Below are 71,919 nucleotides of genomic sequence, written 5' to 3' on the forward strand. Positions count from 1 at the left end.
AGTTACCCAGCCGGGTAGCAGCAGAGCCTTTGAGCATCTGCTGTGGTTACCAACAGTGTCCACATTGTTTAAGCTCTCCTTGCTTGATTAAGTGGGAAATGGGAAGAATTATTGCTTTGATAACACCCGAGGTGCCCAGCTCCAGGGAAACTCCTGGACCTTCACCACGAGAATTTCCTACACACCCGAGAGGAAAACCTGGTATCGTCAATCATCACAGAGGCCAGAGCAAAGGGCATCGGCAGCAACCGCTGCCGCACGGGCTAGCAAGGCAAGGACCTTCACCACTGTGCTACACCGAGCTCTTATCCACCACGATATGACACTAGAGGGCACCATCAATGTCCAAGGTTGCACAGGTTCAAAGGAAGGCCTGACAGACTCCTTGTCCTTGCTTCTTCCAAACTTGCCACACCAGATAACTCTATTGCCACAGACAGGGCTCGCTCAGCATTAAAAAAGTATTTCTGCATGGAATAGGCTCCCACATGGCCCTTGATAGCCCCAGCAAGGGCTTGTGGTGCAGCATCAGGCACCAACTCAAGAAATCTGGGTTTAATACCTGTCCCGTCTATTGCCCAGGAAACAGGGACATGAAACCTTCAGATCTCTGTGCTGCAGCCTTCCTGGAAGGGGTTGACAAGAAGTGCTGTGGGAGAGATCAAGGAGTGAGAGGTACTTCTCCATCAGTTCTCCACGGACCCTAAAGCCTCACTGCACACCAGCAACGGGGACCGTCTTTGCTTCAGAGCTCCAGCAACCCAATTTCCCATAATGGCCACAATCATTGTCATTAGTGACTAAAGTGGCATAAAAGTCACACCCTGTGGGCAGGACGGGAGCCCAGCAGCAGAGGTCATTTCAGGAGCCTAAACTCAGCTCTGCTAATTAGCTCTGGGCACTGCACAGACAGACAGCACACAGCGAGAGGAACCACCCAAGTATCCAGCCATGCTTTGGGATCCTCGGCGGTGATCTATTAGGGATGGGCCAAGGAAATGGCTTGTGGGAAAGAGATGGTCTTAAAATGCCATAATAAGAGGCACTTGTCCCACTGGCCTGCTTGGTAGGCTTTGGAGGAAGGCATCACACAGCCTTCAGCCCCCTAGGGTCCTTCAAAAACTATCCCACATCTAGAGCTGTGTTTTGTCCAGGCTACAGAGCTGTCTCAGTGGTTTGTGGCATTTTGAGAATGGGGACTCCTACAACAGCAAACACTCATCCATTTCCAGTGTTCTTCACTTGTTGGATGAGGAGGGGTCTGAAAAACACCAAAAGCACAGAATAATACTGAGAAGAGTCCTGACATCTATCTGTGGTCGTCTCCGATGTGCAGCCTCAGAAGCGCAAGACATAGGTCAGCACATGGATGGGGCACACATCCTACAACACGGGGACAAACGTTTCTCTAAGTCAAGAAAGACATTGTTAAAACGGGGCCGGATCAGACTATGACAGCCGTTTCATTTCCTCTGTTCTCCACCTCTCCAGAAGTCAAACATTCCCCAATGTCTCTTTTATTCTCCCCTCTGGACCACTAAGAAAAAGCAGCGGCATGTCGCAGGAGGGTGGCGAGAGCCACCAAACCCTGGGCGGGAGGATGGGGGGGGGGGGTGGGACGGTGCAGCCTCAGAGATGGCCCCAGACTGGGGCAGGGTGCAGGAGCTGGGCCACCCTGCTGCTCCCTGGGAGCTGCCGGGGAGATTCCCTGAGCCGAGGCTGACCTCCACAGGCCAGCTGGATCATAACAGCCCTGCACTCCTCGGGACTAGGAGCACCACGAAAAATATTTCCAAACCGTGCAAACAGAAATAGGGCCCTTTCCCAACCAAAACCCACCCAGTGGGCACCTATGGGATCTGGGACCGCGGGAGCTGCCAGCTCAGGACACAGGAGCTCCTGGGCTTGTTTCTCCTCTCCATCTTCCCGACACATCCAGGGATTCTTCGTGTGTATCTCCTCTACTGCTTCCCTTGTTCCAGAAATTAAGAGGTTATAAGAGACATGGATGCTACAGAAATGGAAGGTTCACTGCAATTCATTAAGCTGTTGGTTTAACAGGGCTTTCCCTGTGGATCCCTTTTGCACACAGAAGATAAAGCAGATCTTCAGGGCCAGGAGCAGACCCAGGAATCCTGATTCCCCAAGATCCACATCATCCTCTGCTCAGAACAGACGATAGGCAAAGACTGTTTGCACCTTTGCACTAACACAGCGCCCAGAAGGGCTTTATCCTATCTCCAGTTAATCAGCAGGATAGCAAACACGGGGATTTGGGTTTCATCTCAAAAAAATAAAAAAAAGATCTCATAGGTGTAGCCGATATTGAGGCTTCCTTTTCCAAGAAGGTCTGAGCAAGCAATGCGAACGCCCCGACAAAGAGCAAAGTCATCCCTGGAGGGCAACAGCAGCTCCGAAGCCTCTTGCCTTACTGAGGTTTTCACTAACAGCTGCTGATCTGAATTCCTAGACGCAGCATTTGCCTCCTCAAAGCCTTGGGTTTGTCTGGGTGTTAGTGCCAAATCCAAGAGCTCTCCGGCATCCCAGCAGATCTGCTTTGCCCTCCGCACGCCCCAGCAGCCACCAGCTTCCCCATGGCACAGCATGTGACGGGAAGGGAAAAGCGTGGCCCCGAGGAGCAGCGTGTGGCCGGAGCAGTGGGCCATTTCCCCGCAGAAGGGCAGTTTTAAGTTGGTGATGTTGGGGAGGACTTCAGAGCAAGAAAATCAAAAGGGAGCTTATTCAGAGACTCATTTTAATGCCTGGAGGAAGAGAGCGAGCAGAGCAAAGCCAACGAAACTGGCAGGACTGAGCGAGCGGTTTGCAGGCCCAAGACGTTTATATGAGGACATTGGCCAGGTGTGACATGAGCTGCTCCGTGTCCCTCCACCCCACACCACTCTTCCCCTCTGAGCCCAGCCCATGCTCTTGACCAAGCCCTTGGCATCTTACTGAGCCCCGTGTTCCAGCACTAGTGCTGTGACAGGTTCCCTCACAATTACCCAAAGCTGTTTCACCGAGACGGTAACAACCACCTTCCCTCGCAGGGCTTCGGAGCAGCGGCATCCGCAGCACAACGTTCAGCACACCGAGAGGCAGGTTTTTGTCTCTCCCAATGCCACCGCGGGTGGGAACTGCAGCAAGAAGCAATGCCGATGGGAAAATAGTGCCTCTGACACGGAGAAGGCAAAGACCTTCTGACCATTCTGTCATGATGCCACCAGCCCTCTCATGTGGGTAACTGGACTTTTTTTGCCCTGCGGACCCACCACTTCTTCCTGGCCTGCTGCTAAGGAAGAGGAGACTTGCTAGACCAGTGCTGTGAAGAAGACATCAGAAAAAAAAAGTCTCCCATGAAAAGAATCATTCAGGAAGGCGCCTGGCAAACAATTTGATGTACCGACACATTCTGCAGAGCCAAGTGTTTATACTGAAGTGAACTCTGTACAGATACACACTCTAGGCTGGGCAGAGATCAGGATCACAGCAAGGGTGTAAATAAAATTATGAGTGTAACATTGATTCCAGTTTGCCCACTAACAACGTTCCCATTCACTCAAGGAAACATTCCCAGGAATCGCTCCTATTTGCTGTCTGGCAATTCAGGCTGCGTTTTCCTCCTCTGTTGAACCAACACTCTTGATAAAGCAGGGAGCCTTCCGGCTACTGTCTCAACGTAAAGATACAGAGACTTCGCCTGTCATTGCCTGTTCCAACCAGACAGTGTGACCAAAGCAGGGATCCTGGGGAATCAGGGCTCCTGGATTCCTTCCTGGCCCTTCTGCAAACTCTGGGAGAGGCACTCCATTCTCCTCACGCAAAGGGGGGCCCCGACACGCGCCCACGTTCCACTGAAACGGGTGCATTTATAAGCTCAGCTCCCCGTGGACATGATTAAGATCAACCCCTGGAAGCAGTGTAACCACAGCAGGACAGCATTGTAGCTGGGTTGTTTAACCTACATACAGCACCCCAGATACAGCTTCACCCCTTTGGGTCAGGTCAGAGCTGGGGATCTCTCCTCCAGGCTGCGCTGCACGATGTAGACACGCACTGGGTGACTCACACAAGGGCACCCAAAGAGTCAGCAGCAGAGCCAGCTACTGTGCCCAAAAGCGAGTAACCTGGAGGGACCCCCAACGAAGCTGTGAAGCTCAGCTATTCTTGGGAACCAGTCACAACTTGCCTTGGTTTCAAGGCCTTCTCTTATCTTTTGCAGCAACTTGGGCTCATTGTGAAATCTTACCACTGGAGATGTTAACAGCCAGGATTTATGGCTTCTGTAGTTTCCCTTTAATAGCTTCAGCTGGGGAAGCGCTGGCGAAGGATGAAAGATGCTGGTACGGGATGGATGTCAGGAGGAGACTTCAAAGACTTCCAATACATTGAGTCGCGTTATGATACTCTGGATCCTTCTCTTACAACCATCCAACACTTTCAGGAGCCTCTCCCTCCTTAAGCACAGGCTTAACCATTTGGACCCACAGTCAAGCACCTGCATCTCGGCTCTCGAGGCTCACAGGCAGGATTCTGCCCTGAGGAGCCCCCACTCAGTTGCTCCCAGCATGTTTCTCATCGCCTACAGCACATTACACAGCACTACCTTTCTCCTTTACCCCACACTTCCCCAAATCCTTCCCTCCCAAAGACGCTATAAAATGCCAGCTGGCTCAGACCAGTGCAGTAGCCACTGCAAAATCCAGTCTGCAGGAGGAAGTTTCATGGGAAAGCTGAGCAAGTTTTGCTGTAACGAGTAACTAGCCATAAGGGAAGCCTTGTCTGGAAGGGAAGGACAAAGCGAGCCTGAGAAGGGATTTCGCACACTAATATCTACGGACTGCATTGCCCTGTGGGCTAGTCACACTGTGAGAAAGTTTGTTCATGTGCATCTGTCACTGCCCACTAGTACAAAAGGATCTTAGACTAACTGAACTGGTTGGTCACACACCAAATGCCTGGAGGGCAGGTAGCTGGGACCCAGGGACAATCTCCATCCTGTGAGTTGCCTGGCAGCGTGCAAAATTTCTCTCCTCAAGGAATCTAGCAGAGAAGAACTCACTCAATGGTCAGAGCAGCATTATTTCACACTCCTTGCCACGGCAAGTTTTACTCCATTGCTGATTCTGGCTCAACAGCCACACAATACTCTGAAGTTCGTTAGATCCCCTTGGAATCTCACACTGAACACTTCAAACCCCCCAACCCCTGGCGCGATGCCTGCAGTAAATGCACATGTGCTGTTGTATATCTGATTCTTAAGTGAGTGGGTGCAGCCAGACAAAGAGTCAACCACTGCCTTAAAAAAAAAAAAAAAACACAAACTACAGGAACTCCCAGTCCCTATAAGAAATATTGCCTGAGGAAATTAAAACGAAGAAGTAGCTGAAGCAGCATATGCCTGCCTACACCTTAAACCCACATACACAAGCAGGAGCTGTAAAAACTCTCAGCGTTTTCCTACCCTACGTCCTTGCACGGCGCATCCTGGCTTCGCATGCTCGTTTGTCACAGGTAATGCCACCCAGCATACAAACAGCAGTTTAAGTTGTCCAAGTGCCCTGAATGACAAGAAGAAAAGCACAAGCTTCATCATTAAGGGTTGTTTCAAACATATCCACAGCAGGAGCCCATGGATACAGATCAACCCACCCAGATAAAACAAAAAGAAATCAGCTACAAGCCACAGAATCAGTATGAACGCTAATGCAGCTTTGTTACACTGATGTAACTTCATTCCCAGTGAGCCAGCAAAGCAGATAAACAGAAGCCATCGCGACCCACGGAGCTAATAAAAGCCAATTTCCTTAGGGCACATGCCCTTGTCCTCAAGCACCCCTCTCTACTGCAGCAACCTCAGCTCCCCTCTTCACCCCATGAGCCTCCTGACACAAGGCAAGGTGCAGCAATGCCGTGACTTGTCTGGAGCTACGCGAGTGCTTTGGCCAGCTCTGCTGCCAGACAGCAAGTACAGCAGCTGAGCTCTGCCCTCCAAAGGGTCTTCATTTAGAACTCAAAGGGAGATGATGAGATGGTTGTCTAAGACATTGTCGTCTTTAAGTTTCCACATTGGTAGCTACAGATGGAAAACACTACCAAAATCTTTTAAAGGAAATTATTCCCCTTTTAAGAAAGCAAAACTGAGACACTACAAATGGAAACAGCTTGCCCAACACAGACGAGAAATGAACTCACAGCCCCTAGAGTCAAGTCCAGGGAACTATTGTCTAGACCACCCTTCTTCCTTGTTAAGACTCTTCCCAACAAGAACTTCACCCCAGAAACAACCTCCAACGACTGTGCAGCTACAGAGTAATAGCTCAACTTGTCGGCCATTCAAGGTTCCAGCTCTACTGCTTTACATTTAAAGGCAGTCAGTCTGTCTCTAATGAGACTCAATCCTCAGGCAGCAAATGTTCAGGAAGAAGACTGGGGTCTTTGTCTTTTGCCTGGCATCCCACAACAACTGCAGGAGTATCCAGGAGTTTAAACTCTCCTCGGAAAGCTGCGCACACCCAGCATGACATGTACGGAGCAGCTGGGCCTCTGGGAGAAGGCTGTGTTCGTAGCTACCGGGCACAGGGCTGACTGCAGCTGGCTGCCTCGCCAGGAGGCTGCAGTGGGCTGCTCTGTATTAAAAACAGGAGCCAGCTGCAGCTGTGCTCCACACCCGGATTAAAGCATCACACAGCAGGGGCTGCAGCAGGGGTATTGAACCAAAGGAGAAACAGGAGCAGAAGCTGTCAAAGAGGGATGATACTTAATGCTGGGAACAGGAAAGGGGAGTCAAGACTGTTAGGTCAGTATGTTGTGCAGGAGTCTGACCGACAAGCTTCCTCTTCCCAGTTAATGCCACTCTTCAAACTTCATAGAAAAAAAGCTAAAAATAATGGCTATCTGCTCCTGTGTTCCGCTCCCACTCCACCCACCAGTTTCTTACAAGATACTGAGCAAACCCACTTCTGCAACCCAGAGTCCCATCTTCCCCATGGGAATGCTGGAACTGGAGGCTTAAAATGCACATCAGATCAGAGAAGCCCCTCCACTGCCAAGCTCTGCCTTGCAGGAGGCGCCTCTCGCAGTTGACTAAGCTCCCCCTTCAGCACACTATCAAACTTGCTGCCTTTAAGTGTTTTACTATTAACAGTAGCTTCTCACAATCAGCTTTTTAAATCATACATCATTTAAAATTTTGCCATGTTCCTTATCCAGAGCTCAGCACCGTAAATGCTTTCTCCCCTACCCTGCATTCAACCAATGCACAGTCAGAAAAGGCCATCTTTAACCAGCATAACCTTCAAACTCATTAAGAGAAGCAGTATCACTTTAATCAGACTCTTTAAAATAAGAATTCCATGTGCAAACTGACAAAGTCATTCTCCTAGGTCCTGCCAAGCCCTTTGCCGTAGGCAAAGGAGTTGAGACGTCCCTTAGCATCAATTTTGTTTGTTTATTTATAAAGTTCACATGTTTGATCTTTGTTTAGCAACTGTTTTCATCTCTCTGTCCAGTGGTAAGAACACAGCAGTTCTTCTCTTGAGTCAAAAGAATCATGAGTTCTCTTTTTCCAGCTCTGGAAACCAGCCAGCATCTGCTTTGAGAGCTCATCAGAAATTTAGCAAGACCAAGTGCAGTAGGATCTGCAGGAAGAAGGGTTGCTTACCTCCAGACTTTTCATTTCTCACACACAGTTAAAAGCCAGGCTCTTTAAGTTCCCTTAAGTTAATACTTTTTTAGAAGTTATATAATGACACTTGACTAATTTACCTCCCCCAATCTCTGGTTACTTTTGAACACTGAGATCACGACCCCAAGTTGCTCAGCCACCACACGCTTTTGGCAGTCTTGGAAAAAGACTAACCCAGACTAAAGAGCTTTGTTATTGCCAGTGTTGCTCTACTTTTTTCATTAGAGATTAAACTGCTTTAAGTCTCACCACTATGCCTACTGACTTCAGGAGACCACCACAAAACCAAGCATTTGGGTGTGAACTATTCACCAGTTCAAGGCCAATCTTGCTTTTGCAGAATGAATTCAATGAAGAAAGCAAAGCCCTCAAGCAGCCGTTCCTAAACGCTTGCGATTAAAAGGTCAGTCAACTTCTCGTGGACCATGCGCCCTGTTAACACTATCCCCGGCTTCATGCAAGCCCATCAAAGGCTCTCCTTGGCCTTCTGGACCACCTGTGATCCACTGAGAAGAGTTTGGGAACCACTACAGTTAAACATATTCTTGATTAATGAGTCACTATATCCACCCTTTCTCCTGGAGACTTTCAGAGACAGCAAAAATGTTTAGACATTCAGCTCATACGTAGCTTTCATTGTAATGAGTGTCCAAAAGCCCTCAGGCAACCACGTCAAATGAGTTCCTTTTCCATCCCACTGAATACAAAGGTTTGTCCAGGTTTCTTTTTCCTTCCATAAAAAAAAAAAAATTTCAACTACCCTCTGACAAATTGGTTTATTCCTACACCAGCAAGTACTCAACAGAGGTACTTCCAGGGTCTCCTCAGCCTTTTAGCTACCATATTTTCCTGTTGTTTATAAGAAAACTGAGTTGAGGAAGTAATTAGAAAATTGTTTCTGGGATTTCCACAGAACAATTAATACTACTGAATTTTTGGCAAATAGTGTGTTTTAGCCTCTTTGCAATAAGAAAACTGGAGCTCCGATAAAGCACACTAATTGCTAAAGCAATGAACCAAGACAAGTCAGATCAATCTTCTGAAATGTGTGCAATACCCTATATAAAATATGGAACCATGCTAACAAAATGCTAGTTTATTTCTAGGAACTTGTTAGTGAAACACCACAAAAATAAATCAATGAGTAGCTAAAATAGTATTTCCAAACAAGGTGCCAATACTTCAAGGCTAGGGCCATTAAAAACACATCTCAAGGTGAAACAGCTGCTCAACATCACTAGATGTCCTCCTGGCTTGGTACGAGACTGACACCAACTTCCAGTACATCGTTAGGCTCACTTAGCAAAGGGCCGAGTACAAATAGAAAGAAAATGATCACAAACACAACTGGGGTCTAGCTGAAGTCTTGATTTGGGAGGAGGGAGAAGGGTAGGACAACACTTTGCAGTAGTCGCTGCAATTCTCGGACTGCAGTGCTCTCAGTCCTTACAGGCGAACAGGTACCAACTGCTTTCACAGTTCCTACTTATCACAGTTGAGGTGGTCTCGATTGTAACTTGCTGGAGTTCATTACAAATCTCTAGACTAGTTTTTCTTGGGAATGCGGCAACGTTTTTGGAGAGGTAAGCCAGAGCTATGAAACCTGGATTCAAGCCAAGTTCAAAATTATTTGGCTCAGAGCTGTCCCTGAGAAGAGGGAGAATGCAGTGGTCAGAAACAAACATGAAACATTCAGCCTCACCTAGCTCCCCTCAAGCTCTTAAATTCTTCCCATCGCTCCCCATCAGCAGCTACACAGAACTGTTTGGGAGTGGCTTCCACAGCTTTCGCTGAAGCCAAAATCCAGATGTTTCTTGCTAGGGCATCCAGGAGGAACCTTCCACACCAGACTGGGCAGTCACCTGAGGCGTCTTAAAAACAAAATCTATCAAAAAATATAAAGGTTATTAGCTAGTCAAAAGCAGCTCTTGCAGCAAGCCATAATTATACAATACTTATCGCATAACCTAAGACTATTGCCTTTGCCATGCAGAATGAGCATCATCTTCACAGCTCAACACTGTTCCCTCTCAGTGTGCTCTTCACATGAAAAGGGTGTTACATGACCTTCTGGACCACCCTGTTGCATTTCATGCAAGTATGTGACCAAACTCAAACCCACCTCTGATCACAAACCTTGCAGTCAGTAAAATAATACAGTGGTACAAGTTCATAATCCTACCACGGGTTTAATTGCTGGATTTGCTACTACTACAAGAACATCTGTTCCTGCACGTGCTCAAACTCAGATGATGGCATCCCAGATTACAGGCTCCAGGAATGTCTTCTGGATTCCACAAATTTCCTTTCAAAAATAAAAATCAGACCCCAGATACACCTCAAACACTCCTAAGACAGACAAGAGATTGACGTGATAATCCTGAGGAAGTTTTGAATAAAACTTCCACTAGTGGCTGGTGGTCTTTGCTCTGAAAACCAAGTACCTAGTTAACATACTCCTATTAAAGCCAGGGCATATGGTGTTTACCATGGCTTGTCAAGACATATTTGAAAGCAAAAGACGGTAAGGAAACACGGCTGAAACTCAGAATAAGAGTGCCGAGTCTGAAATCCATGAAGTCTGTGAACGGGATAAATTCAGCCTCAAGTCTCAAAATGGCTATTTAGTGGATTATCTGGGTGGAAACAAGTTGAAACAAATGTGAGAATTTTTTTGATGTCTTTTTAATCAATTTTCACAGTTTAATTCTGAATACCTAGTATTCCACAGAAAATAAAACTACCAAAATTTATGTTCTTAAGAGAGTTTCCACTTAAAATCCGAAAAAACAAACAAACCGCTTTTCATAATTTCTGTAGAAGTCATTACCTCTCAACTCACTCTTAATTTTAAGAAAGTTCTTAACATTAGGGGACACAACAGCTAGTTACGTTAGAAACAATCCATATTCTGCCATAAATCACATCACCACTGAAAAAAAAAAAACAACAGAAGGCCAAAACCTGAGAATATAATTACTACAAAGTTTTGTTCTGTAGCTTAGCACACCACGTTCGAGTTGTAGCTCACACATGCAAGAACTGTAGACTTCAGAAATAAGAGAAAGATCTGCTTGGTAGTGAAAATATAATTTTATTTTTAACAATAGCTGCCAGCAGTATACTGGTATATCTGTAAAAGATGTTCCAGAGAGTGAAAGACATAAGCAAACTACAATAAATTGTATCAACTCTTCAAGTATTTCTGCAAACAATGCTCCAATCCTTGATGTCCTGTCTTGGGAGTCACAATATCCTATTCTGCTCCACTATTCTCCCACCCCCCCACCCCCTCCAGAAACAAAATGTAATAGTTGGTGGCACAGGTTCTGAGGAAGATTAAATATTTTTCACTAGGGATAAAGCCTTCTTCTGAAAATATTAATTGGATGTGTTCAGATAGTACTCTGAGTGGCAAAGAGTAAAAAAAATAGTTGACTGTACTTAGCCACTTTTTGTTCTACACTGAGATAGGCATCAGTGGGTTTGGCTCAAGCATCTTCAATTTATTCATGTCTGTGTTCCTTTGATACGAAATGCTAATTCGCTACTTTAGCATAAAAACTTGATTACATCTCTCTCCTTATCATGGAACTGCTCGCAACTCTCAATCGGTTTAGACATGCCCATTGCGGAAAAAACACCAATTTTATGGGAAAATGCAATCGTACAAACTACATGGCTGTGACTGTCCGTGTGGGACTTTTACACAGACCAGCAGTGAACAGTAGATGGACGGGAAAGCTTTGGAGCGCATGAAGTTGTTTCAGAATTCACATGCCTCTTGTTCAACAGGCAGCTCTTACACATAAAGTATCTGTTCAAGAAGGAAAGCTTCATTAAGGTTAAACAAAAAAAAATCATGCATATAGTATAATCTATTCTCCCACACAAAAACAGGGTGAAGAAGAAGGATTTTCCCTTTATGTTCAGGAAATACACAAGTCACCTGTTTTAATGGGAATTTAAGCATATTTCAGCTTGAGAATAAAGTAAGTCATTCAGCATGCTAATACATGCAACCAGCTTGCAAACTGGAATGCCTACTTGAAAGGGTAACTGCTGTTTTTGAATTGTAGAAGGGGCTAGAAGCATCATTTTAAATTTAAACAGGGGGTAGATTAATTGCTGTTTGATGAAATTAAAAATGCATTTAAAGATCAGATTGTAAACAAGTTGACAGAAGTCAAGAATTTACATAGTTATGAAAGGGCTTTTTTAATTAATGTAGCGCTGGTGATTGGGGCCAGATGAAAGTGCTCTACCCACACCAGACGCTAAGCCTTTTACACACCACCCTAGCTACACGCTGCTGTTCTGAAGGGATCACCTACAGAGGAGAAAGCTGCTTGCTCTCCGTGAGATTCCCGGCCTCTGCTGAAGCCAGCAAGAGGCCGGCCAGCTTCTGCCACAACACAACTGTGCAATAGGAAGCCTAAAAGATACCAGCTCCTTTCACACAGGACAGTTAACAGCTATCGTACAGTAACCGCCTTAGAAATTACTAACCTGGTCCTCATTTGAATTACACCTCTAAGGGAAAGGCTCTGACGCTCAATACTTCATTGTACTGAGATAAGAAACACATTAGTTACAGCGAGACCTTTAGCTTTGTTTACAAGCTTTCAGACACAATCATTAAAATACTTAATGCTGAATATAACGCATTACAATTGTTTGAAGATTGCCTAAAAAGTAGAGAGAATATATTATCTATAAAAGACGAGGAGCCTGGTATTTTAACCAGTGAAGTATTTGGGTGCATTGATATGCAGGCAGCGCGCACGCCAGAAAACTGCATGGAAGGGTTTTCAGGCTCGTATGCACATAATTGCCTGGTGTGCTACAGCGTGCACACAACAGCTAATTTCCTTTTTAAAGGAGCGGGGCGCGATTACTACAACCTCAGACAACTTCCAAGGGCCATCCTGATCTAGGTTTTGAAGCAGAGTTAAAAATTTAACAAAGCTATGCCCACAATCACTTTGCTTCCTGTATTTTTGTTTTTAAAGGTTAACTATAGGATGGCAAAGAGCACCAAAGCAACAAGGGTTGGGTTTTTTTTTTACCCTAGGTGTCATTAAACATATTATCTAACAAAAAAAGGAAGTAATTCCTTTTTCTAGATGTCACGTTGTAGCAAAGACTGAACCCCTACAGAGGATTATTATGGCTGAGAAACTTTATTCAGGATGAGAACGTGACGTTAGAATACAGTAATTATTAAAAGGCTACAGCTAAGTTTTTCCTAACCAGGTCGCTCTGCAGAATTTTCTTTCTGTGCCTAAACACCCCTGTAATAAGTCATGACATAGTCTACGTGTATCTATGGTTGTCTTTGACAGACATCTAACAGGATTGCTGACTGCCTTTACATTGGAATTCTAGCTCTAGGAAGGCAAGACAAGGCACCACAAGCCATGTATACAAATATGTATCTTGTACTCTACCTCTTCTTTGTCAAAGTAACTTCATGGGTATATAAAGTAGCAAAAGCAGGATGCTTAGAAAAGTCAGGCTGGTTCTCACAAAGCCAGTGCTTACCAAAAAAATTAGTGTATAAAAGTGTTTATGTGAGCATTTCCACGTTATTGCAGAGTGTTAACTATTCTAAGAACAACCTACCAGGAATAGCACTTTCCAGCTTCTAAAATCAGTTAAATATAAAAGTATCTTTACAAAAAAATAGGCATATAAGTCTAGCATTCTTTGGAGTTGTTTATGATGGTCTTTTTAAAAATAACCTAGCAGTTTATTTCATGCATCAAAACCATTAATTTTAAACAAGAAAACTATTCCCTGGTTTAGAAATACTTGAAAATTGCTTTTAAAAAAAGTGTAGTGCTATTCCTCAGTGTTGCTGTAAAAAGATTATGTATAGTAGTGCAATGATTATGATTATGCAAAATTGCAGCCCAGGTGCACAGACAAGCAATTAGGGTAAACTCAATGTAAAGGACTGGATTTCACACACCATTTCTTTACAAGAGTAATTAGCAGATTTCCTTTCAGGAAAAAATGCATACTATAATTTAAGGCAAATGTTATCTTTAAAGGTCACTTTAGCTTTCTTCAGGAAAGAAATAGCTTACAAAAGTTCCCAGAAAGACTCCCACTTTAACGGTTATTAGCGTTCAGTCTCGCATCACTAATCATTGCACTGCTATTCACCACATACAGTAGCTGTTCATCACCTGGGACACTGATGTTTACAGGTACTTTGTTTCTGACAGCACAGATTTTGTAAGTAAGTATCACCAGAAAGACCTATACAAAATAAAGGCTCTTAACTACCAAAAGGAAAGCCACTTGCAATTCTGAAGACGAACAGATGGCAAGCATCCGGTTCTTCAGGTTTCATGATGGTAAAGGGCATCCTGACAATTAATCGTTTGCTTCAACTCAGAATTTGGGACAAACATAGGTTGCCAATTTAAAAAAAAAAAAAAAAAGAAGGGTTTTTTTTAATCTCATCAAGCTCTTGAAGACGCAACTAAATACTAACTCTGAACTGCAAGCTTCCTCCTATAGCGCTCAAGCCTAGATTCAAACTTCCCTGATGTCTGAGGTCATTCAAATCCAAGTTTCACATTTGAGTCCATTCTCAACCATTACTGTGATTTCAAATCCATGAGAAATTATTTTAAAAAACATTGCCAAATATTCTGCAAATGGCTCTTTTGGATAATAAGTTCCCTTCTATACGTAAATAGGATAGACGAGCAGGTACAGTTCAACGTGTCACAGATACAACAATTGTGTATAGATCTTCTGGAAAAGCAATAAATTCCAAAATACATAAATATTCCTTGTACCATATAGCAAGACAGTATCCCAAACCAATTCATAGACAGGAACCAAATGTTTGCAAAGAAAAGTGGTAGGGGGCAAGATAACCCTTCATACAGAGGAATCTAGAGTTACCCCAGTGCAATATTAACATAACTGCATTAATGATATTCAAACTTGCTGTGAAAGGAGGTAAGGAAAAACAAGCCTATAATTAAGTCTGCAAACTTTAGGTAATTACTGTACCTGGTCTATCCACCATAACTTTGAATAACTGCAAGTTCATGCAAAAAAAAAATTGCTATCTTATATGAAAAGAGCAGTCTGTTAGAAGCATTGTTATGGAATATGCAAGAAGTCATCTCTTTTGCAAGTGCCGTTTACTTAGTGAGTCTCTTGGCTACATCACTGTAAGCAATTTCAATTTCTTTGTCTCCAGGACAGGTATTGGTGAATTCATCCCTGCTGTAAGCATTCGTCAGGTATCTCCAAATCCCTGTCATTTCCTTGGGAATCTCAAAGTTGCGGTACTTTTTGGCCACCACCTAGAACAAAAGAATTAGATTATGAATTTACATCCTTCAACTTAAACCACTTTTCCAACCCCTGTCACTCTCTCATTAAGCCATCCTTCCAACACGTACACTCAGAGTCACTTCTAAAGTCAGCAGAACCTGCCCCTCTGGGATATGCCCGGACCTGGCAGCATACCGCCTCGCTTTGTTTGTTTGTGTTGCTGTCCTCACTAAAGTAAACACTTCTGCATCCAGGCAGAAACTTAATCTGTGGCTCCATCTGCAGTACAAAACTGACAAAGATCGCCAGAGACAGTGAAAAGAAATCAAACCACAATTATATAGGCACGTCTTCACTCCTGTAGTTATCCTAGGCTACTCTTTAGAACAGACTTCCCACTTTTTTCTGTTTTTTCCAGTACAGTCCTTTGTATTTCACACTGTGCCATGTACTGTGCTGCTAACAGAGCCGTTTTCTCTACAGAGGTGAGAAGACACCCATTTCAAACATTAACCAGCCACATGATGTTCACCGTCCTTCTTGATCTCTTATCCCCTTGATCTCTTATTGATCTCTCACCTTCCATCTGCTATGTTGCCTCCACATAGAAAGGCCTTAATCCTTTAAAGAAAGCAACACGAACTAAGCTTAACTCAGAACTCTGAATGGGAGCCCTCGAACCTAGAAAGGTCAAATAATCAAGTGTGCAGAAAGGCCTCACACCTCATTCTTTTAAGCGTTGCAACTTCCTGTGACCACACTGGTCAGCGCAGTAACACGGGTTTTGGCTTTTTGCCATTTTATCATCTGCCGCCCAACCCACCTACTGGTTCGCACCTTCACTGATTTCAACTGCTCTATCCCTAAAGCCCTTGTGAATCACCCAAATCTTACACAATTTCATGTCCTGTTAATATCGTAGTCGAAGTTACGTGGGAGCTTATAAATGATTGAAATTAGCTGGACTCCAGAATGTCATAAGCCATAAGCATTTGTCCTTCATGATCACATAATACACAAAGCATTTACCTTGACAATGTGTAGTTTGGGCAGCAGGTTGCAGTCTGCTAATGTCATCTCATTGCCATCCAAAAACTTGCGGGTAGAAACTGTAATATCCTCCATGCTATTTTCATCGATCTCATCGGGAAGAGGAGAGTTCAGATACTCGTCCAGTTTCTGGAGGGTTTTCAAGAGGCCACGTTCTAAGGCTACAGAGGGAGGCACAGTTTTAAGAAAGCCAAACTACAGCACACAAACTTCAAAGCAAATTCTCATTTAGAATATTGACAGTAGTAGCAGATCTGAAAAACAAAATCCACACTACTGTACTACCCAGAACAGACCATATAATGATGAATTTTTGACCCTTGTGCAATTTTTTTTAGCAACACTACTGCTGGAGCTGCCTTCACAGTCACTAGTAACACCGAAACTGAACTAGAATCCCTTTAAATATCACACAGATGCAGGTTATTTAAAAGCTGGTTTATACATGAGTTTGCACTAATTTAAAAGACTCCAAGCATGTCCACAGGTGTTTATTTTTGGTCTAAAAAGTGGCTTATGTCAGTTTCTTAAGACTATTCCTAACTGGCTTAAACTAATTAGAATTAAGGTTTATATTCATTCACACATAATCTGTTTAATGTCACATGCTCAGCTAACAGCCACGACTAAACACACAGACTACGGAGGAGGTTTATGGCATACAGCAGCAGAGGGCAGCACACCCCACCAAATTGAATAGTTTTCCGGCTGTTTACAAATCTTTTGCATCTCTCATCATCTTTGCCATCAGAATGCAGAAAGGCATTCCGATTCTCAGCTTAAGTTTTCCCTCCAAGTTGAGGTACAACTTTGTCCATCGAGGCCAGAAGATTTGTACTAAATTATTTAAAGATCTAATTGTGCAGTCTTGATCTCTTATTGATCTCTCACCTTCCATCCGCTATGTTGCCTCCACATAGAAAGGCCTTAATCCTTTAAAGAAAGCAACACGAACTAAGCTTAACTCAGAACTCTGAATGGGAGCCCTCGAACCTAGAAAGGTCAAATAATCAAGTGTGCAGAAAGGCCTCACAGCCAGCGCATGGAAACTCAGCCACCGGGGCACAACAAACTCTGCATGGCATTTAGTTCTGGCTGTTAAAATCATTTCTACTCAGTTCAAGAGTTTTGAGTGGCTGTGGCATAGAGAAGTTTCAGTGCCAGGGGTATTTACAAACCACGTGTGCCCTACTAAAATTCTGAATGAACCTGGCTAATGAACAGAAGTTCTCTTTGGAAGGGCTGAAATCTTTGTGTCTGACCATTAACTTTAAACCACAGGTTTAATTCATAAGATTTCCTCTCAAGTGCCCATCAACATGCAGCAAAATCTGTCAGGGAGACACTTCACAGCAAGGCTGCTCGGAAAAACACAAGACAATGAAACAAGGCGTGCACAGCTATCGGCCCTCAAGTAACCCACCTTCATTAGCTTCTGGTCTAGAATTCTTGATAAATGCAGAAAATTTGGCAAATATATCCATTCCAGCAGTGTTTGATTCTGGATGCTTTGGTGAAAGTTTTAGGTACCTAAAAAGTAGAAAGGAGTAGATCTACAGCACATTTAGCAGAATGATGCTCATGGTACATTAACTAGCACAAAACGGCCCTTTTTTTAAAAAAAAAAAAGTTTCTACATCATGTGCATTTACCAATTTATCTGTTTTCAGATTCATGTGGAGGACTTGCTCCTAAAGTGTAGTATCACACACTTCCATTTAAGTTAAGATTTTTAAACCCAACGCTTTTTTAATCACTTTTCAGAGGAAAACCAAAGCATATTTCTGCTTTCTAAATCAGGCATTTGTTTCAAGGACAGAGGGTCTGAAACAGCCCAGGGTCACAAAAGCCAGCTCCCTTACCCTAGCACAGCAGTGCTCCCAAGGGGGCAAACCACAGCTCTGTACACAAGAATGTAGCTAGGGATCAAACAGGTAACAAATTAAATACTCCTGTCCAGTCTCTGTTCACTGGAGATTTTTTTTTAATTATTTAAATTAATATCAGCTGTCCCAGAACATCACAGACTCCAAATCTTTTAACAAAAAAGAAAAGTCTTGGCACACTAAAAAGCCAAAACAGTTCAGTGTGCTAAAGGCAGCGTCTGCATTTTCCCATTGCCTGCCAGCTGAGGGAGAAGAAAGCCAACAGTTTAGAGAAAGCTTGAATGCATTTCTCATGCTTGAGCTGTGTAATCTAATTATTTTTAAAAGTGTTCAGTATTTTTCACTATAATTTCCAAATACTAAATAACAAGGCTCCAGGACTCATCATCATACCTAGTATGAAGCAATTAATTTTTTAAAAAATTACTTCCAGGTTGCATTTAATAATCACTGGTTCTGTACAACTACCAACTGTCCCTCTGCTTACAGAAAGCTGGAAGGAATAAAAAAAAAAATTTAACATTAAATCCAAGTTCTCTGATATTCCTGCTGAGAACAAGATAACAACAAATTCTTGAAGACTTAAATAACACCTTACTTCTAGAAGAATGACTGCAAATACAAGTCTCCAAAAGGACACTGCACATCTCCTTAAACAGATTCCCACAACAGTTTATTACGGAGTCAGGACTAAGTTTTGTACAACAGGCTCATTCTCATCTACATAATTTGGACATATCATCAGAATGGCTTGCCTCAGTCATCAAAAGTCATTTAGTTTGAAAACTGCAGGAAGGATAACAGGACTCTACAAAGGGCAATTTTAAAATAATCTTTAAAAGAAAAGTTTGTAATATAAAGATGAGGGAGCTGGAGGGAGAGAAGGTATGACAAGCAAGAACCCCAAGCTATTTTCAGTGTCTTATCTTCACTTTATTGATGCTAAAGAACATCTTAATCAGTGCAGAAAACCCCTCTGAGAACACTCCATCTAATCTAAAGTGACAAATTATCATTTTAACACTTACTTGGGTGGAGCCAAAACATCTTCCAGGAACTCTTCAATCTTATTCACATCTGTTTTCACTTCTCCATTGTAAGTTATGAAGGGTGGATGAGTGCCAGGAGCCAAATTTTGAAGGTCTGCTGGTTTTCTAGGGTGAAATACAAACCAGTACACAAGTAAGCATGTGACATCCGTGACCCTAGCTTTCACTGCTACAATCACAAAAGCACTACCTCAGGTTTTCACATCCTTGCAGTTTTAAAAAGGTATCACCACTTTTCTTCTTAAAAAGCGACTTTACAGCTTGATTAGCATTTTAAACACATACTTGGTAACAATTAAACATCAAATACCTGAAAACATGTACTTCCTTCTACCTCTGGCTGTGTTTTTTCTCAAGTCAATATAATGTTGACTAGTGGGGGGATACATACACACCACACAAACACATTCTCTCTTTCCCCAGATCTGCAGTAGAGTTTATATATAGCGTAATCTGTGATCAGTGGTAATCCTCCCCCTTTACACAGAGCTTCTCTGGAAACAAGCAAGTCTGATACAGAGCAGTATGTATAAACCATTTATTATGTGCACACAGAATCTGGTTCTAAACAAGTTGACAGATGCTTAAACATCATGTTTAAAAAATGATGCTTAAAGCTCCCTCCAGTGAAAAAACTGTTTACAAATAAGAGCAGCACTCTTGGGCAAAGGAAGGAGAATCCCCGACATCAGTACAGCTAGACATAAGAGAAACACCATCACGCTAAAATACTCAGCTATTTCTAAATCTTCAGTCAGTTTTGGCGATACCTCTCACTGTTCACTCCAGCTCCTTTCACAGTAATCAAGCTAAGCCAGCCTGTTTTATAAGCAACTGGTTTCTCTCTCCCCTAGTTGTGCCTTGATGCTGCAGTGACATGGAACAACACTGCAGGCATTTGTTTAAAGCCTGTATGTCAGCTGCACTTATACCTACCTACTCCTTCACCCCAAAATGTCTAACTTACTCTTTAATGTAAAGCTCTCACATCTGCCTCATCAGCAGGTTCAGCTGCAAAGCTGAAGTCAGCCATAAGATGTAGATCCATTACAAGCTATAAAATTCAAAGCATCGTCTAAAAAGCTGCAGCCAATTTTTCCCCAGTAAATCATCATGGTATTAGTTATCCCCATGCAAGTGCAACTGTCTCAGCACCAGCAGAAATAAAGTTACAGTACTGCTTGGCACTTCTTCAGCAGCAGCACTTAAAACTTCCCTCTGATGAAGTTATTGACTACAGGCCAGGATGACTGCTCAGGACACAGTCTAGCTGCTCAAAGAACCTCTCCACACTTTGGAGGACAGTCTGCAATTCTAGTGCCTCAGACCATCCCCAGTACCAACACCCACGATCCAGATGAGGCACAGAATTACACTTCTGTCAGGCTGACCAGAGCACACGGTACAGGATGACCAACTCCCTTTTGCTGGCATCATGCTGCATGAGGAACAACAAACTGATCCTGCAGAAAGTTTGCTGAGATAAAGTTGCCCCTTTGTTACTGTTTGAACAAACCCAAACTGGACCGTGACCCTTGAACTGGGTTTGTGCTCTGTACAACGCAGCCACATTTCTGAGCCAGCACCAGGATTTACTGGATACTGGAACTACAGTCAAGAAAGCCTCCTGACTGTACTCCACAGGGAAACTGGCTTAGGAATACACACACACGTGCTCATTCAGGGCAGCATGGCAAAGCAGTGTTTTCAGGAATAGCACTCAGACTTTAAGCTAAGCACAGTTTACAAGTTTATCCTGTAGAAACGTTGCTCTCAATTTCTGACAAAAACCCCTGTCAGAATCTCACGTCCTGCCCACTGACGAGCCTTTTAAGCAGGGCAAACAGCAACAGTATATTGCGCCAAAGCGTACTTAGGACAGACACAGGTACTTGGCTACGTAAAACTGAATGAAAATGGATTTTCATACTTAAGAACATTAAACTCTGCTTTTAGCCAGGTGACAGACATCTCATTAATACAAGAATTTACCCATTTTCAATTTTTAAGCTTCCAAGAAGTTATTTCTCACTAATAGTTGCCATTGCCCTCTTACTTTTAGAATTTAAAGTCTGTCATCAGTTAATGCTTTAAGTAGCTTAACGCTTCATTTAAATACAGCTTTGTAGCCCACAATTACAGGAAGTCCTTGTGGCTCCCTTCCAGTTTTGCATGTTGGCTAGATAAAATTCCTCAAAAGGAATGTTATTTTAAAAACAAACACAGGCAAGACCACCAGATTTGCAGTAATGCTATCAAAGGAAAGGTTTTATTTCAGAAACAGACTAGTCTAATGAACTAACCAAAAAAGTTTTCCAAAGAATCAGAGTGCATCTCAAGGATCCCAGACCATTTTATTAACCCCTCTTGCCACTCCAGTCAGACCACCTGCATCTTTCAAGAAAAAGAAAGCAGAGATTAACACCCCACAGCCAAAGCCCAAACATAATACAGGGTTTGACTTCCAGTTGGCTACTCTTGCCAGCAGATCATAAACAAACCCTGGTTTACCACATACAAGCCACAGCCTTTAGAGCACCACGAGTACACAGGAATATCCTTCAAAGGCTAAAAGTACAACTTCCCTTAATAGTCAAACAAGAATACAATTAAAAAATATTAGAGTGAAGTTTACTTCAGAGGTAAAACTGGACAGGGTTTTTTTTTTTTAAAAAAAAAAAACAAACAAACCACAAACAGACTTCCATAACCACTCAAAACAATTCCATGATAGCTAGTACCTGCCTCAAAGTTTACCAGGGTATTTGGAGGTAGAGCCACACCTTAAATACTTCACTATCACTACCTAATTAAGTGGGCAAGCTCTTTAACACCAGAGTTAAGCTACAGACATTTCATGGCTTTGCCACAAACTAGAAGAGAAATTAGCATTCAAATAATTTATTGAAGATCAGACAAAAGCCAGCCCCCAAATGTAGTATGCTCTACAGTGATTTATAAATTATACAAGTACTGCAATGAATGTTTGAAGAGTAACATGAAAAAAAAAAATGCCAGCAATAAAACCCCCTTGTCTCCACTTCCTAAGCGGCATTTTTACACTGCTGAAGTTGCATTCACCTCTGGGCAGTCTTTAATATTTACTAATCTCTTTATTTAATCTTTTTCTGTCAACAGAATTGTAAAACCACACAATCAAGATGTTTAAAATAGGATTTCAAAACTCAACTGAATGCAAGCTGGCCTTGAATGTTGTTACAAGCCCAACAAATGGTTTATGTACTGCAACTCTGCTCCAGTCACAAGCACAAGTCAAATCTCTGAGCACTGAAATGCTGCTTCTGAAAAAGGAAAGAATACAGCCTCTGTCTGACTGAGTAGAAGCAAGAAATGCATGATTTCTTTGAAAGGGCAGTATGTCCCACTTTGCCTATGTGCATATTTTTGTGTCTTAAGAGCAGAACTGAGAACTGCAAAATGTTCTTTTGTTAGCACAGTATCATGTCCAATGCAATTATGGAAGGGAAAAATACACACCAGAGAGTCACTCAAATCAGACTCAGTTTTTCCTGTGTCCCAAGTCACTTGTGAACTTTTGTACCCAACCACGACCTTTTAAGCCTGACAAACAGACAGAGTTTGCCCCACTGTTGTGCAGAAATCAGGCTATGAGAATGAGGCAGAAGCATGGTTTGCAAGTAAACCCTTTTTCTTTTTTTGGCTAGCAAAATAAATTCAGAGGCCTAAAACCACTACTTCTCAGCTCTTCAACAAGTTTCTGGCTTTAACAGGAACAAAAAGAAGAGAATAACATACCTGTAAAAGCAGTTTCTTGGGACAGTATTTGACATATTTAAGGCAACATCTAGCACCTATTTTCACTCTGGTAACACTAACAGGGCAAAATCACCGTCTGGCATAAAACATTTCCACTTGAGCAGTTAGCTGAATTTGACATTCTGCAAGTTCCACTACTCTACAAGTGGGTATTAAGACAACCCAGAACATTAAATTTGTATTTATGAAGCTTTAAATGAAGCCTAAAAGGAATTTAGTTTGTATCAATGTCTATTCAAATCTGAATTGGCTTCAGTGGTCCTTCTTTTTCTTTACCAGAAAATACATTCAGTGTACAACAAAAAGGTAGAGTTCATTTGACCTATTCCCACACAGCTTTTTTAGTTTGTGTTTTCCCCCCCTCAATATAAAAAAAATAAACCAACCACTAGAAAGCTTTCCTTGTGTAAGAAAGGACAATTTTAAACATCTGTAACCAATTTATACTCTAAAAGTTAGTCTTACACCCCATTCCCCCATCCAATTAACTCAAAGTTGCCAAAGGGACATAAATAAGGCCAATTCATCAGGCATCTCCGGCATTTTAATGGTATCTCTCAGACTGGCTCAGCAGTAAAAATGCTTCCAAGTATAAAATGTCTCTTTCAACCTTCTTCTCACCCCACTCCCCCACCTCAATAACTGCAATAGGTTAAATAACACCATCATTAAAAGTAGAGGAAATCCAAAACTACAAAAAGGACACAAGCACCAGTTCTACTCCGGAGGTTTCCATAAACCACACGCAGTGCTAAATGGAAGATAGGATATATTTGGTTTATGTGTGCTGGCAGCAACAATTATATTTGCAGTAAAATCCCACATTGGCCAGAGAAGATCTTTGAGCTGCTACAAACGCACACACAGTTGACAAAAGCTGCTTTCTCCCCCTCCGAGTGCTCTGCCTCAGCCTCACTACACATGGAAATATTTACCACTAGTTGCCAGCACCGAAGCAGCAACTTCAGTCATTTTTTAAAACGTCACCTCCTTCAAAAGCATTACAAGAAGAGGTTAAGTCTAGCAGGGTGATTTCTTTCTTACACATTTTTACACTAGATTCATTGGTGAACACTGTATATTTCTATTGGCTTTATTTCTGAAAATAAGGTTTGTAAGTGCTGGCAGTCTCTCCTCTCTCCAGAGAGTTCAGTGACTAACATTACATTAGTGCTGTGAAAACATTACTTCACACCAAAACCAAATACAAGGCCTCTGCTGAATTTAGCATTAACACTTCTAATAAAAGTACACCCAACATTAGGAAACTAAGACTCCTGGATTAACATCTCACCTTTCTCAGCCACTAAGGTTTTCATTTCATAGATGGAGAAGCTGCAATTTAGGTGGCACACACAGCACCACGACATATCTGGCTAACACTGTACAAAGGCAGCATATTTTACATTTTATTCCTACCCATTTCCCTTCTATTTCACTTGTATTTACCTCATGGGCAGTTATTTTCACATTGTTTTGATTCTTATTGCATAATAAGCAATATTATCTTTAAAAAGAGGAGTAGGCCGCATGTTATTTGTGACAGTTACCCAATAGCCATTGGAGATTTGGTCAAAGATTGGTTGATCTAAAATACCCATCCAGCAGTCTCCACTTGGAGGATCTTGATGTGAAGTTAGTAAGATTCAGTATTCTATTATAAGAGACTCCATGTCAGCTGTTAGTTTTACAGGAGAAGAGTATCATTTAACAAATTCAAGAGAATTTATCAGACCCATTATTTTTGGTTATGGATACTCATAAATAACCGTCAATGAATGCACCACCTACATCAAGGTTGCCTCTTACTATTTATGAGGACAGAGTTTCTTTTTCATTTCAGGAAAGAAGTCATGCAAGATTTAGAAGCCCCAGACAAACATTTCTATACCAAGCGTACTGCATTCTTGCTTGTCAGATAAGCCAAGAATTTCTTACCTCTTCAGGTCAACTGTTGTGACACTAAACACCACTCCCTTCAGCCACAAGATCATAAACAGCCGCTGAGAAAAAGGACAGTTTCCTATGCTTTCACCATCACTGCCAGCCTGCAGAAGAGAATAGATCATTAATTAGAAGGTAGGACTATGCCATCGAACTATGCTCACAATTACAGAAAGATCTTTATTTAAAGACAGACTCAGTAACAAATCATGGGGTTTACTGCCTTTACTGTCTTCATATCACTACACTCTTCCAATCAAAGATTTATCAGGCTTACAGTCAAACCTAGTATCATCTTGTAGGAACACTCCTTTGCTCTCAAAGTCCAGCTGACACACCTGGATCAGATATCCTGAAGGAATCTCCACATAATGCACAAAGATGAGCATCCTCAGAGTATTTAAATACACTTCATATACTGGAACGGTACACATGGATTTCAGCATCATTTTGGAGTGGGGTTTTTTCTTTGTTTGTTTTGTTTTGGTACTTGCACCTTCCAATGATGTTTTTTGCTGCAGACATCATGAGGATTTTATTACAGAGAAATCTGCACATTTATGAAGTCAACTAAGCTATGTTAGTTCACCATGACAACTAACCTATTTACTTGTCATGTCCTCCAACAGCTGCTCACACAATGTATCAAAACAAGACTTCAAACAACAAAATAAATTATCTTTCACACACTGAAGATGATCCAACTGCTCTTAAGGGCAAGGTCAAGACAGCACAGCTAATCATATTCGTCTGAGCAGCCACACCTTTTGATAACAGTTCTCCAATGTCAATATTGTTCTTTGTTATTTATTATTCTTTTTGCCTTCTGCAAGGCATAGCTAGTTACTTGTAGTCATCTTCCAGCTTACTGCTCATATCTCTCACTGTGCAGTGCTATAACGAGGCAACCGCAACCAGGAACTATGGATCTTTATTGTATTGCAGGTGTTGTAAGGAAAGACATAACTGTAAGTACATAGAGACTTCACTGACAATAAAGTAATATTCCAAAGCCACTTTTTATAGGCAATTTATCAATAAGTCTTTGTCCTACCACAACAAAGGTCCATTACATAGCAACAGCAAGCCACTCCAGGGCACCCAGTGATGGCATGCATCTCATGATTGCTCTGACAATGAAGTACGTATTGCTGAGTTGGAAAATTTTAGTTTTTAGTGGGCTAGAAACACACAAAACCCTGAATCTTGTGATAAAATTCAATCCTTTGAAAACTGGTTCAGTAGTTACAACAGCCATACACATCAGATTATTCTAATAATAATAAGCAAAATCCTTTGAAACATGTCAAGGTAATTTTAACCAATACAATTCTCAAAACCTGGCTCATTCTTTCATCATTACTATCACCAGTTCCCTAGGCCATTTAAAAACACAGTGTAAGATATGCTGGCTGTACCCCTCAGAGAAATGACAGAAAACAATTATGTTCACTAAGCACAGGGTACTTAGAAGCAGAGCTACACAAGTGGAAGGGCTGAAGACAAGGCCGGAGCATGGACTGGTAGATATCCAGCGTTTTAAAATAGAGGGGGTGAGAGGGGCTGGGAAAGAGAGAAGAGAAGAAAAGCCAACAAAAAGTATCATCACAAGAGAACTAAGCTTTAGGGACAGAACTAGCCAGAGAAAGGTTTAGACACTCAGGCAAAAGAACTACTTTTTCTTCAGTTCTCTGCCAGTTCCCAGCCATGCACCGAGTGGGGCCACAGTGGGGAGAATGAAGAAAGACTTCGCAAGTTAAGATGACTAACACTAGGATTTTCTAACAGCAGGATTTTTAAAGATCAGGAAAACCAAGTTTTCCAGTGAAACTGTCTTAAATTCAGAAAGCTATTTTATCTTTTGAAAACTCATGGTGCCTTTGCAGATAAGGCTGAGATTCCTTTAATAGTTGTTGATAAACCCCAGGACACAAGGATTCATAAACTGATTTATGTTTCCTCAAGCTTATGGTCTCATTTCTACAAGCATCCCTTCTGTCAGAGCTGGCATATCCTTCCGAACACTTTGCTGTGGAGAATATATAGAGCCATTTCTCTTCCAGCCTTTATTAGTGTCATTAATGAAGATCTGAAAGAAGAAATAAGTTATCTTTCTGCCATAAAATACAAATTGCCTCCTTTATCGTTGGAAAGTAAAGCTTGCAGCTGATTAATGATACTAGACTGTCTTAAAAACTGGCATGTGACTTCTGAGCATTCAGGAGTCTAAATTCTAGAAGCATTACAAAAAGGATAAAACAGTCAGTTTGGTTACTCTGGGCATTCTGCTTCATACTAGCTCAACCCACAATCTTCTACTGTGCACCTAACTGCTGTAAGGATTCCAGCTCCTATACGGATTAATGTGTTCCCACCTCACAAGATGAAGACAGACTTCACTCCGCAGTCTACTTCCCATAGCTGTATGCTTTTATGGATGTTAATATTTAACTGCAAAGCCACCCCTCCCAATAGCAGTGTGTATTTCAGAATTTTCCACTATAGTTACATTACTGTGTTTACACTGGAACAGACATTTCCTGCAGGTAAATTATGCTAACGTAGACTTACATTCATCTACCTTTGCCACATGCAAGATCTAGTCTACCTTTGAAAAACGGTATTGGAAAAAACAACACTTGACCCCATCTAAGGAAAATATGTTTTGTACTGCTCGGGCTAATCCACATTTAAAGCAGAAACAATTCTTTGAGTCAGAACTGATCTCAGTCTTCAAGTTTTATGGCCACTTCCACAATGCTACCAAACCCAAAGCAGAGGAGTTACGCCGCAGTGACAGCACAGGCGTGCGCGTCCCCAGCCAGTTAAGGTTTAGTCACCTCCTCTGACGGAAAAGCTGCCGCGCTTTCACCATAAAGCAAAAGGAGGGATGTGGGCATTTACCAAAGTGCAACACCCGGGCAGCATAAAGCCATACCTCGAGGCACCTCACGGGAACTGCCTACACTGCTCTTCTCAGGTGACTCTGGAGCTGCCGCTGCCGCCACACCCAGCAGGTCTTCAGCCCCTTTTGCTCACATGAGCCACCCTGACAGGAGCCAGTACTTGACCTAGTCAGGATTAGCTCTCCTCGCTCTTCATCTTTTATTTAGGACTTCTGACTTCAAAACCAGAGACCAGAGCTGGTGCAATATGACCCACATTGCCAGTGATCCAATCTGATGCAGACTAAGGGCACGTTTGAATAGAAAAAATAAAGGCATGTAACCAAAGGAAGAACCATTGGGATGCGACTGCCTGCCATCAACATACAGATGATCCTCAGAACCAAACAAAGTCCAGAGGCTTAGCTTCAGTACTGCAACATCAACAACTGCAATTGCAGCATTTCCTGAGGAAAGTATTAAGTTAAATAAGCACTAGTCAGCTCCTCTAATTTCAAACCAATACTTGAAAACGCATAAATAGTGTCCTATGGGACAACAGGCAAGCATCTAAATGACAGCTAGTTTTTACAAGTCACTTTGTGAGTTGCAAAACATAACTTTAAAAAACCCATTGCAGAGGGCTAAGAGCTTTAAAGACATATGATCCATCATCAGATGTACAAAGAAATCACTCAGAAGCCTAGAACTAAAATACTTTTGGTGATAGCATCAGATGAAAGAGTAAAATGGTCCCTCTATGAACAAAATAAACTTTGCAGACAGAACCAAATATGAAGGTTTGTTAATACAGAACTTCAGAGCTTTTCCTGAACTCAGGAATGAGCACAGCACTGAACTGTGGCTTGCATTAAGGTCCACTTTCCTAAGCCAAAACCAAAGCGACCAACGAGGACCAAAAAAGGTCAAATGCATTTATGCTGTAATGCCAACTTGTTCCAAAACTCTTCTTCTCTCCCAACACAAGCGTAACATCCAAAATGAACAAACAACGAACAGCATCTGCTTTTGTTTAAGCAAGACAGGCTTTTTTTGGATTATTTGAATCAGAAAAAAGGATTACAGCCCACTAACATACAGTGCTTTGGACAAAAACTAATGCATTTTCAAAGTTGCAGCTGAACAGCTAAGCTGAGCATAGACTTTTATGTCTACATTCAAACGTTTGTCCCACTTCTGCTCCAAAAAGTCCCAAGTTATTCTGAGCACATACTGGAAAAGGAATGCAGTCAGAATGCCAAGAAACTTTTGGCTTCAGTGCTCTTGAGCCAAGGAATTCTGCAATGTAACTGTTTGCCCGAGAGGCCCGTTTTCTGTCTTCTTCTATCTGATGCACTGAGAGCTACAGCACAGATCTGTTACAACCAGTCATCAAAAGCAGCACCGTGCTGGCGATGCAACACATTATTCCCCTTCAATCACTTCAGGATTTTTTCCAGAGGGAGACAACTCTGGTAGATGTTTCTGCCAGAGTCAGTTCTGTCTGGTTTTCACCACTGAAATACAGCTGTGCTGGCAGTAAACTGTAAACCTTTAAATATTACAAGAACATTCTGAAATTTTACATGACTAGTCTTGCAGGGGCTTAATCATATCACAATCATTGCTTAAGCCCACTGTCAGAAGCCAGAAACCTGTCATTGCCTTGTCTTTGAATTCACAATTCCACAATAATATTCCACAATATCTTCAGTGTCTAATCAGAGTAAAGAAAATACTAAATGTTGACTTCTGTAGACTAACATCAGCCTAGATTATTTGTTAATTCAACATTATTATGTTGATTATACTCATTCTATACCGAGAAGCTTTGAGGTTTTATTTCAAATTCTTTCTAAAACCAGTTTAAAAATCTTTATTACTAAATAATAACAGCTGTCCTACAATTATGGCTAATTTTCAGTTATCACAACCAAATCAAGCTACCACTAGCCACTGAAGGGCACGTACTCAAGAACATCATCATATATCTGTTTCACTGAACACCAGGTTTTCACTGGTATGGATTAAGACCAGACAGAAAAAAGCGCACCACCACACACAGCAAGGAAACGTGGTATTTTTCACTTGTGAGTATTTTGCTTAAGGAGTATACTGATTGAGAACCAGCTTTAATTTACCACCAGGGAAAGTACCTTGGCAAACACAGTGTTTAACTTGACCATGACCCATGGCCAACTCCTGCCATGCTAGAGATGCCATCGAGCATTCTGAAGAGCTAACAGCTGCTCGAGAGGATTTATCGTAGTTAAGAAAAAAACTAAAGATATCCAGTTGCCTTGAATAAAGCTGTGTTACCCTCCACAAACTGTAATTAAAAACCTTCTGAAAAGGTGGCAAAGCGGACCTCATTAATTGTAAAATGTGACACTGAGAAAGAGCTAGGCACACATACACCACAGCACTCGCCCTGCAGTATTACATGAAAACCAAACAGGACTACTTATTAAAGAAACCTAAATAAGAAAGTACAGTCAAATAAGAATGAAAGCATTACAAGGCAGTAAAACAAATGAGTATGCTCACTGAGAAGTCAATGTGGTTTATCATAGCCACAGTAAAACTACTGGCAACTCCCAATGCCAAGTAGCTCAGCCTATGCCAGAGTGCCAGCCACTTGTGGGGGAAAAAAAAAAAAAGGAAAAAAAAAACCACCAAATAATCTACTTATCCCACTGTCTGGAAGACAGAGCTTAGCTGATCCAGCCAATGCGGAAGCCACCTCCTCCCTTTCTCTTCCCCTGAAGCAGTGATTTCATTCAAATGAGACTGGTTTTCCCAAAAAAACCCCGAGACAGTATAAGTAATCACACATCTGTTTAAGTGGCTAAACAAGCTAAGGGAAGAAAAAAAAATCCATTTTAATTGTGAAATGTTTGTCTTTACAGCTGCATAAAAATTAACTTGACTCTAACACCTTCATGTGTTTACCAAGGTAGTGCTGAAGTTTACTGAAAGACTAACAAGAAAAATAGACGAGCAAGGAAACACTTAAAAGGACACAAAGCCCTTATTATATAGTATAGATCTGAAAGACTCAAGAGTATAACAGAGTTCTAGAAATCTTCGGTCCCAAAGGCCTGCAAAAATTGTTTCAAACAGCAACCAGTTAAAAGGAGGACACTACAAGTTTCCCAAACTGGATCGAATGACTGCAGAAATAACAGTGAAGTCAAAGTGCACCTGATGAGAAATGTAATACAGTTCAGGCTCTGCCTATGTAAATAAAACAAAATAAAAGGGCAGAACACTAGAAGACCATTTCCTAATTTATCCAAAACTATCGAGGGAATCTCTCCCAGATCTGACTTACCAGAAGCAGGAAAAAATAAAGTTTGGATGAAGAGGGAAACACACATTTTAGAAGGATCTCATAGAACACCTTTTGCCAAAGACAACTACTGGAGCTGTTCGATTGTACCACCAAGGAAGTTGCTGCTCCCCTGAGTACGAAATCTGCAGTCTGCAGAGTCTAGAAGATTTATGTTCCAACAAATAAACAGATTGGGGAAAAAAAAATATCAAAAGGCACGTTCAAATGTTGGAACTCAGAAATTCCGAAACATATCTCAGTTATAACAAAAAAAAAAATCTGCTGGGAAGACTACATGAGAAAAACAGCATGATGCATACCCATTGCCTCCAAACAGCAGATAACAATCACTCTTGCGTGTTTCATGAACAGTAAGCTCATTCAAAAAATAAGTGAATTAATAATTATCCTATATGGATTACTGTTTTGAGAGGAAATGGTTTAAGGTCAACTAACAAAGTGAATCAAGCGAAAAACATGCAGTAACTCAAAATTCCTCAGACGAAAGAATACAGAAAGGAGTGGTTTAATGTTCCACATATGAATACTGAAATGGTCTGGTAATATCAGTCTAAATCCTTGCAGTGTCTGCTCAGACTTGTAACTGGCCAGGCTGAATAAACAGAATTCCATGCTGTTTATGAGCAATGGTTTCAGATAAGATGTGAAGAATTACATTCATGAAAGGACTCTAACAGTATTGAAGTAACACCAACCAAACGCCTCCGCCGTATGGTGCCACTATACCGACTGCTTTGTGTTTCTGTTCAGGCAGGAGACAGATGAGCTCCACGGACGCTATAGGTAAACGTGCACTCTGCAAGCCAGAACATATCTTAATGAGTCCCAATGTCCAAATATTAATGAAGCATCATTCAAAAGAAGAAAACAGTGAGAAGGTAGCAAAAGTTGTAGAGATCAGGACTGAAAAAGCATTGTCTGCAATACCCAGTGTTCAATTCCTTCTCACCCTTTCAGATTTGTCAGTTTGAGAAGAAAGTTGTTTTGGGTTTTTATGGGAGGAACAGGTCAGGGGACAAGCAAAAGTCAAGCCCTGAACTCTGATGCCAACTAAATCTGGTTCAACCAGATTTAATCAAGGGATGACAAGACAAAAGGGACGCTTCCGCTTCTCAGTTCACCTTTTCTCTTGCTTCCCTAGGACAGTGGATGACTACTGCCCCAGCTTACAGGGGACAGCTTTTGCTCCTGTGTGGTGTCCTTATGCCACTAGAGGACCAAAACTTAACAGGACATTTCAGCACACAAGAGTGGCACACTGTAGTACATGAGGCTGATATTGCTGACAGCCTGAAGAAGCTCCCTGCCACAATAAGCAAGAGACAGGAAAGATCAGAACTAGAAAAACAAACCAAGCCACCCCACAGGTGGAAAGACAACTTTATCCTGCAAAAGATTCAGAATACTAGAAGGACCTTCACACCACATTTCAAAACAGATCAAACATTTGATTATAGCTAGCGGCAGCAACAGGCACTGCTTGTGCATACAGGAACTTAAACCACTCATTTTCCTTGTCTTACCAGCTCTGAAAGTGAGCAAGTAAATCTTACCGTAACCTGAACAGTCAAAGATTGTCTCGACACATGCTGCTATGAGATATTTTTCTTTCAAATTCAGCTATCTTGGTAAGTATAAAACCAAGAGTACTGAAAAAAAGACATTAAACTAGAAAATGTAAAGAACAGTATTCTAAGGATAGGCAAATTAATGGAAGTAAACAAAATATCAGGCTCTTTATTATTCAAACACATCAACAAAACAGCTAGGCCAGCACAAACCTGGCCTTAATGGCCTTAAGCTGCACCAGGGGAGGTTCAGGCTGGATATTAGGAAGAATTTCTTTACTGAAAGGGTTATCAGGTGTTGAAACAGCCTGCCCAGGGAGGTGGTGGAGTCACCATCCCTGGAGGTGTTTAAGAGACAGGTAGATGTTGAACTTGGGGACATGGTTTAGTGGTGCTGATAGAGCTAGGACAAAGGTTGGACTAGATGATCCTGAAGGTCTCTTCCAACCAAAACTGTTCTACGATTCTAAACCCAATAGCAACCTTGGGCAACTCCTTCCAACTCCCATTTGTTCCCTTCTCCCACTGGACACACCAATAAGTGTTCAAGCAATGAACACCTTCCTAAACATTGCAAAAACATCCACTCGCTTTAATAATTAGCCAGTGAGCTGCCAGCACCACATCCACGAGAGATGAATGAAAAAGGCCTGGAAACCACCTATACACACCCCCTGCCTAACAGGGTGCTACTAGCCCACAGCAACGCAGGCAGAGGTGTCCAAGAATTGTGATGTCGATCCCAGATGAGTCTGGACCACCATATAAAAGAAAGAAAAAAAGAAATCCACACACAAAGAGGATAGAATAAAGAAGATTTTAAATATTTCCTCAAGACGGTACTGCTAGGCTCAGTGACCACGTTTGTCTTGACCTCATCTTTCTGTTAGAATTCACATTTGGTAAAGCTGTTTAATATCTAGCGTATTGTTTAAGTTCCTTCACTTCAGTTTTGAGGGCTCATTACAGCTAACGTTTGTCATGTCTATGAACCAACCCTTTCTCCCTTAAAAGTTTTTCTTAATAGATTAAAAAACCCTGTTGCACGTTTCAAGATCCATGTCAACCTCTTAAAAAGAGACAGAAGCAAAGGCAAATCTCAAGGCAGCTTCAAGCTGCTGGTATCTTAAGTGTCTGGGCCCAGGTCCTGTGATACCGCAGCACAGCTTTTTAACAAATCTGTCTAACGTATTTTGAAACCCATCTTATCCATTTACTGCTAACGTACATTTAAAAAGTCACTTAATTTTCAGTCCAAGAACAAAATAAGCTTGTAGCAACCATTAAATGTCTCTAAACAAGCAAGCTAACTCCTGCAATTCTTTCACAACGTTAAGATTCTAAATAAAACATCCAACATCATTCTCATCGCCTCAAAGGTCAGCAGTTTTGCACCTTATATAGCCAGCACTTCAAATTCACCTTTGTTCCTCATGTTGTGCGTTGTCCGTAGATGAGCCTACAGCATCACAGGGAGTACAAGAAGGGCACTGCCACTGTATCACGCCTTTTCTATGTGAACTTGTTCTCTATCGCCATTATTAACTAACCTCCACCAGAATTTCCCCATTGTCTTTCAAATGCTTTTGAACCCAGAAGGTAACTTTTTTCATATAGGAAGTGAGAAGATAAGCAAATCCCTCATTATGTGCCATCTAAAAATAAGAAAGTATCTTTCAGGAAAAGAACGTACATTCATTTCCGAACTGAAGACAGCTGACCTCAGAAAGCTCCAAATTAAGCTTACAGCACCTGTATCGCAGTCTTACCTTCACATGAACTACACTGATTACTGTAACCCCTTTATTTGAGCTTTATAACGGAACTTTAAAATGCTTGGTAGTTACAATTAAACTCTCAAATCACAACTGCCACACACCCCCCAATTTTAGTTCTAAAGAACAATTTAGGTAATCACTGCTACCCTGCATAGCTAGTCCTTTCAGAAAAACACAGGAAAAACAGCAAACAAAAAGCATAAGGCCAGTGCCCATGCCTGGAATTCACTGCAAATACAAAAAGCCTAAGGTGATTAGCCTGTATTTTCTATATGCTGATTGACATGAACCCCACCCAGGGAAAAAGCAAGCTCAGTTACCACTGTCTCTTGACAAGCTCTATCATCTTTGCGCAACTTGTAATCAATCCAACTTCCACATCAGCTGAAATTCCTGTAAATTCAAAAAGCTTAAAAAAAAAATTAACTCAACGCCCTGCATTTACTTGAGATCTGGCTACTAAACCAGGGAAAGGAATTTTTATCAGCCCATTCAAGCAGCCTCTTAAGTCATAACCTTTCTGATAAGGCCCCACTGTGTTAGACATTTGACTGTAACAGCAACTGACCATTTTAGGGTGACGCTATTTTTAGCCCTGTGATGCTATTCCTAACAAAATAATTAGCAGAGTTGTCTTGTACGCTTTCCTACAACTCTTGTTCATTGCTAGCCAATTCTCACTGTAAAGCTCTTGGAAAAAAAAGCTACGGGATCTTCATGATGTACACTTCACAACTCAGTAGAAATTAATTAAGCACTTCTAGCTCTTTGGAGAGAAGAAATTATCCCATGTTCATCCTTTGGGAGAATCAGACAAAGAGTCAGAATAAAAATCTGCATTAAATACTAACCACCATTTTCTTCAGTAAAGAAATCAGCTTAATGCTATGAATATAACAACCTGGGATTACTGTGCAGAGCCACACACGACTTCCTAGCCTGACACAGGCTGAAGTTATTCATCAATGGCAGAAGCCTGACACCTCCTCTCTTCTGTCCCTCTTACTCCAGTGGCAGTACCTTTTAAAAAGTGATTCAGTTGTAACAAACCTCAAGAAGATAAACTGGGCCAAACCACTAAAATTCACTGTCTAACAGCTTGAGACATTCTTGCAACATTCTAGTACGAAACTATGAGCAGGCAATTCACTGTACAGTACTAAGGGTTTCTTTTATAGCGCTTGAAACTGCCTTTGGGTACCTCACACATGAACTTAGAATAAGCATTGTGTATGACAATGTTTCTCTCCTCTGACACTTACTAAATTTGTTAACAAAGTACAGCATGTGCTTTGGCTACAGCCCAAGAGACCTATTTCCAAACTGCCCCCCACTGAGTAACTATAAAAGCATCTCTAAAAATTATAGGAAAGAACTGCAAACCTTGTCACTGGGGCTCAGAAGACCAAGTAAAATTTTTATCTTTGGCATTTAATGGTTCTCCAAATAAACTTGTCAACATGCATCACTTCTGCAGGACAGAAAAAACAAAAGAACTCTGTTTATGGTATTTTATAACCTAATTTACAGAGCTAAGCTAAGCAATGAGTTGGACAGGTTAGTAGAGACGGACGATGAAGAGCTGCTCGAGCTTCACCCTGTGCATTGCTCCTTCACCACCGACAGCCAAGCCAACTTAGACTGAACCCTACCAGGAGCAGGAAAGCCAATGTCAAATGCCCAAACGAGTTTCACGTCAAAATGCTAGCCCAAAAGCAATCACCTGGGAGTTTCAAAATTCTGATAAAATAAGAAATACAGCTCAAACCACAACTGCCTCCAAATCAGAACATAACCAGCAATGGCCACAGAAGAATGGGCCAACGAACAAAGTGAGCGCTTCAATTCTCACCTCTCACTGAGAGCACCCTGTGGTTTTGAACCCATACCCTCTGCTAACAGCATATGCAAAAGCTCTAGCAAGGAAAAACATCTTAGACTGAAACTGGTGCTGGAATTTTCATTTAGAGCAGCCAGAGCACAAAGGGTTCGAGGAAGGCTTGCTCTCTGTTGCTTCTGGTTCCAACACAAGCAATGTGCAACTCAGTTACCAAAACGCACATCTACGACTGTATTCTACCTCCCTCGGGAGATGGTATCCAAGTTCTTCAGCTGCAGAGTAGAACTTCCTCCTCCGGGACATTTTGCCTTATCTCATTAAAGCTCCAGTACAGCATGTCTCACTAGGGCGGCTAATACATCACTCTGAAAGACTACAGATACGCTTACACTTGCTTTGATTTTATTTTTAGACAAACCACGTAAAAAACTATTTCCTTTATTTAAGAAAAGCAGCTCTCCACATTACAGACTATCAAACTCCAGCCAAAATAGTAATGTCTTAACAGAGCCAAAAAACTCTGAAGCTGATCCAGTAGCACTGACTGATCTCATTAGCTCTTCTCATGAAAATATACAGATATGACTTCACTCCTGGATTACACTCCTATATTTAGTTTATACCTAATATGGATATTTAGTGTACAGAACTAAGTCATTTCCTTTCCTCATGTGAAGTTCCTTGCCCTTTGTCTAGCCAACAATACAAGGAATAAGTTTGAACTCTCAGAGAACTCACACACAAAGACATTTAAAATTAATAGCAGTTTAGCTTATGTTTTTCACTTCAGCATAAACAAACACTGCATTCAGAGCTCTAAAAGTCAGATTGTGCCACAAATGCGTGTTTGTCCTGGATTAAAAAAACCCAAACCCAAAACAAGTTTTTCAAAAAATTTAGGCATTTTTAGGAAAAAAAAAATTCTACATAAAGAATTTAAAGCTCCTGAAGTAAAAGCTCTATTTAAACTCATATCAAGGCAACATAATGATTTTGGGTTTGGGTGTTTTTACTGGTGAAACGTTCACACACTCTTAATACAACAAATGAGCACAGAGTGAGTACCTAGCATCTACGTTAAGAGTGAAAAACTACTTCATTCCAAAGTGAAGAAGGTGCAAGAATAAAAACAAAACACTTGATGAGGACAAGAAGTTGTTTGTTGCTGCCTATTTATAAAGAACTCTGAAGATAAAGATCAAATTAGATGGATAACAAGTACAGATGTAAATTATTTTTCCATGGACAGTCAACTTGCAACCAACCACCACCTTAACTGAAGTCTGTTGTCTTAGACAAACTAAGTGTCTACACTGGCAGACAAAACCACCTTCCTTTCTCCCATGGTGCCCAGTTAAGGTTTTACAGAACTGCGCTGCTCACTTGATCATCAGTTGCAGGGCAAAAGAGAACATCTACCAAAAAGAAGACAACAAGTCCAACTACTATCAGGTACAGTTATCCAGACTTAAAATTAGTTCTTGTGGCTTTCTAAGCAGTATGTCCAGCCCAGGCAGAACTTGGAACTGACGCAGGCACTGTTATAAAAGTGTGAAGGCTTTGTGTTAGTCACATCACAATAAAGGTCTCATTTAAAAGAGAATCCAAACATGTTTACACTGGTGAGAAACTAACGACAGCCCAGGACTCTTTTTGTCCCTTTTAACTACCATACACTTTTAAAAATCAAACTTGCAACCTCAGAGTACAACAGTCATTTTCCAAAGTACAGATTACTATTTAGCTAGAAGTTCAGTGATTTCCCTGACTAGATTCTTCCAAACACAGATTTTTGTAACAGACAGCGCAGCCTTCAGAATTCCACAAGTTCAGCTACAGAACCAACTACTTCTCCGCTCACCCTATTCACATTAAAAGACAGACAGTAACACTCTTCAAATAAAGAACTCTCTTTCCTCACTGTTTCCTTCCACAAGATTACATCAGGATAACCAGTGAAAGACTAGACAGTGACATTGTCACTGAGGGTAACGATTACTAACTTCTTAGGATGCTAATAACGTCACAGTGCTGCCCACTGAAAGATTATCAGACCCTACCACCCATTTCATAAATATTTCCCAGATCTATATGTTATTTCTCAGCAATCAACTATCTTGATGCACAGACAAGACATCTCTTTTTAATAGGATTCTCATTCTCTTCAAATATTTTCACAGGAACTTTGGTTTAGTGTTACATATGGTTTTCCCTGCTTCTGTGAATTCCCTGCTGCACATACACACAATCACAGACTGACATAGGAAAGCATCAGGAAGAAGACTCGGAGTGCTCAGATCCCTGATGTGCATTTACCCCTGACTTCTGATAGGTTCCAGGCCCCAAAGTTTGTCCCACAATATGAACTCTGATACACAGGCTTCTCTTTTGCCTTCAAGCATTCCATGTATAGTCTGAGACATTTCCCCCCGGGAAGACCGAGGACAGACTTGTCTTCTATTGCAGTATGTACGCTCAAAGAACGCATCCGTGGCATACAGCACTTGCGTGCACGGAGGAGCAGATGACTCAGAAGCACCGTGGCAGATCACCGCATAACTCCAGCCAGCAGACCAGCACGCTCTGAAGGGCAACAAGTTGAAATTCAGGAACTCAGCCAGCTCTCAGACCACTTTGTGGGGAAAGGAGGAAAAGTGCACGAGTGTCAGACACCTTTCAACCGCAAAGTAAAACACAAGTTCTCTTGACAATCTAACTGAGCTGTCCAGGTGTTAATCATTGGAAAGAGGAGCACAGATGCCAGTGAATAAAACCATTACTGCTGAAGCATATTCAGAAGCAGTTTCTGATGGAAGAAAAGCTAACTCATCTGTGTAATCCCTTTGGAAATGATTGCTGGGAGTTTTTAAGCTTACTTTCCAGTGTTTCACAAAAAAAAAAAAACCAACAAGTAGTAACATTCAGGCTTACAACTACCTCTGTATTTTTAAACAATATTGTCCCAAGTGCACCAGTTTGTATATTAGCAAGCAGATTCAAAGCAAAGAGACAAAGAGGTTTCTGGCTATGAGAACTGTCCCAAGCAGAATAAAAACACAGTTTGCTGGCCAAAGAAGGAAAAGGCCTGATTTACAACAACTAAGCACAGGATATACCAAGATGGTTACGCCTCGGTTTGTAAAGGGATCCCTTGCAATACTCGAGTATGTGCTCACAAGAAATAAACCACCCATGAAATGTTGCTATCCATACCAAACGCATATCAAAGGCAGATTGAGAAAGTTCTCAGGTGCTGAGGTTATTACATCAAAACCTCCAAAGGATGATCCTGTACGTAAGGAGGAGACTTATCTAATAAGATTATCGAGTGACAAGCCTGTCCCTGACAAGGCCACCTCTGAGAAGCAATGTTGCGTGTCTCTAGTCTTGTTATTCCCTTGTATCAACGTTCCTTTTTATTTCACAGCTGTATCACAGATGCAAAAAAAAAAAATTTTAAAAAGACCCCAACGATGACAAACAAGATTATGGGATGGTTTGTTGTAAACCAATATACAGCAGCTATACTGAACAACACATCAGCGCTTACGTAAGGACACACACAGGCAATGGGCATCCATAAGACAAAGGCAGACCTGGATGCGTGCGATTCAACCACATCACACTCCTCTCACCCAGCCCTGAGCTCCTATCAAGGCTGCTGCTAGAGATGCCGATGCACACAGCCCTTTACTGCCATGGGCTCTAACATTTAACTGAACAAAACGGACCTAGATCCCAGAAGACAAACAGTTCACCTGCCAAATCCCTGTTTAATTGAGATATATAAAAAGGTGGACAAGCTTCTGTTACAATCATTAGGAGTGTCTTAAAGTAGGCTATTTATGAATAGAGAAATCACAGCTTTTTTTCTACTGACAGTACAATTCACAAGCAAACAGACAGTAGAGACTATCTGATTTTCAACACAGGTGCCCAATTTCGCAATGACATCTTATTTGAAAGCTGCCAGAAATCCAAGGTCTAATTAATTCGCAAGTATACACATGTTACACACTTGGAGAAGAGAGCACCTTTCTTAAGGGTTACCTACATCTCCTATAACCCGTCTCATACCAGCAGATAGACAACTAGAAATTTCTTGTTTGTTGGGTTTTTCTCTTTAACACCAAACTTGTTGATCATCTGTGTCTTCCCCTTCCTATTACAAGGATGCAATCACCAACTGCCCCCTACACCACCAAGCGCTGAGCTTTGAGCAGCTTCCATCCCCACCTCCTGTCTTAAACTGCACAAGCAGTTTTGAAAGCGCTCTCCCGTGGTTTCCACAGATGAGTGGTTCTATTTGACCAAGTCCATCCACCACACTTCTTATTTACAATAAAAATCCACACATGATCAACTAAATTGCAGCTATTACAAGTGGCCTATACGAGTTGTATTCAGACCACAACGGTCGAGTTTCTGCGTGCACGTTCATTACAATGCAGCCTTCACTTCTCTAAAATGCCACTAGGGCATATAAAAATATTCTCTTCAGACAATGGAAGCGGGCCTCCCTCATTAATAAAACATGTGAACATATGAGGAAACTAAACGAAATCAGATACATCAGTAGTTTCTCCTAATCAGCTCTCAGAGGAAAGACTTGAAAAATATTTATGCTTAGTTTAAAAGAGACCGCAGGCAGCCCACCAGCACCGTAATGAAAATGCTGCTGAAGCTACTCATTATATGAGACCAAGAAACAGACTATTCACCTCAGTTCCAGCGCTGTAACACATTTTCTTACCCAGGTATCCTAATTCTGCACGTATGTTATCACAGACTATGAAAATACAAGTTACAGCAGACTGATACACTATCTTCTTGAATAAATCAAAGCAATTTGCTGGTGACAAACAGCCCGACATAGTTATTCATAACTGAAACCTAACCACGTGTGCACTCCTCCCCGTGCTGTGCCCATCCTATTTTGTTACCAATCACAATTTAATAAGATTCAAACCCAACATTTTGGGCATGAAGCCAAACAGTTTCTCCTGCTTCACAGGTTTGTTTCTCAAGCTTTAATCCATACCTTTGTTTCATCTTAGTCTGGCTGCTACAATCCTTTGTACGCAGGTCATACAGTTACCGCCCTTCAGCCGCAGGCATTTGGCAGAGCTTTCTTTTTTGGTCAAGAAGTCTTTCCACTACCTCTGCCTTAAGAGCTTCACTGACTAACAGTGCACAGGTAGAACCAAGACCCCATTTACTGTTTGAAAAGTGATGAGCCACATTGCTAAATGCTCTGGCATTCACTCAGTAGCTTCAGACTTTTCCTAGATTGCACCCAGGTCAGAAGTGTGCCACAGACGAAAACAGACACTGAGTTCCCATTTACAGGGGCGGGGGGGGGAGGAATGACTAAATCAAAATCTAGTGCTCTTCTAGACAGACACTAGTATGTTTCCTGAATAACCATAAATATTCTGCTTCGATTTTATGAAGTGACCATGATAACAAGACAGGGAGCCAACGAGCCTCTTATTAGCTGTACAAAACCACTGTTCCAATACTTAACAGCTTCAGTCAAATGTGGGACAGGCAGCAACACCCAGCTGAAACAACTATTTTGGTCTGTCTGCTGGGATGGGAGGTGTTCTTCCTCTGCAGGATTTTATAGGGAAATAACCTTTACCTGAAGATCATGAAGGCAGAGAAGAATAACTTCTTTTTTAACGTGAACTCTATCCTAAAGGCAAACAGTATACAGCTTGCAGAAGTCATTCATAACACTGGGAAAAGGCTTCCTTGAGAGAGATACTACGCAGTGATAATCCCAAATAAAGCCTTCTTAAATCCATGTCAATAAAGAAGTTTCAATTGAGGACAGAAAAACACCCCGCTTTTCGCCATTCATATAGTCTCATGTCTTTATTGGTCCAATACCAATTTAATCAGAATCAATACATCTTTCTCACGACTCATTTTACACCTTCTTCCATGCTACCCCTCACACACAAAACATCCTCTTTAAACAGGTCCACAAAGCTTATCCTCCCTGCCCCCAAATCCTTCTGCCATCAACCTCTGCTCCAATTTGTTTAAAAATAAGAAAAATCGGCCAACGAACTTTAGGACAGATGAAGATAAGTTAGCATGTTATATTAAAGAAGTACTGCTATAAATAATTCAAAGTAATCTGTAACTTAATTGCTGTACTAGTAAGTTCTAACCTCCACACTAAGAACCTAAATATTCTGACCAAAATCAGGTCTGGAATCCTCCATTGCAATGCTTTCCTTGGGTCCCGTTACTGCGTCTCGATACTACTAAAACCCCTGAAACAGGAAAAATTCAACATTTTTAGAGTACCATTGAAGAAATAAAATCTATATTTAATAACTTATTTTCAAAGCTCTACCTAATCTGCTGGAAATTTTCGTGTTTGTCAACACAGCTTTTGTATTAAGCAATTCCCAAGACCTCGGATGAAGGCTTTCCATTATTTTCTCACTGCAATACAAACTCCATCTGAAGAATTTAGATACTTTTCTACAGAGGCTTTCTTCAAAGTTTAAGCACTGAAAGAAAAGATTAACACCATTTACTCTCTGCCCTTTTGATATGAAGCAGAAGTCAGATGCTGCATCACTAGAGCCCCGGAGGATGCAAAATATTGCATCATACTGCAATATATGAATGCAAAACATGTGGAGATACCATATGGTATCTCTGCCAGATAAGGGCTGTACGATACATGCTCATTCTTCTACTTTGGAAGAAAAACCGGTGATGCATTTACATGTTTGGTTTCTGACACAAAAGTAGACTTCTTAGGCAGGGGACTGAGCAAAAAGTAACTCGTATTTTTACTACCTATTGGGGCACACAACGCAGAGCGCCGGATGCCGAGGGTGCTGTGTTGTGGTGCACAGAGCTACTCCTCTCTGCTACCGCTGCCCACGGTCCTGCTACGCACCAGCATTTGCTCCCGGGAAAAGAATTTTCCAGCAAACGCACATAAACACACTTTTCAAAAGTGACTTATTTGCGGTTCGCCTTATCACTCGCTCCATCCGCACACACCGGCTCAGCCCCCGCTCCCCGCACCCCCTCTCCCGCACCCCCTCTCCCGCCCCCCCCCCCTCGCGCCCCCCCCCCCCCCCCGCCCCCGGCGCCCCACCCGCCGAAGGGCCCTTTTGTGCGCGGCAGCCCCGCACCGCGCCGAGCGACGGGGCGTCGCCTACAGCCCGGGCCCGGAGCCGCCCTCAGGACAGAGCTCCGCGCTCCCGCCGCCCCACCTCATCCCCCGGGCGAGTTTTGGCCGGGGGAGGCGGTACACAACAGAAAGGGGGTCCCCGCGCCCAGCACGGCCGGGTGGAGCCCCGACAGTAGGCAGGGAGGGGTGGGTGCCAGAGGCGGCGGCGGCGCCGGCGGGTTCCCCCGCCTCAGTCCGTCGGGAAGTCGCTGAGGGAAACTTGGAGCCCCCCGGGCGGGAAAACGGCGGTTGGGGGAGGGGGCGCCCAACGGTCGGAGCGCGCGCGCTGAGGGGAGCGGCGCGCTCAGCGCCGGGACGGGACAGGACCCCCCCGCCGCCGCCGCCGCTGCCGCCGCCGCCGCCTTACCTTGACGAAGAGCTCGATGACGGGCTCCTTGTCGCCTTCCTTCAGCCCGTTGACCGGCACGGACAGCGCCATGCTTCAGCCTCCGCCCGCCTCTCCCCTCGCCAGCCGGGACGGCGACGCCGCACCGCTCGCCTCACCCGCCCTGCGCGCGACTGCCGCCCGCCCCGCCCCAGCGGCCCAGGCGGCCGGCGCGAGGAGGGGGGGGGGCGGGGCCGGCGCCGAGGGGCGGGGCCGGCGTCAAAGGGGCGGGGCCGTCGCTGAGGGGGAAACGGTTTCTATGGCGGGCCGCGGGGCTGCCTGAGGGGGGGGGGGGGGCGGGGGGGGACACGGGACGGGCGCGACACCGTGGCGGGCAGGGCTGGGGGACGCCACCGGAGCGGTGGAGGGACACCCCCCCTGTCCCGGGGGAGACCCCCCCCACCCCACCCGGGGTGAGGCCGGTGGCGGGCGCTGCCTGCTGCTGGTGCGGTGCCCGATGACCTAACGTCTGGGAGCGGCCTGCTTGGGCCCGGCCTCCGAGGCCGCAGCCTTGTGGGCGCTGGCGGGCTCGGGGAGGGGGTCGTGTGTGGGTGTCCCCGCCCTCTCCTCAGCCCCGGGGCTGCAGCTCGTCTCGCTTGCGGGGGAGGGGGGGGGGGAAAGCTTCCAAACTAGAAAATTCCCCCCTCACAGCCCCACCACGCTCCGGGACCCACTGCACCGCTGGCATCTGCGCCAGAGCAGCAGAAATAGCTTCTTTGCTGGCTGGGGGAAAAAAGTCTGTTTCAAGAGGCAGGGAGGAGTGTTTCCAGCCTAGTTTCTTCCTCGCTATTAAGGTCAGGGAGTGAAAAGCTGGACAGAAAATTGCGCAGGAGACTTGGGCGAAACGTCGGAACAAAATTAAACCGTTTGCCCTTTTTTCCAGTCTTTTCACCAAAATAGCACGCAGCCTGCAATCAGATTTTCCCCATGCGACTTCATGCCTGCGCAGTCCAAGCCGTTGTGAACAGAGCGGCTTTTATGCCTCGGCAGCTCACGCCCTCGCTCCCAGTCCTTCCGTTTGTTTTTTTTCGGGAGCTCAGACTCTATTTTTAAATAGTCTGAGTTCAGCTGCACCTGAATGTCTCAGCAGAGCCGTTCCCAGGGTAGGATGCGCCGGGGCTGTGGGATACCCCGAGGTGGCATTGAATGACTTGTAGACTCAGCTCTCCGCCTCTACTGCTTTAATGCTGTCTGTGACCAGGCGCTCGAAGGAACCTCCCTGTAATTTGTACCCAAATACATTCGTGCAGCCAGAAATGGCTCTGGATGAAATGGTTACCGACATTCGCTGGCAATAACAAAACCTCATAGCTCTCCAGGCATTTTATTACCCTCCGTTCTGCATAACCGGATGTCTTTAAGCAAATTTCATCTTTGAATGCGCTTGAACTGTTCATCTGGAGCAGGAAAAACTGCTATCGGCCCCTCTCCTGGTGCAGATAGGGCTGGGCAAGCGATGTGACAAAGTCCCTTTCATTCCCTTTCCTACAGCTTCTGCGCAGCCTTCCTCAGCTCAGCAGACTCCCTGGGAGTTGGGGGAAGATTCGTTTCTATTTGCTCTACAGAAAGCCCAAGGAATCTCGCTGATTCATGGGGTGGGACAGTCTAAATTGGAAATCGGTGTGTCACTGTAACCAAAGCGATCTGGGAGCAAGGCAGGACTGTGCAGTCCAGCCCTGTCCAGGAACCTCCCTGAATAATCACCCTTGAATTAATCGCAGCCTGTACCACAAAGGACACTGTCGTTGGAACGTGGGTGGGATAGAGGGAAGGGAAAAACATTTCCCTTGAATGGGATTGTCACAGAGACGCTCCACAAGCGTCAGTCTTGGGGCTTTACGTTCCGTTTTCCACATGGCAGAGTAAGAAATTTGCACCAGTTGGGCCAAATGTCCCCAGTAGATTCAGGAACTGGTGACGAGGGGCTTTTATCGTGAGGCCATTGCAGGACGCGGGCAGGGGGGTGTTGTTTTCCTCTGCCGCTTGTTCGGTGTCTCCTGGGACAGGCAAGAGCTGAGTCCTCCGAACCGGGGCCGAGCAGCGCCAGGGTGAGGAACGCTGAGCCACGCACTCCCCACTCAGCCGAGGACCAAGCCTTCCTCTCTGTGCTTCACCATCCTCCTCTGCCAAAAGCTTCAAAATCACAGGGTTTTGTAAAACTTGAAATACTTTATAAGCCTCCCCAAAGCAAAGAACCACCGACTTTGGAGAAGGCAGTGTTTTTAGTACAAAGAAGTAGCTCTTCCATGGCACCGCTGAAGGTAGGTGTAGAGCAACAAATTGGAGGTCTGCGAGGCACCCTGTGCTTTTTTATGTTTTACCAGCCATACAAAGGAGCTGCCAGGGCTGTTTTTTCCTCACTGCTACTGAATTTCTTCTCTAACAAAAGAGTTCACATGCTGTTATCTTGCAGAGCAGCTAATCGCTTATTTCATTTATATCCAGCTGCACCAGCCTTGTCTGTTGCTTAATATCTTTTCAGTTATTTTACTTTTAGATGGCATTTTCCTGGCTTCCAGCTGCCACCTACGAAACCCCTCATCTCCCCATTCAAGTGAAAGCTCTTTCTCTAATGATGCTTAGAACGGTTTGGAATGTTGAAAGCTCTCAATTCTTTCCTAGTTCTGTAATTGCTTCTTATGTTATTCTGGAAGATTTTGTTTTCAATAATACTTAGAATCAATTTGTCCAAGCTTTGCAACATAAATAACCAGTCCTCCTAACAATCCATAGGGAAACGAGTATCACCCACTTTTTACAGCTGTGAGGAATGAGTCAGAAAAGTTAAGTGACTTATTCAAAGCTAAATTTGCACCGAGGCAGGGAGTCAGAACAAAGCAATTCTTGCCCCCCCCCCCCCCATGCTTAGATCAGTAGGTCACTCCCTCTCTATTATTTTACACTGTATCGAGAAGGGTTATTTCCATTTGGCAGAGCAGCAAAACAGCATATTATTGTTTCACTCCTCTAGCACTTTTGGCCTTTATGTAGCGATTTTCCATCTCAAACTTTCCAAGTGCTTTTGAAAGCGGAGGCATCAGCTGTTAAAGACATCAAAGCGAGCGCTCTCCTGCCCCGGCCCTCGCTGTGCACGTTCAGCTGATGGAATTCGCTGCCGCGTTGATCCCGGGGTTCCAAAATGGCTCTTTATTTTTAAGGGGAGTTTTTCGGGCGGTGGGAGAGCTCAGCATGCGGGTCGTGGTGCAGCTCGGCGGGACCACACGCCGCATGAACATCCTGGGTTTTCAGCATCATGAAACGGCTTCGAGAAGCGAGGGTACTGAGGGAGGTTTGAAGGCAGAACGCAGCATGGCAGCTCGCTGGACCATCCAGCGCGGGCTGCGGCTGGAAGCGAGAGCCTGGCCCGGCAGCCGGGTTCAGCACGGCTCTTTAAAGCGATGGTGGATGAAGCTGCGAGAAGAACCTGCCCACGGACACCTATTAAAAGAAAGGCAGAAACGACACGCCCTGGTGTAAAAATACCAGCATTCTCATTCCGATGCTAATCCGGGTTCCTGGGCTTGTCTGCAGGCTGGGATGCTGCAAAGTCCTTCCCTGGAGACTTGGAGCAGAAGAACAGTGACCGCAGGCCCCAAGACAACGTGTCCCAGGTGCTCTGCTGGGACAGTGCCCCTTTAGCAGAGCAACTCCATAAGCTCCAATTTCCTTTAGCCTCCCATCCAGACACCAAGCGAGGTTTTGGGCTCCATCCATCACCTGCCACCTCGGACGGGCTGTTTTGTTATTGCCCGTTCACATTTTATTGCCCCCGTGTTGAGCTGAGTTTGTTTCTGAAGCTGATCGGAGGGTGTCAGCCCGCCAGATTTACAGGGAGTGCGGGGGAAAATCAAACTTCTGCTTGTGTCAGACTGTTTGCAGTTTGCTGTAACTCCCAACCAGCTGTCCCTAGATAGCTCATTTTCATCCGGGGCGGATGCCAAATTTTAGCATTCACTGCAGAGCTGGTCCCACAAGGCGCTGAAGTGAGCAGCTGAGGACACGCAGCGCTGCGCGGAACCGGACCCGGAGTTAACATCTGACAGTGGTGAAAAAGACAGTGGAAAACAGCTCTGTGCTGTGGGTTGAGGCAGAATTACAGGAGCAGAGGACACATCCCGTATCATTATGTGGGAAGTTGACTTCATCCCACAATTTCTGGGGCGCTCCTCTATTGTACGGTCCAAGTGAACGCTGCTCCAAGCACAGAGGTTGGAGAACTAAATGTTTCTAGGAAATGTTAATCAAGAACTTTTAGTGGCAATAATTGCAGCTTGGAGTCATTTAACAATTGATGTACTTTCCATGCAATAGCGTGCTATTTTTTTTTTTCCTGGTTACTGGCATATGGTCCTTACCCCGGGGAGCTGGACGGTAATTAATGCATTTTGTGGTTAAATGTTTGGACTCAGCATCTCACGGCGCCCGAGGAGAAGGGAGGTAGACAAAGCAGGCATTGTCTGCAGGTTTCCCTGGGCTGCCTTAGGTCCCCTACATTGAGGCACGGTGGGGGCAGGTTTACAGGAACGCTGACACAGGCAGAGTTTTCACCTCGCTTCCTTTAGTGTAGCTGAAACACTGGCAAAGTTCAACAGCTTGGCATCTCCCCGCCTTTGGAGGTGATATCCAAGGAGGGGAAAAGGAAAGTTGGCTCTCAGGACCACACATGCGACACGAGTAATTGAATTCCTGACTCTCCTCTTTCAGCAGGAGGCTGTTGCCATGCCTCTTGTCGCCTCTCCGGGTATTTCTCACTGCCCTACTTTCAAAATTCAGATATTGGCCTTTTCTCTACCGTAAGCATCAGGAAACAAAGATTTCAGCTTCACCCTTTGGTAGAAAGGGACCTGGAAAGGACCCAGAGGCAGAGTTCAAGCCTCAGCTAAGCGTGAAGGAGCTGGAAGCCGAGCCTGAGCGTTGGGAAACCTCCTGGGACACAGCCCTACGGCGGCACTGCACAGACACACATGCACCGGGCACCTGGAGGTCCTTCAAGAAAAACCCAACATCTATTGTTTAAAAAGTTATTTGGGAAACAAAAGACACTGTTTCCTGTGCCTGCCTAAGTAAAATCTGTATTTCCCACCCTTATGTATAGAAGTTGCCTAAAAGTAAATAAATCACAGTCATTGGCTGTTTTCTTTTAAGGTTAGTCTCTGGGTGATTCAAAGAGCTGGACTGATAACGTGATTTGGTTAGAGACAAAAAAAACCCACAACACTATGCAACTTGCTTCTCTCAAAAGAAAAATACCAAGTTTGCTTGGCTTCGGTTGAGTAAGTGGTTAAATCAGCCACACTCCCCTGAAGCACAGCAATCAAATGCCACCACCTGAGTTTTCTTCTGCTTTTCTATCATCTGAAAAGCTTGAAAGTTGCCAGTAGCTGGGGACTTCCCTAATGAACTCTTTCCATTATATCCCAGCAGCTCCCAGCTGGGTTTCAACACTGTGGACTGGCTTCTGTCATGAAGCTCAAATGGAAGAAACGCTGTTTGATGTGGCTTTTTTAATGGTCTGCAAGTTCTGTAAAAGACCCTGGGGGAAGATATGGTGTCGAAAGCCAGCGCGGCCTCTCGTGTCCTGCGTGCTCCATTGTGTGTGAGCAGAGAGTGGAAGCACCAGCCCCTTCCCCACCTTTCATCAGCCCACAAATGGCATCTGCAGAGGATCAGTCCAATTAAAATAATGACACCGAGCCAGCGTATTTTCTCTGTGGGGTGCAGGCTAACACCAGAGGAAAAAAAAACCCACAACAAATCCAGCACCAAAACCTCTTTACCCCCAGGCTTGCTTGATCCAAAACCGTGCTATCAGTGTAGGTACCTGATAATCCATCCCAATTTACTGCAAGACTGTCACCTTTAAAAATACAAACCCTCTATGTGTTTTCTTCTCAACAAAGAAGATCCTGCTGATATTCTTTGTTCCACAGCAAAGCTTCAAGCATGGGAGAAGCCCTTGAAGGAGCGAAGGGGGCTGCCTTCTGCTCATGAGCGGCTGCCAAGCACGCGCAGCTGAGGGTGTGTGGTGGTACCCCCACGCCGGGGCGAGGAGCCAGCAAGGGGAGGGAGAGGACAAAGCCAACAGCTCATTCAAGGCCGCAGCAAGGACCCCAGCTCATTTCGCTGTGATACATGCTAATACTCAACTTGTACCAAGGGTCTGAAATCTCTTTATTTCCATGTTCGCACACTTGGAATGACATGTGCCCTGCCCCGACCTGGCAGAATCTTCTACTGACCTGGCAGTTGCCGGTGTGTCACCAGCAATCACGGCCAACTCACTTCAGAGGGGCCATCAAAACACAATAATTCAATTAATTCCTTCTCCTAGGGGAATGGCTGAGTGAGGTTAAGTGGTTTGCCCCAGGAGCGCCTGCCGAGCAGCAGATCATTCAGCAGCGCAGGTGTAAACCTGCAGCATCCGAAGTTTTACATCTCTGCTAGCTGCCAGGGCCGCTTCCACTTTTAGCCATAAGGATGAGCATCGTCCCTCCAGGCTCAGTCCCTCTTTTCTTCCTGGGTTCCAAAGCCCAGCCCCGTTTTGCTCCCCGTAACCACCAACCCAAGCCCATTCTCAGCACATCCCCGCTGACCTCAGCAGTGCATTTACACATCTAAGATGGTCCAAATGGAGCTACACCAAGGAGTCAGTGCTGGGCTTGGTGTAGCCCTGGGGTGGGTGGCCAGGACACAGCGTGGGAGATATGGTCAGTACCAGACCTTCACGCAGCGGGGAGGATTTTCCACCTCCCCCTCACTGCCCTGAGCACTTACCTGTCCCCAGTCCCATCGTGTGCAAGAGGGAGGCAGGTCCCTGCTCCAGCCTGGGTGGAGATGTGTCTTGTCACTCGGTGTCATGCCCCAGGTGAGGAAAACAACAGCGCCCTCCTCTTCCCCCTGCTGTGAGCCTCAAAACGGACCGTGGCACCGAGGTAAACACCCTCACGCCATAGGCACAGAAGCCCTTTATGGTGCAACGCCGTTTCGGCAGCCGCCTCTCCCCATCCTCTCCCCAGGCAGCAGTCGCTGGCTGTTCCCGCAGCGCTAAGCCTTGAACGTCAGACAAGCACCGTCTAAATCCCTCTGCAGATTAGGCAGCTCCCAGGAGCAGTGAGGGACACAAATTATCTCCCTGGGTGCAGTTGCCCCTCAAGGCCTGGTAGGCAGCAAGATACTGATGTGACTAATTGTGTTTTTATCACGTCAGGACAGCAGGATTACTGGAGCCCTGCAAAGGGCCGCTTCGGGGCCGTAAATCACAGCCAAAGCCCGCGGTAACCGGGGCAGCACCGTGCGTGGGACGAGGACTGGCAGGGAGCACCAGACGTGGTCGCTGAGCGGTTACGTGACGTTACTCCCGCAGAAGCGCGAGTCCTTCGCAGGTCGCTGCTCTCCCAGCTCAGCCCCACACCTCCACAGAGGGACCTCCTGTCGATGGGGTGAAGATCTGCACCACGAAGGAGGCATCCAAATTCTCCCCAACTTTCCAGGCGGTTCTTTGGGCAAAGTCCACGTCTAAGATTAAGGACATTCATCACAAGGAACAAAGCAAACGCCCATCACGGAGCCAACCTGCTCCGGACTAATGGCGTAAATGCCCATCTGACTCAAGCGGTGACATGATGAATGTGGATTTTATTTCCTCCTATCTGAGTCATGGTGGAAGGAGCCAGATTTTTTTTTTTTTTTTTCAAAGGACTTGAGAAAGAAAAGGAAACGTGGTCGGGACGAGAAGCCAAGATCTCGCCGTTCTACCAGGACTCAGAAATAATCTTTTTTATAAAATTATTTGTATTGCAGCAGCACGTATAGCGCTGGCAGCTCTCTAACACAGTAATAGAAACTCCTCCACCTTCTTTAAACCTTGCAGCCTGAGGCAGCCCAGCGGTGCCAAGGAAGTCACGTCCCAAAGCCCAGATATGCCCACAGCAGGACAGAGACCTGATCGTAAACCTCCTGAGTCATGGCTTAAAAACTCGCAGAAGCAGCTGCGGTCCTCGTCAAAGCCACTTTTGCCCTGCAGACGGGGAGAACAACAATCCTGCGGGGCAGAACCAGAGCAAAGATTTCCCAAATCTTCCCATCACGAGAGCCGGTTGTCTGCAGCACACGCTCTACCTGCTCAGGCTGAAAGTCTGGTATTTCTGAACGCTGGGTGTTTGATTTTGCAATTTTAATAATCACCTCTTTAGCCCAGTGGTTTTTCTGTGTAACGATCACTATATGACACTCTTCAGGCTCCTACTAAGTTATTATAAGAGCCGATTAGAGCCAAAAGTTCAGCCTCAAAGCTGGGGCAGATATTTGAGGGCTGGAGCCATCCCTCTGTCCCACAGCCCAGCCCAAGGGCTGCCCAAGCCCACCCAAACTCTGCACGACACCTCGCTGAGCACCAATGCCACCGAGATTTTCCCCTTTTAAATCCTTTGCATCTGTCCTGGCCACGAATCGCAGCATTTCTAGGTGATCCACATCGCTTCTCCGGCTGCTTGCCACGGCGAGGTGAGCAACGGGACCGAACCGGAGCTGCGCAGGGCAGTGGACAAGCATCGCCACCAAGGCGCTTAAAACGCCGGCTGCTTCTCCACAGCCGTCCTGATGAGGTGCACAAGAGGTTTCCATGATTCGGGTTTCTTTTCCTGATTTAACACTTACTCCGGGTAAGCAAATGAGCAATTAGCAGGGCTGCATCTGTGATGTCATTTAAATTCAAATGACACCCTGGCTGCTCGTTAACAGCGGGGAAGTGCAGTTCGAGACAATAAACCCAAATCCTCTGTTGGCAGTGGGCAGAAATCGCACTCCCCACACATCCCAGGAGGGTGGAGCCACACATCCAGCCACACCAGGCTGGCTTCAGGGGACTCCCCCCAGGGGCAGATGGATTTAGGGCTCCCTGAACATCTTGGCAACCTCCCCCTTCAACGTCCCCCGCTGCACCTGCCCTGTGCCACACCGCCTGCCTTGGCATTGTGCTGGTAATCCACTCGTCACGTCGGAAGACGCCTTTTATGCATCAATGGGCATGATCTGCGGGGGGAATTCAACATGCACAACTGCTCGGGCTTCAGCCCAGCAGGGCAAGTCCCTGCTTCTGGCACAGCAAACCTGTGTGAGGTTTGGTTACAGCCAGCCCCACTGATTTCCACCTAACCCCCCGCTCTCAGCTCTCCCGAAGAGGTCCCATCCCACCGAGGACAAGGCTCCAAGGGGTTGCTTCCTCGTGCAGCTCCATCCCAGCTCCGACACGCCCCAGAAAGCCGCAGCAACAAGCCCACCCCACGGCAGGACAGTGGCAGCTCACCCATCCTTGGTCCCAGCACCCAGGGTCCAACAGATGGCACGTCACCACGGGGGCCACCACAGCTGGTGCTGGGGAACTCTGCTCCTTGCTTTTTGCATCCTCGACGTCTCCATCTCCGGGGAGCATTCCAGCAGAGAGCAGAGGGTGGCTGCCACGGGGACACTGACAGGCCACAGTGGCAACACACAGCCCAGAGGCCACCACGGGAGGAGCTGGAGAAGGGGCTGGTGCCACCTGGCCTCCACAGGCAAATCTCCAGCTGCAGTCAGCCAAGATAAACCCGCGCTGCTGGATGCATCCAGACACCACCTTGGTTCCTCCCTGATATCGAGGAGACCCACACGGCACCATGCCAGGAGCCAGCCACCTGCTCACCCAGCTGGCAAACTGGTGTCCAGCACAGGCAGAAGTGGGATCCCAAAGCTCCAAGCCCCCCCAGCTCTGCACCATAGCATCACTGGAAAATCTCCCAGCCACGATAGCAAAGCACAGGGGAAAAATTACTGCAGACAAATCGGGCTGATGTGAACAAGGACTTCAGAGCATTTTTTTCTTCCTTTGGGGGCCTCACTTCCAGCAATAGATGCTGATGTTTTTTTTTTTACAAAAATCAAAAGGTTTCTGTTTGATGGCAGTTGGCTGTAACACCCCCACAGCAAAGCAGAGCCGTGGGGTTGCAGTGGGTGCAGGAAGGCGCAGGGGGAACTGGACCTTCTATTCATGCCCGATAACCCAGAATCTGAAGCACAGACATTTACCTTTTGGGGCAGGGCGCGTGGTGGGAGCGCCGGGGCTCGCAGGATGCAGGGCTCGGCACTGCTGGCTCATCCCGGGAATTTTGACCTGCAGCATCGTTAAAGCTCACCCAAAAAGCCAAGGAGCCAGGCCCCTTCCCCGGCAGAGCCAGGCGGCCGTGGGGCTCACAATAGTGGCATTCAGAGCCACCGTCCTGCCGCAGCAGCGTGGGGAAGGTCCCAGCGGAGCCGGCACAGCGCCGGTGCCAAAGCAAGGCCCAGCTGGGCACAGGGAGCTGCGAAGGACCGCGGCGATGGCTGGGAGCCGCAGCGAGCCTGTCCCGCACGCACGGGGCACGCCATTGCCAGATGCTTTTTTTGGGGGTGAACGGCACAGCCAGGAGGGTATTTCTTTGGCTGCTTGTTCTTAGCCCTGCAACTGCAAAGCTTCATTCCTCTCCTCTGTTTTTCCCCCTCAAGTCTGAACTTTATCCAGGTTTGGGATCTGGCCATGGGGGACCCCAGCACCAGGCACCTCAGGCGGGCTTTAGGAAAAGCATTACATGAGTAAATGTGTCCCCAAAGCCCTGGGGTATGGCTGCCATGGTACTCGTGGGTACTGCTCCTCGGCCTCACTGCAGCAAAGTCACCTCTTTAGCTGCCAAAAGAGTCTCAGTCATCAGAAAATTACATTAATTGCATGAGCATCGCCGAGCATTTTATCAATATGCATCTTCATTACACCGCCAGGGCATGATAAAACCACTGTACTGATGGGGAAACTGAGGCAGAAGGGAGGGATCCCGTGTGTTGCCTGGCTGTCCGCAGTGAGTCAGCATCCCCAGCTCAGCACCAACCTCATCTCCCTCCTCCTCCCCCAGCAAAAAACACTCATAAAAGGAGCCAAGCAGTAAATTCGATTAACGTTTGCTGCAGTTCCTCCTGCTGCGCAGGCGGTGGAAGGCGCTGGAGGCCGTGATGAGGGCCGGGAGGAAGGAAGCAGCAGCTGGAGAAGGGCCAAGTCCCCGCCGGCAACGCGGCCGACCTTGAGGCGAGGTGCTCTGTGCACGCAGCGGCATTGGGCCGAGCGATGTGGCAAAGCCTCGCAGCTGGAGAGCAGAACCTTCAGCCGGGGCCGGCGGCTGGAGCAGTCCCATCAGCTGATCCAGAGCCCTAAGGACACCCTGGGGTGACTTAGCTCACAGCTGAAATAGTCCCATCACCCTGGGGAGGGTGAAAGGGTTTGTTTTTTTTTTTCAGCGGAGAGATTTACCCCACGGTGGCCCCACAGACCACTGACACGAGCCCTGTGCCCGTGGAGATGGTCTCCTCCTGGGTAATGCCCTGTTCTCCCACAAAACATGCAAGTTACTCCCTTTTCACACAACCACCATCACTTATCTCTGTCCTGGGTAACAGCGAGGTGTCCACTTTCCTTGCCTGGAAAGGAGAGTTGAAGCTGAAAGAGGAATCTGCCTCCTCCCGAAGCTGTGAGAACAGCTCCCTTTACCCTCCCGCATAAATAATAGAAGGGTTCGTTCACATACTTGTAATGGATTAAAAATAAATAAATAAGAAAGAGCTCAATTTTGTTTTGCCAATCATGCACTTAATGTAATTTTCCCTTCTCATCCCCTTGTGCCGGTGCATGTGGACTCGCAAAGATTTTAATAAGCTGGAAAGGTGCCAAACCATTTCTGTCTCATTAAAAAAATATCATCGCAGTGACAAAGGCAATTTCTTTCACATCAGTAGTCAAATCCACTCGCTGAATTAAAATCCAGCTGACAGGGAGACTATCAATTTTTAATGGGAGCTTCCCCCCTCCTGGAGCAGGGAAGCATGTGGGGCTTATTCACAAAAGAAAGCGAAATTTTTCGCAACGGCTCCGCTGGCTTCAGTTTCATTTGAAGCACGTAGCCAATTATTTTTAAAACCTGAATGAGGAATTACAAAAAGCCGCTGTCCCCCCAGGCAAACACCCTTCCTGGAGCCCAGGCACAGCCTGTCCCACCAGAGACGTTCCCTTCTTCCACCGCACGTGCCGGGTCAGGGCATGGGCACCACGGAGGCAGACGAGGTTTGTGCTCCTGAGGGCGGCCCAGAGCAGGACACGGCACCAGCACAAGGGTGGGGAGAAAACTCAGAGGAAGATCTGGCCGAGCAGATAAGTGATAGATGTGAGTCCGGCCGCAGGAGCTGAAACTTCTCTCCAGGGGCCATCCCCGAGCTGACAAAACCCCATTTATTTCAGTGTAGCCACAACAATTTACTCAAGCTGCAGCTCTGCCCCTGGATTTAACACAAAGCTTTTGTGGAGGAATTGAACAATCCCCCCCCCCCCCCGACCCCCAGAGCTGCATTCCCAAGGTTGCTGGTTTCCGTGTTTTCTTTTAAGAAAAAACAAGGACTCGGAGCTTCCCAGGCTGGGGACTCAGGGCATCGCCCACCCCTGCCCGGGGCTGATGTGGAATGAGCAGAGGTGGCTCATGTGCACGGACCAGCCCCACGCCTCTCCCGCAGCTGGAAGGAGCAACCGGAGCAGTCGAGTATCTGTTCGACAACATCCTTCTCCATTTCCCCGTAAGCACCTCCTACGCCCCGGATTTATTACCTTCACACAACAGCAAGACCTGTCTCCAAATGGGTCGCGTCACGCGCCCGTATCGCCGTCGGGTGCCGGTGCTGCAGCTCTCGTGGCCGCGCCGCCAGCTCCTGCTCGCTCCCGTCTCATCTCCCTTCTCCGGCGCGGTGGCTGTGGCACAGCTGCGGGCTGGGAGCCGCGCACAAAGGCGGCATTGATTTCGGGAGCGATGGCTACCTACGGCGCTCTGCCCGAGGGGCGACGGCATCCTGCCTTGGTGCGGGAGGAAGGGCGCAGCCGGACCCCACGGCCCTTCTGCTCTTTAACTCGCTACATCATGCACCGCAGCGTGCCCCGGCTCGGGAAACAGATGGGGGAGTTCGGAATTATTCCCGACCCCCTCCCTGGGCTGTGCAGCCTCCCTGGGTCCCTGCTCGTGGCCAGGAGGTCAAGTCCCACGCCGCAGCGTTCACCGTGTGACCCCCAAGGGATTGATCCCAGATAAGAAAAAAACCCCTGTCCTTGAGGAACCTGCCACAGTACCAACTCCAAAGAGAGTTACTTCGTGATTCAAACACCTTACGCTAACGGCTCAGTCATTCCTCCCCGCAGCAAAACCTCTCCCCGAGCGGCAGGGGAGCTGCGCTCCCACCACTGACACCGGTCCCAGTTTGGGAGCCCGCGTGCTCTTTGCTGCAGCGCTGATTTCTGGGGTTCTCCAGAACAACCTCAGCAGAAAACAAAAGCAAAACATCGCTGAACAAATGGGCGTGGATGGCACAAGGCGGCTGCTGTCACCGTGAGTCACCGTGCCCTCTAATCCCAGTTTCACCCAGCCAGAGTAGGGCGCCAAACGCTGACTCCCCTGCCCCGGGAGTTGGCCACGTCCCATTATAAAATGCAACACTTCCAGCTAAGGAAGAATTTTCGCAGCATTTCCCCTCCCCGGGACACTCGCCTGGCTCTGCGCTACACCTGCGTGCTGCTCGGGCACAGCCGCCTCTCAGCTGCACAAGGCACCAGCAGCCCTCACAGGAAGCACGTCGCAGCTCCTGGTTTTAAATGCAAGACTGAAGAAGGAAAAACAAACCCAAAAATAAACAAAACCCCAGAAAAACCTCCTTTCCAGCAGTACTTCCAGCTCCGTGACAAGCTGGTTGTGATCCTTCCCCCTTAAGCAACAGCTTTCGGTTCATCCCCAGACTGGTGAAATACGGGCAATCCCACTGGCAGACAAGAGGCGCAGACGCAAAATCTAATTACCTGGCCCCACTGCACACCGGGCCAGAGCTGGCTTTGCTAGTCCAGACGCAGAAATTACCCTAATGGACTGGGCTGTCTCCATCTCATCTGCTATCTCGCCTCCAGCAACAGCCAGCACCAAATTTCCTACAGCATCAGCCAGGAAGATATCGAGGCTCCTTTCTAGCAGGAGGCTGAGAGCTCCTGGCTTTATCTTGCTCCAGAAGTGCAAGGGTGTTCCTTGTTAGCCTGCTTGAATTAATTTAAATCACTAATTTTAATCCTGGTTTAAAGTAGCGGACAGGGAACATCTTTTCAACTAATCCGTTTTATCCTGTTTTGCATTTGTAGTTTCGTTTTTCTTAAGGAAGGTAATGGATACAGCCTTGAAGGGCGTGATTTACACTTCGGCAGTCTCCTGGCTCTAAATTTGAGCCTATTTTTTATAAATTCAATACACCATCCCTGCGCACTTTGAGGCTGTTACCACACATGGTTAACATGCTATGCTTAAATACATCCTTTTACATTTTTTTTCTGACAACAACCATTTTTACTCGTTATTTTCCCAAGCTGGATTTAGGTGAAAGTTACTTACAACAAAACATGAGAACATTTTTCTTCAGTTGTTTTGCAATGACTGATGGTTTTAAGAGCCATTTTCCTCTTCAAAAGCTGAACAACTGAACAGTTCCCGTGCTACTGTGGTAGGTTTGTGGATAAGCTCAGTCCAGCCACTTCTTCACTCCCTGGAATTGAACCTGTTGGCGGAATGTTGCTTTTCTGTACTTTCTTGCTGTTCTTTCCAAGTTCAGGACAGCCAGAGCACACCTCTTCTCTCAACACGTGCAGAGCTTAAACCAATTTTGGTAAAATTTGGTCTATTTTCTATATTTTTTCTTCAAAAATCATGAACTGCTTTGCCACGCTATGCAGCTGTTCTTTGTTAGGGCTCAGCAGCAGCTGATGCTCCAGTGAACAGGGCAAGGCAGTTCAGCGCTATTGCCTTGCCTCGTTGTGAAGAAATGAAACTTTCTCTCAGTGAAGAACCTCCCCTACTCACGGACCGTTTTACCATTTTAACAAGACTTTCTCCCACCAAAACGCTCAAGTGTTTGGGCCACGGACTCAAGTTCTGCACCGATGTTCTTAAAAACGAGGCTTCGGGCCCATCCTCTAGCGTCCTTTTGTGAAAGGTTCTACGCTGAGTAACTTTTCAATCACTAACGATAAATTAGACTTCAACAGATATAATTTTAAACAGCGATTCTTCTTGAAACATGTTTAAATCTAATTTTGATTTAAATGGCAGAATCCGGTTACAGAGGTTCTTTCCCCCGGCGCCCGCTGCCCTCCTGCACTTGCGAGCACGTCCCGCAAAACGGAGTGTGGCCAGGGGGGGAGCAGCTCCCGTCTCTGCTTCTTCAGGGATCTCCAAAAGGCACAGCCCCGCCATAACCACAACTTGCATTTATGGCGAAAGCCCAAAATACTTCCCTTTAAAGGTAGAAGCACACAGACCCCCTGAGCTGAACCCCTCTTCCCGTCAGCATCTTCTGCTGCTAAATCTACACGGCACACGCGGCCCCGACTCCCCACGGAACGCGCCGCCCGCGTTGGCTCCCTTCCCCCACCCCTGCAGAGCAGCCGGTTGTGTTAACGGCAAATCCACCATGAGTAACTAACTGAGGACCACAACTCTGAACCAAGACCACCTCCAGCTGCGTACGGGTGGTTCTCCTACTTTAAGGTCCATTAAATTAAATCCCACTCTCCCCAGCCATCTTCCCAAGGCTTCCTCCACGCACGGGACTGGGCACATAAAGAACTTGCCCGCTGATTGCCTCCAGGCAACCCAGGAAGCAAACACAAATTATCACAAGTGGACTGTAAGATTTTTAAGCGTGATGGATGGTAGCTGAGCTTCCTTCTTACTGAGTCAAGTCAGAACTAAACCTGAACAAGAGAAAGCATAAATCAAACTGCTTCTTTCAACCACAACTTAGCTTGAAACAAAGACGGGGTTACACTGTCAACAGTTGGCGTATGTCAGGCATTCAGGAGCGTAGCACAGCAGGGAAGGGGCAGTGCTGTGGCTGTACTTGAAGCAGCTGACTGGATTCCGAGACAGAGAGCTCAGTAAGAGTCACTGTCAGAGGCCATCCTCTGCCTCCAGCCAGCGGGGTGGGGAACCACCTCGATCTTCTTGCTTCGTGCCATAGCTGAACGGGCTCGAGTGGTTACAACCTCTTTGAGCTCATTCTAGGAGAGCTCAAGGTAAGTTCCGAAGTCAAACTGCTGATTCAAGTGCCCACATCGCTGTTCTCAGATTTAAAAACCTTTTTGCTATCCTTAGATATACTGCTCTCACGGTAATTTATTAGTGACCAAGACCCGATCCAGAGAAGCAAGCAATTCCACTGGGAAGTTCTGTGAATATGATGGGAGAAAAAAAAACCAAACAGTTGTGCAAGAGGGAAACCAAGTTGCTGTTCAGCAACGCGAAAGAAGCTGGAAAGCCACGGGGGAGGGCAACACCCTAAGGAGGGGCAGCGCTCCCTCGCCTGCCAACGCCCCTGCTACGGTTTTGGGCTCCGGCCGAGGAGTGCATCCAGCGCCGTCCGTGCTGCGACTGGATCCTTACGTGACATGGAACAAGGGACTCGAAGCAGACGATTCGAGGCTTTGAGCAGATGATCCTGTGCTAAAACATAAGTTATCACACACGACAGCTGGAAAGGGATTCAATCAAAATTCGGCTCGACGCCCTGCTGAACGCTACTCTCCCAATAGCGCTGCTTTTTACACCAAAACACACAGCACAGTAGGTTTGGTGCTTGAGGAATGAAGTCCAGAGTGCAAAACTGCACGTGACGTTTAAGCTGCTCCTCCAAGTTAACGCCCCTCCCATCACAGCCCCCACCAGCCAGTCCTCCAGCTCTGGGCCTCTGCTTAATGTGTGTCAGACGACGTGGAGCTGGGCAGGAGCTTTACCGTGCAAAGCGTGAGTTGCGACTCTGAGCGCAGAACTCTGCCCCAGTGCCGCTACTTATCGTTCAGGTTACATCAGCTTTCAGGGAGAACCTGACATTTTCAAAGCAGCAGTAGAACAGTCTTTGTCCCGGACATTAAGGCAACTCAGAAATCGGGTTTCAGCGTAAAACCGCAGTGGTGAAGCTCAGGAAGCCGGTCCTCACAGAACTCCCCAGGCAAATTTCCAAAGTCACACAAGTGGAAAAATTTAATAATCCAACACTGGGTTTCTATAAACTCCAATCTCTTGCACACACACCTGCTATTGTCCCATCTGTTGACACAACAAATACATCTTTATTATGAACTACTGATATCGACCTGCCAGTGACTCACATCCAACTCCTGTGGACTCATTTTCATCTACATTATACAGTCCAAGTAAATGTGAATTTATCACAACTCTTTCGCATAGTTAGACGTGGTTATTCCAGGAAGTCACTTACCGAAACCCCCGTGGCTGCCGTTTCAGGCAGGTGGTCCTGACCAACAAGCGCACACCCAGCGCTCGCAGATGGAGAACAAAGAGCGAGATCCACGCACCGGAGGTTCTGCCCTGTTGCACAAGGCATCCCACGCGGCCGCTCGCTGAACTACAGCAGCACGACTGCAACTGAAAGGATTGAGAAACAGAGACAAGAGGTTAACCGAGAAGGTCCGAGTGGTGAGCAGAGCAGACGAGGTTGGGTTTGGATGACGGATCTCAACGGCAGACGGTCGGGGGAGAAGTTCAAGTCAACAGCTCACCAGGACGAAGTTTCACAGCACGGACGCCAACGCCAAAGGCTGTCACCCCAGCCCCGTGATTTTGTGCCGAGAAGCATCTGAGCAACAGCGTCTAGAGCAGCACGGAAGGGAGCGGCTCGTGAGAAGAGCAGAGGCAGCTCGCTGTCACTCAGCTGGTAGTTAAATGCAATGTTACTATTTGCATGAATGGCAAAGTCAGAAGGAATTAAAATATTAAACTAAACACACTTTAGCAGTTACGTGCTTCCTAAAGAGCGTATTTAATTGCTCTTTTTTAAACTTAAACCATCCTTTATGGATAGGTGTTTTTAAAGAAAGAGAGGAGGAGGGAGTCCCTAACGAGAGAAACTCCAAAGGAGAGAAAAAGGTGGGGGACACCTGACAGTCCCAGGAAGGTCTGGCCTTCCCTCAGGACCTGACCAAAATCAGCGGGCAGCCCTTCATCAAAGTGCAGCAGACCTGGAGGCAGGAGATGAAAAACAGGTATGAGGGACGATCAGCAGTGACTCAGATATTTAAAGAACTTCTATTAGTCTTGAGATTAAAAGGCACAGAGAGGTCACCAAACCCAGCCGAAAGCAAGATTCAGATTATACAGCACAAGGCATTAACTCCTTGTGGAGGCAGCACAGGTTCCCTCTTTTAAGACTGAATTTCAGGATCATTTGTGCTGCCACAGAACATCCCAGGCAAAAAAAAAAATAAAGTGAAGGAGGCGAGAGATCAGCACAATATGGTGTTTGGTTCTGCGGTTTCGTGAGCCCCAAATTCACTCAGATGTACTTTTAAAAATGTGTTTGTCCAGAAAGTTCTTGGAATTTATTATACACATTTAATAACAGATGATACTCAACATTCAAGTGTTGTTGAACTAAGTTTACAAGCACTTTAGCATACAACGTATACTTAGGCGAAGAAACAAAGGATTCAGCGTATCAGGAAGCTACTCTGAAGATATCCCCTTCCAGCCCGCCTCTACGTAACCCCTGCTTCACTCAAAACCCTACGCGATGTCAAGTAAAAAGACTAATCAAGTGTCTACACGTAACGGTGCACATCACATCTACTGCAGATGCAGGACAAAAATTTCCAAAAGCATGTTCCACTCCTCCTTCCAGAGGAACCTCAGACTTCAGAATTGACTTGATTTCAGAAACAGAGCTTGAATTTTTAAGAAAATTCACCAGTAGCAATCCAGCGAGTTCCAAATGTGATTATGAACAAGGCCGCGAGCTACCAGGGCTCTGCCGGTGAGCGTCCAAACCAGCGCTGGTTTTACACGACTCAAGTCAATGCCAACCTGCCATCAATTTCTTGCAGGACCTTGAAACATTTCACTTGCTATGAACGAGCCGTTTTCACCAGCAAATGCCTCGTTTGCTCGTTTGGCTGAAGCTCATCCATCCCAACAGAGGGCTGACCGGGCAGACGGTTTCACTCTTGCTTTGCAAGAGCCGATCCAGAGACAGCGGGAGCGTCACGGAATTACCAACGGGCCACTTCTGCTGCCCCAGGACAGTTAAAACCAAAAGCCCCAATTTCTCAGAAGCCAGCGTATTGGAGCACATGCTCTTTCATGTCTGTGTACTCATTAACCCTGTACAAAAGAAAGCTGATTAGCAAATGTAAGTGTTCATACAAAAATAGCCAACATCTGTTTAAATTTAGAAATTTATTTTGTTTAATCCACAAGCTTTATATAGCTTTAGTTAAAAAAACAAAAACAAAAAACAGTGAAAACATGACAATATCCAAAGTTCAGGTTCCTCCAACTTTCAAAGACCACATCTCTGAAAGTTGCTTATACCATTCAGAAGAACCATAACGAGACAAGATTTATGAATGGGGCAACGACATCTCACAAACAAAATTGATGGAACCGAAGGAATTTTTTTTTTTTTTCTGGGACTGCTGATCATGGAAACTGCCCTTTAAAAAAAGAACATAAAAATACAAATGAAATTCCAGTGTTCCAAATCAACATGTTACATCCATATAAACCCACAGTGTCCTGGTAAACAACATGCTTTCATTTATGTACCATTCTAAACTGCTATTCTTGGTTCGCTTTAATGGAGACTATACAGGCAACAGTAGAAAGCATTAAAATAGATGTTCTTCCTTGGGAATTCTGCAGTGGTTTTACTTTGGGCAAGCTTACAAACCACAAGGGTTAGTAGCGTAACGTCAGTGGAGACAAAAGAAGTCCAATGAGACCCTCACGGATTATGCTAAAGGCTTTGCTGAGTTTCAAAGAAACGAGGGAACCGACGGTCATGTTTAAAACCTTCAAAACAAATTCCTACCGCTTCTAAAAAGTCTCACTCTAAATGAAATTATGTTGACTGTCAATGAAAGAATGTCACTAGTACACTGTGGACACCTTTTGTAATGAAAATCCATGCCCTTTGTACATGGTGAACCTCAACCTAGCAATTATTACAACAAATGTTATATTCTAAAGCTCAAACACATTTAGCAATTTGAAATTGAATTCTGAGTACAAACCAAATAAAATGTACATTATATCAAAGGATTCAGCCTAGGATGGTGGTGACACTTGCGCCTTCCTCATCGACCTCAGGGCCTTCTCTCGCAGGTGCTTCTCTAGATCATCGAGGTTGTCTTCTGGTTCGCTTTCTGTCTCCTTCAAAGAAAGACAAAGCGTTTCCTCAGACACTGGAAGCCAAGCCAGGCTGCAGCCCGCCCGGTATCGCAAACCATCAAGGAAAACCACCAGACACTAAGCTGCATTTCTGAACTAAACTGCTGTTAGACCACCACGAGCACAGGGTACCTTCACCTCCATCCATTTTCTGACACTGGACTCTTCAAAAGCAGAGCCCAGGTACCAAATCCCTACCTTTTTGGGTTCTGTCTCTGCTTCCTGGTCTTCCTGTGCCGAGGTGGTATCCGCTGCAGCCACAGCAGCAGCTGCTGCAGCCGCTGCAGCCTTCTCCTTCTTATGCTTTTTGTGTTTCTTGTGCTTTTTATCCTTTTTATGCTTCTTATCCTTCTTTTTCTTCTTCTTCTTTCCGCCCCCTTCTTGATCTGAATTCTGTAACAAACAATCCGACAGGTATTACAACTCATTCCTAAGGCTTCCAAACGTTGTTATAAGCAGCCCACGACCATCCTGGGAAATCTGAACGGACTGAGCAACCCCTGAAACTCGGGGAAAGTCACATTCCCAACCACCTGACAGAAGGAAGCCTTGCAGGCAGGCAGTGTAACGCACGGCTGCGCGGCGTCTGTTTAAAACAGAGCAGCACCACGTCACCTCGACATGCTGCTCGCAGCAGTGATGGGGAAGCTCCTGCATAAAAATTAATACTGCAGGTGGAGTCAAACTCCTCCAAAGGCTCCTCCTGCAAAGAATGGAAATGTCTCCAGGAAATACCTCAGGGGAGGCCGAACAACCTGTCCCCTTCCTATTGCGAACAGCCTGAGGTTGCACGTGAGACTAGCGAGCATATAGACGACCTCCTCACTTCGTAGGCATTCAAACTCATGAAATGGGGAGGTCTTTTCTTCCAGAGGGTAAAATTTATACCTCATGGCACCTTTTTTTCCTGACTCAGAGGTGTCAAGTTTGAAAAATCTATGTTCCAGATCATTTTTAAGACCTTTTTAATTACAAAAAAATCACTCCATAGATTTTCATTTTTTTTCCCCCACGTGAATAAGCCTAGAGCTGTTCAGCAGCCAAGTCACTAAGAAAATAACTTGCCATACAACCCCAAACAGTATCGCTCTTATCAGCCAACAAATACCCTTGCAGGTGATGGGCTCTGAGTTGGGCTTTTAGCCTTTTTTGCAGGTGACCAGTTTGCAGAAGGGGAACGAGAGCGAGTCGGAGATGGAGGCCCTTGATGTTTTTTCGGTGCTGGCTCGGGTGATCCTGACGCAGACCGTGAAGACGACACCCGTCTCGCAGACCGTGGACTTGGCGTGGAAGGCCTTAAAAAGAGAAGGGCTGCACTTAGACTCTAGTTTAGAGACAGAAAAGCCAAAACAAGACACTAAAAATTAAAATCATCAGAAGAACATATGCTCCTAAGTTGGTTAAGCTGCCACTTAAAAAAGGATGAGTTTCTTTGCTGGCATACGTTACAAAAGGCAAAACAACCTAATGCTGCTCTGGATCCGTAATGCAAAAGGATATTGCAACTTGAGAGCTTGTTAAACAACACCACTACGGCGGTTCAGAAATGATTGCTCCCTTTCTTCTGATATGACTAATTTATAACCACATTAGAAGTCAAGAGAATAGCAATGCTATTTTATCGTCCAATGAAGAAAGAGAGCAGGACGTTACATTCAACTACATTTTCTTTCGGAAAGAATTAACAAGCCAGCACCACACTTTTGAATGTCTGCTCGTAAGAGCAGTTTATCTTGGATGACCACTTATGAAATGATTTATGAGCCAAGGAAAAGAGCTGGCTCCCTTCCACAGTTACCTTCAAAATAAAAAAGTTCATTTTTCTCTAAACAAAGCTAGTAACAAAGCATCCCTCAAACGTCTTTTCACCTGCTCACTCCCAGTGCTTTGTTGTGCTATTAAGACCCCCCCAAACTCTACCTAAAGCCTCTTTAATGCTTCTCCCCATGTTCCACTTGATTTTAACACATCTAATCTAATAAATTTCCGAAAACCAACATTATGATGGTGGAAGCTGAAAAGAGCCACCAATGCTTGAGCAAGCTCGAGGAATGAGAACCATTTTACGTGATTCCCTAGCTATTACCACCGCCTTGGAACAAAATTAAGGATAAAAAAAACAACCCCTCACAAAACCACCACCACCAAAGACGGATTTTTTTACTTTGTCTTCTTAGGTTCTGGTGTTCTTGACACCCTCCTGATGGGTCTAGTGCTTGGAGATGGAGACTGTCTTCTCTGGGGTGAAGCTGAAGCTCCCCTTCGTGGCGGCGGTGGGCTTGCAGAGGTATGAGAAGCTCTAGGCCGTGGTGAAGGTGAATGCCTTTTGTTTTGTGGTGGAGAACGTGTTTCCCGATTGGACCTACTGGGAGGAGATCCCTTCCTGTGCTTGGAAGATATCGAAGGTGAACGCCTTTTAGCAGTTGGTGAGCTCCTCTGTTTCGGCGGTGGCGAATGGGAGACTCTGCGTTTCGACTGTGGAGAAGGTGATGCCCTTCGTTTAGGCGGGGGAGGAGGAGAAGCTGTTCTTCTCTTCGGTGGTGGTGAAGGAGAATATCGTCTCTGTATCGGCGGAGAGTATCTCCGTGGAGAAGGCGAGCGTCTGCGTGGGGGTGGTGATGGAGACCTACACAGAAAACGAACGTTCAGGGTCCACACAGGCATGTGAATAAGTTACAAGTGTCTCACAACTTGCCCAAAGAGGGGAAAAATTCCTCTAAAAAGTCTTTCCAACTTGACTTAATATCAAACTTTTTCAAAATCAGCTTAATGGGTGCTACTCAGTATTCGATACAGGAATCCCACGACATCCAGGCCACACACCTACGCACAAAATCTCACTAGCGAAACTACACTCCCCTCAGTAAGCTGTGAATCAAGGAACTGGTATCACGGCTTTTCTTTTTACATGTCCCAGTTGGAAGTCACCAAACCAAAAGCACCCACTTCATGCCAAAAATGCGATACACTACCTGCGACGAGGTAATGAAGGTGACCGCCGGCGCCTAGGAGGAGGGGCAGGTGAAGGAGAGCGTCGCCGCCTGGCTGGTGGGGGCGATGGACTTCTCCTCCTCCTACTAAAGAGAGAAAGGGATTTCTCAGAACAAGTTGCAGTTGAGCCACGAGATTCTTTTTTGTTCTGCTGCCTTCACGATACAAAAATCGCCCTGTTCATGCGCTTTCAAAATGAAATTCTCTTAGAACGACTGACAGACGAAACACACTCTAAAGAGCGTGAGACAACACGTATCTGACTGTAACTCTCCGAGCCCACGCCAGCACACGACCCGATGTCATATTCCGCTTAACCTGGTCTATTCGCACCTTGTAGCCAAAGGGGAAGCCAAACCCTCTCCCATTTTCTTCTCCTGAAAGCTCATTTCTGCCATTTCCCTTGCACTGAACCTAGTGACCATCTGATGAGTCAGACCAGGTCACTGATCCACCAGGAGACTAATGCAACAAAACCACCTCCTTGTCGTCATGCAGTGACACGATGGCTAGATCCTACACACGGGAGGAACAGGGAATGCTCAGCTGTGTCAGGCAGAACAAAACCGTGTTCAGCAGGAGCCTGCAGTTGGATCAGATTAAACAGCGTGAAACTGTGCCCTTGAAAACAGCTTTTATCCGTGGATCTCAAATCCAAAACAACTTACTTCTTGACATGCAGAGAAAAATCAGAGTTGTGGCTGAACTGCGGCTATCTGGATTAAAATTATTCATCAAATGAGCCGTTTTCTGCTCTGCAAGGTTTACAACACACTTCTGGGAGGGGAAATTTTAATCAAACACATACTTTCCTAGCATTTTAAAGGAGAGGAATATTGGTATTTTGTGAAGTAAAACAGTCCTTTTTTTAAAAAGCAATGAAGATAAAATGACTGGATAAAGTTAAAAATCAGAGTAATGAAAAAGCAAAGCAGCTCATCTACATGAAACTTTGATTTCAAATGTGCTGGCTGTTGTTCTCCAAGGCGATGAGTTGCACTTTTTATAGACAAGAGTTTGCTCCAAAAGACACCGCTCTATGATTTGAAAAAACACCAGCCTTCAAATGTCACAGCTATCCTAATTAAACGTGTATTTAACAACCTAGGCAGCAGGTGAACTCAGTATGTTGCAAAACAGATTAAGATCTTTGAATTCCCTTACATAGAATGGTTTGACAAGATCCATAATTAGGATGGTTGACATTTGTAGAAGTAATCCTACGTAATCTCATACATCATTATGTATGCTGTGTCTATGTTCTAGCTAGGTCTTAATTACAGATTGCTCACACGGGTCATTATATCAGACTAATAAACCCATCAAGCACCCAGCTTCCTGCACCTTCCTAAATCCTCAGATCAACACAGAGCAATTTCTCAAATAAAAGTGTTAATCATACTGCCTGCATAAGAAAAGAGAAAATACGGTGGGTGCTCACTACTAGGCTACTACTCGTTGTTCCAAATATCTAACGAATTGAGGAACAAGACTTTTACAAGTTCCAATTATCCGTGACCCAGAACATCAAGATCTCAATCACTTGTTGCAAGTGTACGGAGGGTTTTAGCCAGAACATCAACGGCAGCAAAACCACAAAGTAATCCTCGCCCATCGTCCCAATCTGAACATATGGAGTAGGAAAACCCCCAAAGAATACAAGCACTCAGGTGTTTTCAGGCACCAGCAAGATGCCAATAACATTAACGTTATCAGCTGTTACAGGCTTAGTTAACACATAGGGAGCAATGAAGGAGACACAGTGGGCGTCCCTCTTTTTTCCCTTGCCAGTGAAACAGTCCCAGACCCACCATATTAAGGAACACTCGGCCTGAATTTCCTCACCTCACTACTTTGAGCGTGCAAGTCCAAAGGACAAAGGATGGGAAGTACTTACCTACGACAAAATAAATGAGAGCCTGTCTGAATGATTTTCTATATGTAAATCCTATTTAACAGATTAATTTCTAACCAACCTTTTCATCACTGGCGATTGCCACCTCTTTTCCATCTGCATCCTGACAGCAGTGGAGGAAAAACAAAACAAATCTATCTGCCATGTATTTGAAACAAAACCGAACATGTTCAAATAAAGTTCAGCGTAATTCTTACCAAATGAGCACAACAAGAATGCAATCTTGAAACAAGACTGGACATGACTTAATTCTGTTGTGTATTTCCCAACAGTTGCACAGCAGATAAACAATATTAACTAAATAGTTCGGAAGAGAGACACCAGTCACATGCCACTTAAGAAGAAATTACCGAGGGGAGGATTCCTTCTGTTGTTTTCGTGGAGACGGTGATGGACTGCGTGAATGTGAATGGCGTCGGCGTCTACCAACTTCTCCATTCTTCACGTTGGATCTTTTAGGTCTTTCCTCTTCAGATGAAGATGAAGAACCAGAATCTATAAACGTAGAAGAATCACTCTCTGGAAAACGATTCTCACGACGCTGTTAACACAGTTACTGATAGGGTTATCCCGCAGTTTAAACCACTAACCTCCCCTCCCGCACAATAAGAAGCCTCTCTTTAAAAGCAGTTCACCTAAAAACGTTAGTTAAGTCAAGTGATCAATAAATCCACCAGAGCTGGGCAGAAATATTTGCAGCAACCTAACTGTCCACATAAAATTTGACAAGCCAGGTAATTTAAAAGGTGAACTGCAGTAACTTAGAACATTAAGTGAACAAACACCTATGCTGCTCCCGAGTTAATTAAATAATTAAATAAAAACTGATCTCAAGCACACAAGAGTCCACAATACTAGGAAACAACCTATTGCAACAACAGGTTAAGTAATTCATAGCAAAACCATATTTGTGTGTGAGATGTTAAGAGTTTAAAGGTGCAACTTTTAAAGATGCCAACCCATTAGCAAGAAATATAACCTTGAAAAGTTATCCTTTATTCTTCACGAGCAATAACTAAAGTGACTTTATTAGGAGTGGTAAATCTGTAATTGAGTTTACAACAGCACTGCAGTGCACATAGCAAATAATTCTAATCAGTATTTGAACTTAACATTAATTTCTTCCTGCAAAAGTAAACTACAATCCGGTTTCAGTTTTAGAAAACCCATGTCACCCATACCAGATGAAGACTGTTGATTTTGCCTTCTGTACTGACGCCTCTGTTGAACAGAGTCTGCTGCAGCCATTTTACCTCCTTTATCTTCTTCTGAAAAGGTACATATATGGACAGAGTATTTAAATCAAAGATACAAATTCACCTTATTCAGGCAGAAGCAACAGTCATATTACAGCAGATCATCACACATGCTTCCCCCCCGCCCCAAATCGTAAGGTAACATTGAAGCTGGAATACACTTTGGCTGAGCTTTTTTTTTTTCCCCAAGAGCTTAGACAGAAATGTTTGAGGTAGTACGAGTGCTCATCTTTATACTTCTGAAAACTTTTGTTTTCAATGCCAGTCTATCAAGAGGGTTCAGCACTTTACAACCACCTTTTCTTGTCGTGCATCTTTGATTAAAAACCCCACCCAAAAGCAGTGTTGAAAAGCGAGCGCCATACCTGATTCAGACAGTTCTGCTTTCCTTGGTTTTGGTGCTGGCAAAGGAGATTCTCTTTTTTCAGTACTCTTATGTTTGGGTGCTGAAAGACAAAGTTAAATAACTCAGTTGCAATTCGTTACATTCTTGCATGCTGTTCTGCTCGTAGAAACTGCCCCCACCATCTCTGAGAAAACAAAAGCACAAAGTGATAACGCTGCTGGGACAGAAATTTGATTTCATTACCTGATGCTCTGCTAGGTGATGCAGAGCCACGGCTTTTTCTTGCACGATTCGACTGCTGGGGTGTTGGCGACCTGCGTGGTTTTGGAGGTGGACTTGCTGGTGGGGATGGTCTGTGCCTCCGCCGAGGAGGGCTTGCAGAAGGGGAGAGCCTACGTGTTTTACGAGGAGGACTGGATACAGTTCTTTTAGGTGGTTTCTTTGGTGGTGACCGGGAGCGTGAGGAGGAGGAGGAAGAGCTGCTGCCAGATAAGGATGCTGATGACCGTCTTCTCCTGTGAATCAAATGTAACGTTAGATTCTGACTAGCCAGCTTAAAAAACGTTGAGCATGAACACAGAATCGCATTTGTTTGCAAGCACGTATATAGAGCCACATACAACAGCACTTCCAAAACATGGTGGACAGCCTTCAACACTTGGTTTGTAGAAGAGGAGAATAACAACCAATCTTTCACAGTTATTTTTAAACTACATAGTGAGCAAAAAATGGTTAGTGTTACCTTTGCTTGCTTTCTGTCAATCTACAGACTACAACTAAGCTCTTCTCCTCGGAGCAATTAGTTTTGTTTGGGCTCTCTGACTTTTGGATGGTTAAGAGAATTCTCCGTGTTAGCACATGTGATTTAATGATCTCCAGAACAGATCTGTTTAAGAGTTTTAGTGTGCGAGTACACTAAAAAGTCTTTATACCAGGAGGTAAAAATTTCAGACAACTTAACAATTCAGAATCAATCTATCCATCCTTATGTTTTAGTCTTTCATCTTTACTTTGTAGTTTTAAAAAGGTAGGGCCTCTAGAATTCTGCGGCAAAATTTGTGGCAAGTTCTGTTGCAATTGTGTACCTGCAGAATCCACCTTTGGCTGCAGAATTCCTGAGAACCTGGAAAAAAGAAACCCTACCTTGAGCGAGATAAACACTTGCTGAAAGGGAGCTCTTGTACATCTTGCAACATACATGTTTGATACTTTTCACAGTTTTCCCAGTAACTGGGTGAAATGAACATCTTTACAAACTCCGGGAGGGGGGGAAAAAAAAAGATCAGTCATCACCTTGTCATAAAAAGGAAGAACTGTTCCTTCCTAAAAAAGAACAACTGCTGTACACAGGGAGCATCACTTTAATTC

General features: G+C 44.9%; 2 protein-coding genes across 10 annotated transcripts in view; both read right to left on the reverse strand.

Annotated features, from left to right (window-relative positions):
- Positions 1–14,152: 14,152 nt before the first annotated feature.
- On the reverse strand, positions 14,153–43,797 carry CLIC4 (CLIC family member 4). Its single transcript, XM_086479287.1, has 6 exons — positions 43,717–43,797; positions 24,711–24,820; positions 18,954–19,079; positions 17,463–17,569; positions 16,019–16,200; positions 14,153–15,018 (listed from the first exon to the last, which is right to left on the reverse strand). The coding sequence occupies exons 1-6, from the start codon at positions 43,786–43,788 to the stop codon at positions 14,854–14,856; spliced, it is 762 nt and encodes a 253-aa protein (XP_086335413.1). The 5' UTR covers positions 43,789–43,797; the 3' UTR covers positions 14,153–14,853.
- An 18,373-nt stretch (positions 43,798–62,170) lies between these two features.
- Positions 62,171–71,919, reverse strand: part of SRRM1 (serine and arginine repetitive matrix 1) — a 19,450-nt gene continuing 9,701 nt past the window's right edge. For 4 of the 9 annotated variants that reach the window (XM_086479732.1, XM_086479731.1, XM_086479725.1 and 1 more), the window contains 9 exons: positions 70,795–71,066; positions 70,571–70,651; positions 70,131–70,217; positions 69,300–69,444; positions 67,016–67,120; positions 66,208–66,669; positions 65,152–65,338; positions 64,242–64,436; positions 63,032–64,025 (listed from right to left, as the gene is read on the reverse strand). In XM_086479732.1, the coding sequence (XP_086335858.1) occupies positions 63,921–64,025; positions 64,242–64,436; positions 65,152–65,338; positions 66,208–66,669; positions 67,016–67,120; positions 69,300–69,444; positions 70,131–70,217; positions 70,571–70,651; positions 70,795–71,066 (1,639 nt within the window). In that variant the 3' untranslated portion in view covers positions 63,032–63,920. Of the gene's footprint in view, positions 62,976–63,031; positions 64,026–64,241; positions 64,437–65,151; positions 65,339–66,207; positions 66,670–67,015; positions 67,121–69,299; positions 69,445–70,130; positions 70,218–70,570; positions 70,652–70,794; positions 71,067–71,919 lie in introns of those variants that run through there. The other 5 variants (XM_086479730.1, XM_086479728.1, XM_086479729.1 and 2 more) reach the window with 5 other exon arrangements.

The sequence above is a fragment of the Leptosomus discolor genome, chromosome Z (assembly GCF_034619465.1).
Source record: "Leptosomus discolor isolate bLepDis1 chromosome Z, bLepDis1.hap2, whole genome shotgun sequence".
NCBI lineage: Eukaryota > Metazoa > Chordata > Aves > Leptosomiformes > Leptosomidae > Leptosomus > Leptosomus discolor.

Bases quoted from the DNA above. Each gene is read 5' to 3' on its own strand.
- CLIC4 (XM_086479287.1), bottom strand. From the start codon at position 43,788: ATGGCGCTGTCCGTGCCGGTCAACGGGCTGAAGGAAGGCGACAAGGAG. The intron at 24,821-43,716 runs GTAAGGCGGCGG...TCTCTTCTGCAG, and splicing joins TCATCGAGCTCTTCGTCAAG to GCTGGCAGTGATGGTGAAAG. The intron at 16,201-17,462 runs GTGGGTTACTTG...CTCCCTCTGTAG, and splicing joins TAGACCAGAAGCTAATGAAG to CCTTAGAACGTGGCCTCTTG.